Source organism: Cupressus sempervirens, chromosome 9 (assembly GCF_028749045.1).
Source record: "Cupressus sempervirens isolate cs-2001-9-10 chromosome 9, ASM2874904v1, whole genome shotgun sequence".
Taxonomy (NCBI): domain Eukaryota; kingdom Viridiplantae; phylum Streptophyta; class Pinopsida; order Cupressales; family Cupressaceae; genus Cupressus; species Cupressus sempervirens.
The window spans coordinates 444,135,368-444,207,456 of record NC_143126.1 but is presented as its reverse complement, the minus strand read 5'-3'; the positions used below and the strand labels follow the sequence as shown (position 1 = coordinate 444,207,456).

Genomic DNA, 72,089 nt, shown 5'->3' with positions numbered 1-72,089 from the left:
TTGGTTTACTTTCATATGCAAGTTATAAAGTAATTAACAATATTCAATTGTGGACAAAAGTTTGTAGAATACTGATTCACCCCCACACCCCCCCCCCCCAGTATTATCTATTTCTAACAATTGCTATCAGAGCCTAGTTACTTTGAAGAAGCTTAAAAACTTAAGTAAGATCCCAGCGAAAATGGAATAGTTGAAGAAAAATCTTGAAGAAGCTCTTGAACAAACTGACCTTGTTACTGAAGAAAGAGATAGCCTAAAAGATAGGTATGAAGATGCAAAATTTTATATTGGAAAATTAAAAGATAAGATTGATGATCTGAAATGTGGTAAAGAAACAATTGTACAAACTAGTGACAATGATGAGGTAGGAAATCTCAAGAAAGAAAATAAGATATTGAAACATGAGTTGAAAATTATTGAACTTAAGTTTATTCTTAAGTCTAAACACTAAAAGTGAGCCTGATCTAAAATATGAGAATGTAGACTGTAGATCCCAGTTGAGTTAAGTGGCATCTAAATTAGATTCTATTAAGATATAACATGTTGAGTGGAAAAGTACAACATTATTGTGAAAGGAGAGTTGATCCAAGACAAATAGCAGTTAGAGAAACTTTGCACAAGTTATGAGAAGATTGATGAACATATATTTCACCAAAGACCCTCTTATGACAAGATAGGTCTTGGATAACTTATTAAAGAAAAGCTAGCAAAGAAAGTTAAGATTAGGAAAGAACCAGATCCCATTGTAGAAACCCCTAAGGAAAAGATCAAGTTGTCGAAGAAGTTGAGAAAATTGATTTGTTAGAGAAATCTAATGAACCTAAGATAACATAGCAAGTTGATGAACCTAAGAAATATGATTCACCCATGGAAGTCAAATGTGAATTCAGAGGTAGATGTTTCATATGTAATGAAGTTGGACATATGAAGAGAGATTTCAGAAGTAAGTCTTTTAAACCTATTACTAATTTCTATTGTTATAATTGTCATGGTCATGGACATAAAGCAGAAGAATGTAAGAAACCTACATTTGATGATAATAATGGGAATAGTAGAATGTTTAGGAATACTAACCCTGTAGGGAATGAAAGAAGTAGATCCCAGAGAAGATCCATTGATGGTGAAAAACCTAATGGTGAAAGAAAGTGCATTATATGTTACAAGTGTAACAACCCTGGAGACATTGCAGCGAATCACAGAGCACCTGAGAATCAGAATGGAACCAATCAGAGGAGGAATACACTCGTATATCAATTATGCAATAACTTTGGACACACAAAAAGATTCTATAGAATGGATAGAGGGGATTTAGACACGAATCCAAATAATAGGAGGAATAATAACAAGAATGGCAGAAGAAATGAAAATGAAAGTGATAACAGTCAGAAGGAAGCAATTAAGGAACATGTTGATGAATTCAAGGAAGTGTTCACGCAAGCCTATAATCTCTAGAGCTCTTGTATAGTCTTGGAAGAATAGTTCTTTGATGCATCTGAAGGGAAGTTGAAGTCACAGATTGTTTGTGACTCAACCTATCTGAATTAAGCTATTTTAGTAGTAGCAGAGCATCAGTGTTTCAAAATTGATGCTAGAGAGAGAGTTGGAAGTTGTGCAGTTAACCAAAAGGTAAAGGACATAGAGAGGAAGCTATGGTCAAGTGCACAAGTCTAGATATGATTGCATTTAAGAAGGAATTGAGAAATCAAGCTTACTGGTAAATAGAGATAGTATGTGAATCTGTGGTAGATATGCATTTAATGCATAGTGTGATTTGAAATGATTTAAGGATCACAAGCAAGATTATGTGTACCATTTATTCAAGCGAAGTGCCTTGAGAAAATTGAAGAGTGATTTGATAGTGAATTAAAGTGTAAAGTGAAGGTTGTGAAGCAAAAAATTGCAGAAGCCCTAAATCGCAATTTTAAGGTATTTTGTGAAGCTTGAATCTTATTTACAATTACTATTCAATGGCTAGTCAAGATGTATATATGATATGAGTGATAGAACATGGTATGAATTCAAGAAACATTTGTTTGTGTCACTATTGGATGACTTGTTGGGTGCATTTTTTAAAGTTTCAAAAAATGTGTTACATGTTGAGGGTACCAAAAGTTATTTCTCATTGCAAGATAGAAAGTATTGGTGATGATGATATTCATTAGGATTCAAGAAAAATGTGTAACAATGGCTTGTCTTTGAAGCCTGAGTATGTGCACCTAGATGGATTAAATCTAGTAAAGTATATGTTTTATATAGAATTTGACAATCACGACTGGACCCAAATTATTCTGAGTAGGGTGCATGATGATATGTTGTGGTTAGGTGATGCACAAATTATTATTGACAATTACCTAATTCATAAGATCATAGGATTGAGCAATGAAGGTTGTAACCTTATTAATCAGAAGAATGTTAGGAAGATGGTAGAAAAAAACCTACATACAAGGTTTGATGAAAGAAATATGAAGGTAGACTCCATTCAAGACAAAGGAGTAAAATCACTGAGCAAGATATTAGGGTAAAAGTTTAACCATGGATCAAAGGTTAACTTTGTACCAACTAGATTTTTGCATGCAACTTATGTAATGGCTACACAAGGGAGAAAAGCTAATCTGTGTGAGATTATTAGATTGAAATTGTTTGATAACATTGCAAAGTTGAAGGAGACAAAGAGCATAGTCTTTAGATTTGAGTCCCTATTGATTCATCTATTCTTTTGTGCTACAAGAAGTTTCTTGGAATTAAAAACTGGGATAGCAGCGAGTGCACAATGAAGATTGTGACTAAATGCTACAGATCAAAGTTAGTAGATGTCAGAGATAATGACATATACAGAATGATGAAGAGTCTTCAAATAGAGATGAAACGGAGGTATAGGATACCTCCCTCTATGGTAGAGAAGTACAAGGATGAAATATGCTTCATGGTGGACACTGATAACATGTGTATGGAAGTTTTGGTACCAAGGGTTAAGTTTATAGAGCCTATGGGATATGAGATAAGCACAGAGATCATAGAAGGGTATGCACAAATCATACTCTAGATAGAAAAGGACACAAAGTGCCCTAGATGGAGAACTTGTGAGGATAAGATGAGAATAGTTCAATCAAACCTCCATAGTAAAGAGAGCAAGAAGAAAGTAAAGAAAGTTATTGATTCCTCCTTAAGGAATCAGGAATGACAAGAGAAGAGTTTAATGAGGTAAAATGTATTGCGTTAGAAATGAAATCTAGTGGGCAATCTAAAGTGATAGCACCAACTCTAATTGTTGTTGTAGGACCTTCAAAAGGTGTGATAGTATCACAACCATGTGCACAGACCCTTATTTCACCTTATGTAGCAATTGTAACAGTGCAACCAGTAAGATCAAGAAGCAAGCAACCAAGGTAGTAACTAGAGGTGAAAACACCTACTGCACAGAGAAAATTAGAGAGATTGGTGAAGGTAAAGCAAGAACCTACACCAGCAACTATGAAAAGGGTCAAGCAGACCACTAGTGGACTGGGAAAGAGACAAAAAGTGTTGCAAGTAAGTGATTCAAAGAGTTCTAAGAATGAAGCTAGAGATGGATCAACAGTGCAAGATGCGCAGGAAGGTAGAACTGCAGCTGGAAAGAAAGCATGGAAACTAGAGGTAGAAAACCTTAACATGTAGATAATTAATGATGACAGTTTGTATAGTTGAATACGTATTATATCTTGTACAGTAATATGGATATAAGGTAGTTAGAGAATGCATTTGTAAGAAGTGTGATTTTGAGGTATAAGAAGTTTGATAACATTTAGAATTAGATACCAGAAGACTTGTATAATAGGCTTATAAATAGGAATAAGAGAGTATTGGAAGAAGATCTAAATATGAGGATCTCTATGATTAATAAATTGTGTGAGGTTGACTCTAAGGAGGACTTAGATAGAATTTTGAAGGGTATTGAGCCCTTGTTAAAGAACAAAAGAAGAGAAATTCTTCTGATGGGAGGCAACTATGTGGATGTAAGAAAAGAGACAGAGAAAGTAATTGTAAAATACATGACCACAGTGCCAAAGGTGAGTGCGTAGTCAAAACCTAATAGCCCAATGTATGTGCAAGTCCATGCACCTTCCAATAATGAGGAAGAAGCAGAGGAGACACATCAAGCACTCTCACCACTGCATATTGTTATGGGTACTGAATCCATGCAAGTAGATAGTACGCACATAACTATACATGCAAAAGAAAATCCATTTGTAGTCTATGGCCAAGCTATTGTTGGCAATATTATAGCTTACTCTAGTTTAGATGATGATGAAGAAAAGGAAGAAGAAAAGAGAAAGAAATAAAGAAGAGGAAGAAAAGAAGAAGGAAGAAGAAGAAGAAAATAAGGAAGATGAAGATGATGCAAGGAAAGAAGCAGAAAGATTGGAACAAGAAAAGAAGAGAGATGAGGAAGAGAAGAAAAAGGTAGAACAAAAAGCAATTACTCTTATTTCTACAGTAACTCTCGTAGCAGTAGTAGCAATAGCAGTATCAGTGCCATCAAATGATGAAGATCAACAAGGATTGATGAGCTCACTAAGAAAGTTTTTTGAGAAGAACAAATCAGTAAAGTCTTTGGACAAGACACTAACTAAAGTCTTGGATAGGATGTAGAAGACATTTACTACAACTGTAGAAAATCCAAACTTGCGAGTAAAGGCCAAAGAGTTGATGAAAACTTTGATGAGTAATTCACAACTTTAGTAGAGGTAGCTTCAGAGCAAGCTCAAGCTAAACATGATACAATCCTATTTGACACAGTATGCACCACTATGAGGAATGATCTAAAGGCACTTGATGAAAGCATCAAGGAATTGAGAAAGCATATTAATGAAGGAAAAAGGTTGTGTGGATAGTGTGCATTTTCATACAAGTACTTGACTAATTTAGAGAGCCAAATAAAGGGTAAGTGGAGTGAACTTGAAACACTCAATGTTAAGTTACAACTCCTAGAGACCAGTATTGAGGACTATGGAACAGAGGTTGAGAAGATCCATGATGTGATCAAAGGCTTGGAAGCTAATAAGGAGAAGGTAGTAAAGAGATTCTCTAATCTTAGAGAAATTTTGTCAACAAAGATCAACATTTTGCAAAGGCAATTGGAGGAATGTCTTGTAGTAAAGATTCCTTATGAAAAAGTTTCCCATACTGACTTGAGCATAGTTGAAGTGGTATCTTATGCACTATGTGCACTAATCATTATATCAGATACAATGAAGGATAATTGGAAGAAGGAAGTGGAAAGACTGAAACTTGTATATGCATATTGCTTTTCTAGAATATCAAGTTGATCAGCAGCGGGACACCCAGTTTTTGTTGATACAGTTTTTGACACCTTTGCCATGATGTCAAAGGGGGATTTTTATGTAAAGGAAAATTGTATAGTTGTATATTGTATATGTAAGGGGGAGTGCACTTATGTATCAATGTAAAGGAGTGATGAGAAATGTAATGATCCATCAAAACATGAATAAAATTGTTATGTTTTGAAGGTAGTTTTCTGTAGTTATTTTTATTTTTTATTATTATTTATGACATCATTTTGGTACTTAGCCAATTTTCCCAAATGTTTCCATCAATGCCAAAGGGGGATATTGTTGGCAATATGGTCAGATAGATGTCTTGATGGTTGTCATTTATGGCAACATGTATTCAACATTTCATTTATACATTTAGAGTTGGAAAATTGTCTAAGTGTTAATAGTTTGCAGCAGTGCAGAGACATATGATATGTTTAGGGATGACTCGTTGAGAGATAGATCATGCACAGTTGAGGAAAAATCTATGACGGTATCATAATGACATATACCAATGCATAGGTATGTACGGATAGTATAGAACAAGTTATAGTTGAAATATCAGTGTGGATATTCTATAATGCAAAACAGAGCATAGCAGAGATTTGGATTATACGGCTTTAGGAATTAATTTGGTTGCTAAATAATTACTAATCTATGATGAGCTGACTATGTGGATATTATTCCATAAGTTATTTTATATTATGTCAAAGTGTGTGAAGACATGAAGGCCGATTGAGGAGAGTTTTGTTAATATGCAAGGTATAAGTAATATATTATCTTGCATAGATAAAGAGCGACATTTGTGTGCCATATGTGGAAGTTATATGACATGAAAAATATTGTGAAAATAGTGCAAATTCTGATATATGATCATAATATGTGTGTTGTACAATAGAGAGAAAGTATTGTATGTATACCTATTCTTGTGAAGAACTAAATTGTATTATTGCATGTTAGGGCAGTGGGCTCTTCTTGCATACATTGTATTTGTTCTACCAACTCCTAACATGGTTGAATAAAATCCTAATAGGGTTGAGGCCTCTAAGAAGGCCTAGTACTCTAACAAGGACTCAAGACAATATATGTACTTCATAGACTCCTAACAAGGTCAATATCCTTAATATGATCCTATTGTTTAGTGAATCATCTAGTGGGTATCATCCCCATTGGAGTTTTCCCTTGGCCAGGGTTTCCCTAGTTAACAAATAATGGTGTTATGAGTTCTCTATGAGCATGGTTATAGTTATTGTTCAACATTGTGGGTTTACTTTCATATGCAAGTTATAAAGTAATTAACAATATTCGATTGTGGACAAAAGTTTGTAGAATGTTGATTCAACCCCAACCACCCCCCCCACCTCCCCTCAATATTATCTATTTATAATAGTTTGATAAGTTTCAACATGTGGGAAGACCTCTAAAATTAGATGAAATGCCTATACATACATAGGCAGTCATCACACCATTTGATAAATGGGGTCTTGACTTTGTTGGTCCAATAGATCCTCCATCCAATGGAAAACCTACATCCTAGAATGTGTTGTGTGACTAAATGGGTAGTTTTTAAAGTAATGAGGCATGTCTATTGCAACAAGATGACTGATTTTTTACATGAAGAAACTTTAATAAGGTATGGTGTGCTAGAAGAACTGGCTGTAGACTGGGGCACTTAATTTACTTCCAATATGATCACAATGTTGATGGAGTACAACATTAGGCATAGGAAATCTAGTCCATATCACCCTCAAGCAAGTGGGTAAGATGCAATAACAAGTACGTAGATTGAAGAAATACTAACAAAGATAGTATCTGTGCACAAGTGTGACTAGTGAAATAGGTTTCCTAAAGCCAAATGGCCATATAGGACAACATGGAAAATAATGATAGGGTTTAGACCATTTGAGATTCTACGTGGGAAAGTAGCTATGATGCCAATTGAGTTTGAATGCAAGTCTCTCAGAACAACATTGGATTTAGATATAGATCCTCCTATAGCTAAACAAGAATGCCTCCCGCATCTCAATGAATGATGAGATGAGAAAATTTTCTTTACATCAAATAGAGGTGGTTCAACATCAGAGAAAATAATGGCATGACAAGCACATAAAAATAAAGGTTCAAACTAGGAGATTGGGCCTTTTTATTATGATTCCCACTACCACAATAAACAAGTTAAGTTGACAACAAGGTGGTTGGGCTATATGAGATTGATTAAGTGTATAACAAAGGAGTTTTTAGATCAAAACAACTAATCATATATAATTCATGTTACCATTGAATGGGCACCACCTAAGACTATATCCAAGGATCCTATGTTAAGGGTATCTTTCTTCAATTTATTTCCTCTCTTTAATGACTCTACCATGGAATTCAAAATAATTTTTTCATACTCTCTACAAAACTCTTCTATTCCATAATGAATTACATCTCATTCCATACCATGTGTCTTCCAACCCACCCACCCATCTATATTATTTGTTCTTTTAAACTATAATTAAGGCCACATCAATGGTACAACACAAATGTGTAAGAAATTTACAGTTGTATCACATTAGTTAGGTACACAACATTCTTTATTTCATTAGATAATTTATTTATCAATAGATTTAATAGATGTTAAGTAGAGTATTATAGCATTAATTATTTGTTAATCATAGAATCAATTGCAACACATGTCACATTTTTAGTAGGAGATAGAAGTTTCTTGTCATCATTTATTCCCTCGTCACCTTTTTCACTCATGTAGTTGGAACTTATGTCACTATCTACATGTACAAATCTTGAGTTATTTTAAAATACTAATTGTGTCTGCTTGTTGCTTAAACTTCTGATTTGATAGAATTTCTTGAGATTTTACTCTTTGAATCCCTAGATTTTGTCTCAATTTTAATTGTAGGTGAGATTAGATTGCTCATGTAGGTTGCAAGTTGAGATATTCTACTCTTTTTCAAGTTGTGACATTGTGAATGCTAGCATTCCCTTCAACTCCTTGTCTAAAGTACATCCTTCTTGTGAAACATTTATATGTGAATGATTCTTGGCAATATTGTGTTCTTGTTAGCTATCCAAATTTATTTCATCGAGTCAGGCCAGCAATATCTTCATCCTACCATCCAGTGTATCACCTCCTTATACTTTTTCAACATTTACTTTCATGCAAGCATCCTTTTATTTCTTTTCCCCTTTAAGTTTATTTTCCTATCTAAAGAAGTAAACTAGTGAAACATCAAGAGGAACTGGCCTATAACCCTAAGATTCACTCCCACCTTTGGTACACCCACTACCTTAGGAGTGTTTCTATGTTACTCAAAGTGACTAAATTGAGAAATCTAGTTAGGGTGCAACTCTTAGAGATAACAATTTTGGCACGCCCAATGGGACAAAGAGTTGATTTCTTTCCAAGCTTTATATGACTAATTTTTAATGTGGACGCCTTTGGAGGTAGGGTTTTAACACATTTGGCAACTCTAGAAGTGTATCAACTGGTTTTAAGTAGATTAAGTGCTAGTATGTGGAAAATCACACCTGGTTTTTTCGATTTTCAATGATTCTAGCAATTTTCCATATCATATAAATGTTTCAACATGTCTTTCTATCATGCAAATTTACCTTATCATCCTCTTTGAATCCTCATATCACATCCTACCAACCATGTCAAGAAGCATATTATGCTGGTTATACCCAACAAAATATCATAAATCCTATATCAGTAAATACCTAGCAAATTCCATATGTTTACCAACCACCCATCCCTTCTCAAACCTTATGGTTGTTTGCCAATATGCATCAACAACCCTATGAGAGTTGGTCTATTTCCAGTTATCATGATGATTTTTGAAATCAACCTCAGCATGTTGCTAGCACATGCCTAGATGAAATTTTATTTAACTTTCAAAATAAGATAAGGAGTATTGGCAGACATCAAGAGCATATTAAGTAGTAGGAGGAGTGGGCCTACCAACCTAACCAAAATCAGTAGGTGATAGATTTGTAGCAAAGGCAACACGATGAATATTTTGAAAGGAGATAGCTATAAAGGAGGAGCAGATGAGATGGTTATTTTCTCAGCTTCAAGAGATAAAGACCCAATCCCCTAGTGTCCCTAGTTTCAAACCAGAATCTCATGAGTCTGTTAGCCAGCCCATGAAGGTGGAGGCCCCTAAAGAAGTAGAAAAACCCTTACAAGCAACTGTAATGGTAAAGCATTCAAAGAGAAAGTTTCCTAGTTTCAAGAAAACTGACTTTTCTTATAATCTCATTTCAAATTTCAACCACCGTGAGCCTCTACAACTCCCAAGTCAGCCTCATGTTTTTGAGATTCCAAGCTTTAAGGGTCATAGTGTTACAAAATAAATAGAACATCCCCTGCACGAATCTCTAAATGAGCCAATTTGGCCAAATAATTCCCTTCATCCTCAACTTGAGCTTGAACCTGATAGCCAAAGAATCAAGCAATCATGGCAGCCCTCTTGGACCAAATATCTTGGTTATGAAATGCCCAACATTGTCAAGATTATCCCATGTGTACCTGTTCAAGACCAGAGGGCTAAAAATGAAGTTAATGTTGCTAGTTTAGAGCCTATAGAACAAATTGAGGAGGTTCAAGAGAGAAGCCAGGTGGTACAAGAGATACCAAACTTTATTGTTAAGCTTCCTATGTTTTAGAAGCAAGTTGTTGATCAATCAACAATTTTGGCTATGCTTGAAGGAGAGACACTTTCTAAAGAGGAGGAGGTCATGTTTTGGTCTAAGGAGCTACCCTCTTTTGTTGAGCTAAATGAAGAAGATATGGACACAAGCACATCAACAACGAGTTTTCTACAATTGGAGGGTATGGGTTATTATGATGGTTTGCTAGTGGAAGACTTTGCAAATGAGGAAGAACCTTCCCAAGACATGGAAGTTGACCAAGGTTTGGGAGAGGAGCTTTTTGATAGTGTTATGAATGATTTTTGCAAGAATATTGATGTTTATATGTCAAATACTTGCATGATGGATGAAAATGTGTCAATATGTGAACAAGCTCGTAGCTATGATGAATTGTTAGCTGCCTCAACAAACGATGATGGTCCTTTAACCATAGAGGAGGAGATGATATGGAAAATGATTATGCAAGGCAACCATGATAAGGAGCTAGAAAGAGAAATAGCCACCATGAAGAATTCTGATTTCACTTTCTTAAGAGGCTACCCAGTCAGATATTTGTCTCAATTTGAGACAAGTGAGGAGATCTCGGTTATACCAACACCCATGTCTAAGGATGTTGATGAAAAAGAACAAATCCAACATGCTAACTTTTTTGAAGTTACTAATTGGTTCTTTCATCTTGATGAAGTAAGTATAGTTTTTTTTGTACTTCAAGATATACTGTGTCAATTGGCCAAATATTGGTTATTTTCCCATCTCTTCATATTTTCCAATACACACATTCATCATTGCAAACTAAGAAGGAAAGGCAAATATTTTAGCCGACCAGTAAATGGTTTTGTTTAGCACTTCTTGCTACTAGTTAATCTAGGATAGGTTAGTTTTCAGTTTCCACTAAGTGTTGTTCCAACGCAAGCTTGATTTAGTGTTATTTATGTGTTTTTTGCTTCTTAAGAAGTGCACGAGCACTTTCACTCCTTTTCTAGAGTTGTTCTAAGCTTTTCGGAGCTCCTTGGAGTTTTTATTTTTGCTGGTTGTAGAATTTTATGAAGTTGTAGGTGAGATAACACATCGATTCTTGGTAGTGACTCTATGCGCAATGGATCATTTAAGGCCACTGGTCTATGCTTAGTAGGTAAGCATCCCCTATGAGTCACCAAGAATGTTGGCCATTTTGCCCTCGATTTAGCCCATCACTGATAACAACTCTAAGAGATCTTCAATGGGTTGGATTCTTTGATGTGGGTTAACACACTTTTCAATCAAGTTAACATCTTGTGTTAACACGATCTCTTCATTTGCCGAGCCAGTTCATTTCCTTCATGTGTCAAGCTAGTTCAACTTGTTCATGTGCCGAGTTGGCTCATTTTTCCTTCATATGTCGAGTTGTAGCTTAATGCGTGTTTTTGTACTGGGTTAACATTCTACGTGAACCATTTTCGCCATTTCAGAGAATGACTTTGTTGCTCTTTCTAAAATCATGAAATCATTGCTGCCCCTTCAACCAAACATTCAAGAAATGTGCCAACCAATAGTTGCATGCCACATGGAAAATATTTGGATATTTTATGAGTGCATCTCAGCTGTTTGTGTGGTTAGGTGGAGATCTTAATCTACGGTTGTGTTTTATTTATTAGTTGGAGATATTTTTTGTAGCATCTGAGTCATCCATAATAAATAAATATCTACATCAATAGTTCATACATTTTTTGGGCAGTTCAAATTTATTCCACGTGGGTCAACTCTGTATTTTCGCGGTGGGTTAATGTGCGTATTATCCCATCCTACATTTTCTTTGATAGTGGTGTGGATTTATTTATGGCGGTCATGGGACATTGCAAGGATCATTTCTTCAAGGCAAATTGGAATTTTGGGGCTTTTTCCATGGCATTAATGCATCTCCATGCCTCTTTATTACATGAAATGATCAAATCTTTTATATTTGATCTCGTACGGTTGGATACGTTGGTTTTGCCCTTCTTGTCACTTCACTATGGCAAATTGATTTCAAGATCAAATTTTAGTTCTGATATTTATTTATTACTTCTATCTGCAACTTGACTCCACCTTTGGTTGGGGTTTGAACTTCAAGTTTGATCTAAGTTATGCCTGAGCTCTATAAAAGGTAGTTGTAAATATGTCTCAAGCGTTCTAGTTTTTTGCAAAAAAGTAGTTCTATCGTGATCTCTTAGGAGTCCTTCATACTTTTCTGTATCTTACTTGTAACCATTCTGGATGAATGTTGTTCAATGACCTTTGAAATTTGAAAGAAGGAATAGTCTTAGAACCCTTATTGTGTCTTCTTATTGCTTAAAATTTTGATTTGATAGAATTTCTTGAGATTTTACTCTTTGAATCCCTGGATTTTGTCTCAATTTTAACTGCAGGTGAGATTGTATTGCTCATGTAGGTTTCAAGTTGAGATATTCTACTCTTTTTCAAGTTGTGACATTATGAATGCTAGCATTCCCTTCAACTCCTTGTCTAAAGTACATCCTTCTTGTGAAACATTTATATGTGAATGATTCTTAGCAATATTGTGTTCTTGTTAGCTATCCAAATTTATTTCATCAAGTCAAGCCAGCAATATCTTCATCCTACCATCTAGTGTATCATCTCCTTATACTTTTTTAGCATTTACTTTCATGAAAGCAATCCTTCTATCCCTTTTCCCCTTCAAGTTTATTTTCCTATCTAAAGAAGTAAACCAATAAAACATCAAGAGGAACCAACCTATAACCCAAAGATTCACTCCTACCTTTGGTACACCCACTACCAGTGTTTCCATGTTACTCGAAGCGACTGAATTGAGAGATCCAGTCAGGGTGCAACTTTTAGAGATAACAATGATAATGACATTTCTTTGGAATTTTTGACTGCATTCACCAGAGCTGAAGTTGTGGTAAAGGGCTCGAAGGTAGGATTTTATGAGGTATAATCATGGAAGAAACTAATTTATCATCCATTGGAAATGTATATTCTCATGGGAATGATGTCATAACTACTCATGCAAAATTTACCAAGAGAGGAGACTATGAACTTGAAGTACATAAGTAGGGAGTATGAAGACTTTCCTTGTTGTATCCATACCCTCAACTAATGACATACATAATCAAGTACTTGACCTATGAGGGTTTTCTTTCATGTCTGCATGTGATTCATTTCAAATTGTTGAGTCATGTAAGAAATTCTAGGCAAATGAGTGTACCAAATTTCCTATACAATTTGTTGTTATTAAGCTTTGAGGGAAGTAAGAAAGGGAAAGAACACTATGTAACCCATCATGGGTTAATAAAATTATGGTTGAAAAACCCCTTTGAGATGTTTCACCCATGGCTTGGGAAGAGTTTGTATTTCCATGAAGGGTTTAGTTGGACAATGTAGGGCTTGGGGAGAGGATTTTTATGGAAATAGCTAAAACCTCTAGGGGTGGCATAAAGAGGACATTGGAGCCCTCATTGTCATTTTCTCCACCTAAAATAAAGAAAGAAAAGGTTGAATCTAGTTCTTTGGGTGCTAAGGTTGGTGAATTTCCAACCAATACATTAACTACCCCTTAAACTAGGGCTTCTTAGAAGAAGGGAAATGAGAAGATGCAAATAGACAAGGTAGAAGCCCAAGAAAATGAAATAGAAAAAACCTTATAATATAAGGCTCCTAGTGCCAAGAAGAGAAAATCCATAAAATTTCCTTCTCTAACAGTCTAAGATTTTTTTGCCAAGGGCACAAAAAGAAAATCTTAGAAAAAGTGTCATGTACCTAAGATAGAAACTCCAGTGAGGAGAAGCATAATCCTTGGCAAGATGAAGGTTGAGAGAGAACAATAATAAATAAAATATGTTGAGGAAGTAGATCAAGAGGAATTACTTATCTCTCATCCTTTACCTGATAGTGTACAATATTCCCTAACTAAGGAGGATGTTGATGATCCTCTTAGAAACTATGCCAATATGGAGGAAGAAGCTCCTAATGAAAGTCTCCAGAAGAGATGTATAAAAAGGAGTTGAGAGAAGAAAGGATACTCTTGTAGAAATTAAAATAATATCCAAAATAAATTTCTATGTAAGAAGGCCAAGTGTTAGACAACTTAGTTATTGTTGTAGAAAAATCATCCACTCCTTATGAACCTTAATAAGAGGTTACACTGCAGGATCAGGCTATCAAGCCAATACCATAAGTTCAAATGTCACTACCAAAGACACAAGTGTATGGTTATAGCCTTCATCTTATTTGACTTGTCATTTTATTTCCTTAGATTTCTATAAACAAGTTCAATATGAAAAGAGTGTGTGGGAAATGGAGAAGAATAATATGCAAAATGAAATTGAGTACAAAAAATAAGAAATTACAAGTTTGAAACAATATATACTATCATGGAGATGATACTAGAACTAAAGGAATGCAAACCACCTCCTCAGGTGTATGAATTGTGTTTGAAAGAAAAAATCTTACTATTTAAATTAATGATCATTTTGCAGGATTTGAACCTTAGTTTGGTAACATCTAGCAAGTTCTATGATCTTTTCTGATAGTCTCTTGCATGGATTCAAAATGTAATCTACGAATTCTATTTACACAACTCTAAAATAAGTATGGATACAAATTGGAACCCCTTACTATTCACAGGGTATGTTCTCTTGAGAGCCCTTATGTCCTAAGCAAGAATCAAATCAGTCTTGAGGATCAATTCATGAAGTATTCTAAAGATTAAAGAAATGATACTATTCCCTTGAGACCTAAAAGTAATAATCCCTCTAATGTTTACTTTAATCATCTCTATATCACTTATGGGCTCAATAATCTAGAGTTTAGGGCTAGGGCATTTGAGCAAAGAGAAAGGGTTTACAAGGAAATGTTGTGGTTCCACAACACACGCCCCATTTCGCCTAGAAATGGGGACCCCTTACTTTATTTTTTGACTTTCTAGAACCCTATTCTGAGGTCCATGTCTTTTTTAGGTTTTATCTAAAACTCCTTGATAAAAATTGGGTCCCTACTAGAAAACCTAGTTTCTAAAAGTCAAAATTTAGAGTGTTGAGTATTTATTTTGAAAAGAAAAGAGGCACACCAGGGCACCTTAGTGCACCAAACTCAAGAAGAGGAAGTGCACATTGTGGTAAGTGCGCACTAGTGCAACTACGCACCTCCCACAACTACGCTAGGGATCATGGGCAATATAACTCGGGGACCCCCAATCTCTCCACTTGTTTTATTTTTCATCTATATTTTTTCTAGCAACGACAAAAATAATGGTAACAACAACTACAACCACATCAATGATTGAAAATGTCAATTTTTGGTACTACAAGAACCTTTGGATGTCATTTTCAAAAGACTCATAGATCAAAATACAATGGTGTTTCCAAACACCAGACCCTTTGATGACAATCATCCAAAGCCACATTGGTAAAAAAAAACAAATACTATGATTATCATCACATCCAAGGGTAGGACAATAAAAAGTGCATGAAACTCAAACACTTCATTCAAGACCTCATTGACGATGGACAAATTAAAGTTGAAGGTAGACCATCATCCACAAATGCAAAAATGAAAATCCATGACAAACCCTTCCCTAATCACAACAACAATAATATAGATAGGGCCTCAACATCCAACACAAATCACTATGACTATTTCACCAACCATCTTTCAGGTTTTGATGCACTGTGGGGAAAGTTAGATACCTATGTTGTTTGTGGGTTTAATTTACTATGTGGTTGCATTGAAGTAGTTAATACTCACATTAATATGATCCACCTCAAAGTCGTAGACTACAATGCTAACACCTAAAGAGGAAGAGTCTATATGCAAGCTTCTACTTCCACAAATCCACCAGTTCAAAATGTGCTAGTTGTGGCATCCACTTCCACTCAACTTACATCTTACTATGATGTTATTCGATAGTAAGGGAAGAGTCTTGCACAAATATCCATTCTTTGGCTTATCACCACCTCACCTGTACATAAGAAATCATCAAGACTTCTCTCTTAGAGACTCGTATTCCTGAAAACATCAATGCCTCATAGTTTATAGCTATGATTAAAAATCTTGCAACCTAATGACATCTTGTATTTACTAATAATTTTTTCTACACTCCAAATACCCATCATAACATGCCACTTCATATTGAAGTCCTAGTCTAATGACAAAAATATAGAGTCCTTATAGATAATGGATCCAACTTGAATATGTGTACATTGAAAATGATCTATTTCTTGGGACTCCTTGAATATCTCCTAAAAATTTCAAAAAGAATCACAATAAATGTCTATGATGAATGAGAAAGAGAATCAAATGGGATGATCATTTTCCCACTTTAGGTTCGATCCACTTTGATAGAAATAGAATTCCATGTCCTTGACTTGGACTTACCTGATAACATATATCTTGATAAACCTTGGATACACATTATTGTAGGTGTTATGTCTACTTATCATCAATGTTTTAAATTCCCTCTACATGGAAGAGAAGAAACAATCTCCGTAGATCCCCAACCATTTGCATATTATATAATATTGAAAGGTGCTCAAACATATCTTTTTCCTATGAGAGAATTTGTAAAGGTTATTCCAAAACCTTTCATAAAAGAATCATACAAACCTTCTACAAGGAAACCACCTAATACCAATCCAAAATAAACCAATGGAAAAGATAAGTTTGAAGAAATCAAGACTCCTAATATAGAAAAAAATGTTAGATTTATTAATAGTGGCACAGGGAAGTATAAGTTTGAAAGTGCCTTATGCAGTGGAAAACTTCTTCTTTCCCCTTGATCTTACGGTAAACCCTCACAACACTTTCCCAAGAAAGACAAAGATACTATACAATGTAAGAAAATAATGTTTAAACATTACGACTCTCTTGGAGATGAATAAATGGATTCTAAAATCCTATATTAGCTCAACAAAGATGGTAAAGATGATCATGTGGATATTTTTATAGGTAGATATATAAAAGATCCTCCCATCATTTAAAACATGGGATATTATAGTACTGGCCTTGGTGCAATGAGAATGGAATAACAAAGGCTCTTTAAGAAACAATTTGTCCTCGAGGAAAGGTATTGGGCTCCTTAGAACCTAAGGAAACCTTTATAGATAACTATTGTTTGGTAGAAACTAAGTCTAACAATGACAATAAACTATTCAAAGTGCATTTCCAATACATAGGACATGACTTTGATAACTATTTACAAACCATAATTGTCATTGACCTTACCTCTCCATATCTTCCCCTTGTAAACCCTAGCATGATAAACTGAGACCTAAAAGACTCACCATTAGCTCTAGATATTTACAAAATGGATGAGCCATTGATAGCCCTCTCTAGCCTACAAGATCCCTAGGATCATGAGCATGAGATAGAATACAATGAAAATTTCTACTTCAGTAAGCAAGTCAAAACTCTCAGTTGCAAAAGTGAAAAAATAAATAAAAATTATTTAACATCCTTTGCTGAAAACCCCTATCTTCTAGTGAAAACCTCCTTGACACTACCTAGTGATAAGTTGGCATGCCTATCATGACACTACCACCTAAAAAATCCTTTACTATGATTGAGAAAACTATTGAAGTAAATCTGGGTGCAATTTAAAATCCAAAGATCACATATATTACAACTACTTTGAATGAAAAAGAATGCAAAGATGTGTCTGAGTTCCTTGAAAAAGTACAAATAAACTTTGCATGGACCTATAGAAACATGCCTAAGCTAAACACAAATACATTTTTACATCACCTTGTAGTTAATCCTAAATTAACACTTGTAAAATAGATGCTATGAAAGATGCACCCTCAAGTTGCACTCTTGGTGAAAGCAAGACACTAAAACATGTTAGGTGCAAAGTCCATATGTCCAATTGATTATCTTGAATGGGTTTTGAACATTTTAATAGTAGATAAAGCTACTAGGAGCATCCACATATTTTTGAGATCTTAATCTCGCATGTTCGAAGGATGACTTCCACTCCCAAATATAGATATCATAGTAGATTTGACTGTCGGACATGAAATGTTATCCCTCATGGATGAACTTTTCAATATACAATCAAATCAAAATTGTAGTAGAAGACCAACATAAAATTGAATTTACTACCCCTTGGGGTACATTCCATTATCTCGTTATGCCTTTTGGTGTTAAGAATGTCAGTACTACCTATCAATGTGTAATAACAACAATATTCCATGACCTTTTGCATGCAATTATGGAGGACTACGTGTTTAGTGCTAAAATGGAAGCACTTAAATAAGATGTAGACTTCCACTTTATAGGGCATTAAGTCATTCAAAATATGTGTGTGAGGGAAAGAGGGGGATTTGCAAGTATGATTCCACTTATGATCCAAATTAGATTGGCTAGGACCCAAAGGGCGAGGGGTGCTAATACTAAATCTAGGTTGTAAAGAGGAATGAAATACACTCTCTTAGGCCCTTAATAGGATAACGTGAGTGTGGAATTGAACTAATTGCTTGAATAATGTAAATTAGATGCTATGTGAATATAATCAATCCAATTAAGATGCAAATCTAGGGTAAAGATATGAAAGGAAATGAAATATGAAAGACTCACCTTGAAATACATAAAGGAAGATCTATTTTTTCTTAAGAACTTTTGGATTTGAATCTTTTCAAAACTTTCATCTACAAATCGTGGAATGAAACAACAAAAGGAACAAAACCCATAAATCTCCTCAGAATCTAAGACTGAAGAACCAGATCAACATGGAAGGATGTCCTACAACCAGGTTATCATATGTAAGGAAACTTGCAACTAAAAATACCATTTTCCACATAACCCATAATAGATTTGAAATAACTATGCAATTAAAATCCACATGCAAGAGAATAGACAACATACCCACAAAAATGTGACACAAGATATACCCTAGGAAACTCTCATTGGGAAAAAAGCTCATCCTCCAAAAGCATCCATCACCATGTACTATTCATCAAAAACACCATTGAAATACACCAATAGAAGCATTCAAAGCCATAGCCACAACCAAGTAATCCCTGTGAACAATCATGAATCCACACATCCCATGCCATGCTTCCAACCTTCACAAATACTCCCTTTTGCTAACCTGTCAAGCTTTGTTTTGCTCAACTCTATTTTTTTTTGTTGCTTTTTCATCTTTTTGTCTTGTCTATACAACTACCCTTGTGGCTACTTATATAGTAGCAAGCTTCACAAAACCAACAAGTGGTATTACATAAACCATGTGCTAAAATAATATGCTACCTAACCCATTGACCCCACATTTAATATTGGACATTTAATTCTTTTCCCCACTATTAAATAAATACATGAAATATTGTCACAAAGTTACAATACAACTCATCAAGTATATCCCATGGAAATCTTTACATGTTGCACATCCACATCCATTTAGGTGAAACATTACATAATAAAATATAAACAATATTATACGATGTGTGCAATACCCATTATCTCAACAATCTCCCACTTGTTGTATAGATTGGATAGGGTCACTTTGTAGCCACATAAATGAACAAGGAAACAATTCCTCCAAGCACATCCACCATCATGGATCAAAGTACACCATATGCTCCATCCTGATACCCACAACAAAATCAAGGTATCCAACCTCTCGAACATGAATAATGCTACCTCCTATTATGCATCTGCTATTGGACATACATAGAAGCCATCCAAAGAGAAATCCACCCAACCGGTTACATTAGAAGATCATAAAATCATGTACCAACTGAAATACCAAGCACAAAAAACCTGATCCAAAGGTAATCGTATGTATCTATAGTTGTTAAATATCCATAGCTGAAATAACACCTACAAAAAGTGCCAACCCAACCGACTATCCATACCTCCAAAGGTATAACAAGTGAATCTTGCATCATCAACATATCCAATCTATAACCAGCAATCAAAAGCCTCAAGACAAATACCTGCCACATATCTACTAAGAAGCTCCCACTACAAAAGATAATGTCAAATCTATAACCAATCCACTCACAACATCTCAAAGAATTGAATCCATGTAGTATCAAGGACGTCCACAACACATAAAACAATAACCTGCAAGAATAAATATCATAATAAGTCCCCAACACTCTCCCAAGTTCTGTACAACCAAAAAAATAGAAAGAGATAATGGAATAACCATGATGTCATCTCTCACATGACATACATGAACACAAACTGCTAATCAAAATATCCAACCAATCTCAAATCCAATGTAATTGAAACTAAACATTCGTGAAGATAACCATGACCAAAGAGAAACTATGCAAATAATAACATGTATCATTGTTCTTCTAAACACACCTCTAGATGTAAATTGTGTAACTATGATCTCCTCCATAAAACCCCAATCAAGAAGCCACAATAACACCCAAACCATACCATATAACCAATCATGGATGTAAGCCTCTCAACATAAGATCAAACTCATAAATCATTCTTAAAGCAAGGAATAATCATTCCTAATATAAGGAATATGCCCACTATAAACCATCTCCCAAACCTGCTAGACTATTGAATTATGTCTTTTGTGTGGATCACAGTAAGACAAACAAATCTTATTAGGTGAGTTAATCATGCCCCTTTTTTAATTTTTTCTTTTTGTCAATGATGTCTCTCTTATCTTGATCATGGGCTCGATGAGGAGTCAAGTCTATTGGGGGCTTGGTTGTTATCTTATCTTCTTAGTCTTGATGAGATCATCTTATACATTTGATCTACATTACCATGAGTTTGAGTTCAACTTTGTACCATCTTAGATTGGAAGCAGTCCAATTTAATGAAAGTTTAGCACCTATTTAATGCGAGATCATCATGTTCTCACTCTCTTTATTTTCCCCTTCCCTTTTTCGTCCTTTCTCCTAGGTAGAATTGGGGTAAAACAGATAGATCCTCTTTAAAGCTCTTATTTTCATGGAAATAAGCTCAAGGTAGGATCTATTTTCCCCTAGGCCTTTCCTTTCCATCCACCTTTCCACTAGGAATATGCTCTTGGCACTGAAATTCAATTTGTGTGCACTAGGCAATCAAGGGTGCAATGTGCCCCTAATGTGTTAGGGGTGCATTGCCCACCTGATAGGCCAATCAGGCACGTATTGTGCTTGTGCACTTGATAGGGCCCTATTTTGGCCCTTTTTCTTTGTGTCTTGTGTTTCAAATGATCGAGTAGAAACTCATATGATAGTCAACCTAGGAGAGTTAGTTGATTCTGATCTCTATATAAACCCTTCCCTTTGGTCCATTTCTCATCCATACATGACCATACCATACCAAGCAGTTGCATCCACAAGCTCTAGCTTTCAAGTGTTCAAGTTTTCAAGTTTCAAGCCTCTCGACATTTAAGAATTCTTCTATTAAAGATCAAGGATTCAAGAACTCAAGTAATTGAAGGAGTTTATCTCCAAGACCTTCTTCAATCTTTTCAAGATCCTTTGGTACATCTTCTACATTCATATATCTTCATCTTCTTGGTCTAATTCCATTGGTGAAGACAAGCACATTGCATTTGATTCAAGAGATCCAACTTTGTAAGGTGAATTCATACATTTGCTTTATGTTCATGCTATTTTAAATTATTTCAATTCAAGGTTAATTCCTAAACTAGGGTTTGACCAAGGCAAACCCCTATCAACAACAAAAACCCCTTTTTTATTGTAGGTTGTAGATCTTAGATCAACACACAGGCTATAGATCGGAGTGCCCTTTTTGGCTTTCTTCAAAACTCTAAAGACAGAATCAACATCACACATAGTCAATCAAGGTTGCACTGAACCCCTGCTGCACCAATTCACCCCTAACAGATTGTCGAAAGATTTCTAATTTTTGTCTCTCGCATAATTTTAGGTCTAGATCCAAAAGTTTCTTCTTATTTTGATCACCACAGTAAGTAAAAACAAACTTCAAAGGTGATTTCTTGTTCCCTCCTTTGTTAATTCAGCATATCTTTATTTAGCATGTACACACACATCAAGGGTCTTTGAGGGTTTTGGCTATCTTTATCCTATTCTTCTAAATGTAGTTTGCATTAGTGCTTCTTCTTTGCTTGGTTAGCATTAATCTTGCTAGACCTAGTACTTTAGAATTGGAATTGAAAGGTTCCTACTCCTTATCCACCCCTTTTTATATCACACCCTCACAAGAAAATACACATATGTGTGTAGGTTATGTGGTGAACTTAGGCTTTATCCCCTTGATTCACATTTCCTACACTAAAAACTCACACACTTGCTAAAATGGGGGATAAATATATCGTCTTAAAAAGTGTACACTTTAATTCTAGGACCTTTTTTAACCCTCATCTCCTTGGTACATGGATGCACTTGTGCTTGAACAGTTTCCTTTCCTCAAGTTTCTTCCCATTTTTGGCTATTCTTTTTCCATCCTCAAGATCTTGATGTGCATCTTGAGGCTCAAAAACACTTAGGCTAGGGTTGAGGTCATCCCTTGCCCCTATAAAACGGACAAGCTTGTCCTCTACCCCTTGGTAAGGGATGAGGTCATCCCTTACATGATGTGTTTGACCTCGAATCCAGAGCCAATTTTCAATTTTTCAATTTGGTTTTTCACCTACTAGAGATGGAACTTTCAATTTTGATTATAAAATCACTATAAAATGTAGCTCACTTAGTTCATTTGGCCATCCATTATAACTATACGTGCACGTGCTATGTTTATGCTATGAATTTTGAGAGAAAGATTCATTCAAGTCATTATCCTTTTAGGCAAGTTTTCAAAGTGCACTCGAGGAGTTCAAGTTAAGAAAGAAAGGATTCATTGAAGGCCCTCGTGTCCATTTCATCAATCATACATTTACATCTCAAGGTATAGCTTTTGTCTTCATTGGAGATAGTGGAGTTGGCCATTAAGGAAGAAGATCCACATTCATCTACCTTGGACAAGTATTCAAGCGTTCAAGAGTATACTTACATTGACAGATCTATAATTTGATCATTATAGATCCATTACATTTGTGGAGACATTCTACATTATCATCCTAAATTTTACACACATCTATATACAATCATTTACACATCTTTGTGGATAGTAAATTTAGATACATGCATGAAAATTTGACAAGTGAGGTGAATATTTATATTTGTCTTGCTTTTGCATTCTTTGTCATTTCAAGGTTACTTCGTAAATGGGGGCTTAACTAAGCAAATCCCCTCCCCCCAACATAATACCATTTTTACTCTATGCAAGTGCATAGATCTACAAGTTTTTTGGCATAGGGAATTGGGATCTTAGAACTAGGATTTTAGATTGAAGGTGTTCTATATCTCAAAATTTGTACAAAATAGGTCAAGGATGACCTAGGTTGTCCCTGAACCTTTAGGTCATACTTGAATCCTTTAATTCATCGCCAACTTCTAGGTTGTCTATATCTAGTGGCTCCCATATTTTCAAATTCAATAGATATGAGTTTACTTCAACCTTATCTTTTCCTTTGTTTTCTTTTGTATCAGTATTAGTTGGTTTCCTTGTAGAAGGTTTATATGATTCTTTTATAAAAGGTTTTGGAATGACCTTTACGAACTCCCTCATATGAAAAAAAATGTTTGAGCACCTTCAAATATTCTATAATATGCAAATGGTCAGGGATTTATAGGGATTGTGACTTCTCTTCCTTGGAGAGGTAATTTCAAACATTGATGATAAGCAGACATAACACCTGCAATAATGTGTATTTAGGGTTGACCAAGATATATCTTATAAAGTAAGTCCAAGTCAAGGACATGGAAATCTATTTAAATCAGAGTGGATCCAACCTAAAGTGGGAACATGATCATACCCTTTGATTCTCTTTCTCGTTCATCATAGGCATTTATTGTGATTCTTTTTGAAATGTCTAGGAGATATTTGGGGAGTCCCAAGAAATAAATCATTTTCAATGTACACATATTCAAATTGGATCCATTATCTATAAAGGCTCTCTTTATTTTGTGTCATTAGATTGGGACTTCAATATTAAGTGACATGTTATGATGGGCATTTGGAGCATAGACAATTTTATTAGTAAATACAAGATGTCATTAGGTTACAAGATTTTTAATCATAGCTATAAATTATGAGGCATTGATGTTTTTAGGAATACGAATCTCTAAGAGAGCAATCTTGAGGATTTCTTTATGTACAAGTGAGGTGGTGAGAAGTTCAATAATGGATATTTGTGCAAGATTCTTCCTTGATTGTGAAATAACATCATAGTAAGATGCAAGTTGAGTGGAAGTGGATGCCATAACTAGCGCATTTTGAATTGGTGGATTTGCAGAAGTAAAAACTTGCATATTGACTTCCCCTTCAGGTGTTAGCATTGCAGTCTATGACCTTAAGGTGGATCATGTTAATGTGAATATTAACTACTTCAATGCAACCACATAGTTAATTAAATCCACAAACATCATCAATATCTATCTTTCCACATAAATCATCAAAACTTGAAACATGGTTGGTGAAATAGTCATATTGATTTATGTTGGATGTTGAGACTCTATTTGTATTATTATTGTTGTTATTGGGGAAGAGTTTGTCATAGATTTTTACTTTTGCATTTATGGATGATGGTCTACTTTCAAATTTAATTTGTTCATTGTCAACAAGGTCTTCAATGAAGCGTTTGAGTTTCATGCACTTTTTAGTATCCTTTCCTTGGATGTGATGATAATCATAGTATTTGTTTTTTTACCAATGTGGCTTTGGATGATTGTCATCAAAGGTTCTTGTGTTTGGAAATGCCATCATATTTTGATCTACGAGTCTTTTGAAAATGACATCCAAAGGTTCTTGTAGTACAAAAAATTGGTGTTTTCAATCATTGATGTGGTTGTAGTTGTTGTTACCATTATTTTTTCGTTGCTTGAAAAAATATAGGACTTATCACATGATTGTTGTTAATTATTTTGTTGTTTTTATTCCAATTGTTGTTCTTATTATTATTATTTTGGTTATGATTTAGGTTTATGTTAATCTGATTGTAGTTTTAGTTGTTGTTAGCACCTTGGACAGTTTGAAAATGATTGACATTGGTGAAATTATCATTTGTAAAACCCTTTTTCTTGGACCATAATTCAGGATTCTCATTATCACTATATTTATTATTCCCATTTTATTCCATCTTAAGGGATGACATACATAACCTTCTTATTGCATACATTTTCTTTCACTTTAAGAATGAAATATAGAGTGCACTGGCATAACACAAGTTGATAGGGCCACTACTCTCCCTTTTCACACATTTTGGATGAGTTAACTAGCCTAACACAACTTGTAAGACCATTTGACCTATCCTAGTATATACATATCTAATCCTCATGATGACAGATTGATCAATTTATGGAATGCATAGACAAATCAATCCCCATGGATACAATAGATCTTGATCCATTCATGAGTTGTACGTATAAACACACGTACACAGTTGGAAGAAGGCAAAAGATTTTTATAAGATTGAATACTAGGCACACAAACCTGCTAGACTATTAAATTATGTCTTTTGTGCGGTTGACAGTGAGACAAACGAATCTTATTGGGTGAGTTAATCACACTCCTTTCTTTCTTTTTTCTTTTTATCAATGATGTCTCTCTTATCTTGATCATGGGCTCAATGAGGAGTCAAGTCTACTAGGGGCTTGGTTGTTATCTTATCTTCTTAGTCTTGATGAGATCATCTTATGCATTTTATCTACCATGAGTTTGAGTTTGACTCTGTAACATCTTGAATTGGAAGAACTCCAATTTAATGAAGGTTTAGCACCTATTTAGTGAGGGATCATCATGCTCTCTCTCTCTCTCTCTCTCTCTCTCTCTCTCTCTCTCTCTCTCTCTATATATATATATATATATATATATATCTATTTTCCCCTTCCCTTTTATGTCCTTTCTCCAAAGTGGAATTAGGGTAAAACCTAATAGATCCTCTTTAAGGGTCTTATTTTCATGGAAATAAGCTTGAGGTAGGATCTATTTCCCTCCATGTCCTTCCTTTCCACTAGGAATTTACTCTTGGCATTGAAATTGGATTTTTGTGCACTTGGCAATCACAGGTACAATGTGCCTTTGATGTGTCACGAGTGTAGTACACCCCTGATAGGGCAATCTAGGGTGCATTGTGCCCCTAATAGGGCCCTATTTTGGCCCTTTTTCTTTGGGTACCATGTTTCAAATGATCTAGTACAAACTCCTATGACAGTCAACTTGGGAGAGTTAGTTGATTCTGATTTCTATATAAACCCTTATATTTGATCCATTTCTCATCCATACATGATCATACCATATGAAGTAGTTACCTCCTCAAGATCTAATTTTCAAGCATTCAAGTTTTCAAGTTTCAAGCCTCCCAACATTCAAGAATTCTTCTATTAAAGATCAAGGATTCAAGAACTCAAGTAATTGAAGGATGTTATCTTCAAGATCTTCTTCAATCTATTCAAGATCCTTTGGTAATCATTCATCTTCATCTTCTTGGTCTAAATCTGTTGGTGAAGACAAGCACATTGCATTCAATTCAAGAGATTTGACTTTGTAAGGTGAATTTATACACTTTATTTATGTTCATGCTATTTCAATTTAAGTTTAATTCCTAAACTAGGGGTTTGACCAAGGCAAACCCCCATCAAAAACCCTTTTTTTAATTGTAGGTTGTAGATCTTAGATCAATGAATAAGTTGCAGATCAAAGTATCCTTTTGGCTTTCTTTGATACTACAAAAATAGAATCAACATCGGATGTGGTGAATCAATGTTGCACTGCACCCCTGATGCACCAGTTCACCCCTACTAGATTGTCGAAAGTTTTTTGAGTTTTGTCTCACACAGTTTCAGGTATAGATTTGAAGGTTTCCTCTTATTTTGATCACTAAAATAAGAAAAAATAGACTTCAAAGACAAGTTCTTGTTCCCTCCTTTGTTAATTTAGTATATCTTTATTTAGCATATACACACACATCAAGTGTCTTTAAGGGTTTTGGCTATCTTTCTCCTATTCTTCTAGATCTAGTTTGCATTAGTGCTCCTTGTTTACTCGGTTAGCATTAATCTCACTAGACCTAGTCCTTTAGAATAAAAATTGAAAGGTTCCTAATCCTTATCCACCCCTTTCTACATCACACACTCACAAGAAAATACACATATGTGTGCAGGCTGCGTGGTGAACTTAGGCTTTATCCCCTTGATTCACATTTTCTACACTATAGTCTCATACACTTGCTAAAATGGGGGATAAATGTATTGTCTTAAAAAGTGTACACTTTCTTTATAGGACCTTTTTGAACTCTCCTTTTAGCGATCTCCTTGGTACATAAATGCAATTATGCTCGAATTGTTTCCCTTCCTTGAGTTTCTTCCCATTTTTGGCCATTCTTTTTCCATCCCCGAGATCTTGATGTGCATCTTGAGGCTCAAAAACCCTTAGGTCAAGGTTGAGGTCATCCCTTTCCCCTAGAATATGCACAAGATTTCCCTCTACCCCCTAGGAAGGGATGAGATCATCCCTTACATGAGGTGTTTGACCTTGGAACGTAAGCCAATTTTGGGTTTTTCAATTTCTTTTTCCACCTAGTGGAGTTAGAAATTTCAATTTTGATTATAAAATCACTATAAAATGAGGCTTACTTACTTCATTTGGCCATCCGTTATTATTGTACATGCCCATGCTATATTTACGCTATGAATTTCAAGAGAAAGATCCATTCAAGTCATCATCCTTTTAAGAAAGTTTTCAAAGTGTACACAAGGAGTTCAAGTCAAGCAATAAATGATTCGTCGAAGGCCCTCATGTCCATTTTGTCAATCATTCAATTACATCTCAAGGTGTAACTTTTGTCTTCATTGGAGATAGTGGAGTTGCCAATCAAGGAAGAAGATCCACATTCATCTACCTTGGACAAGTGTTCGAGTGTTCAATAGTATACTTATATTTACAGATCTATAATTTGACCATGGTAAATCCATTACATTTGTGGAGGCATCCTACATTATCATTCTAAATTTTTCACACATCTACATACAATCATTTATACATTTTTGTGGATATAAAATTTAGATACATGTATGAAGATTTGGCAAATGAGGTGAATATTTATATTTGTCTTGCTTTTACATTCTTTCTCATTTCAAGGTTACTTCGTAAATGGGGGCTTGCCCAAGAAAATCCCCCCCCCCCCCCCCCCCCCCCCCAACAAAATACCATTTTTATTCTATGTAGGTGAATAGATCTACAGGTTTTTTGGTGTAGGGAATTGAGATCTTATAACTAGGATTTTTTATTTAAGGTGGAATTCTAGATCTCAAAAATTGTTCAAAATAAGTCAAGGATGACCTCATCCTTGACCTAGGTTGTCCTTGAACCTTTAGGTCATACTTGAGCCCCTTAATTCATCCTCGACTTCCAAGTTGCCCATATCTAGTGGCTTCCATATTTTCAGATTCAACATATATGAGTTTGTAGTTCCTAGATCGAGATCTATTTTAATTTTTGTCACTGTCTGCTAATTGATTCTCATATTTGAATTAGCCTCTCCTATTAATCCACAAGTTGAGTTTGGTTTCCTAATTTTCATTTCATAGTGCTTGTTTTGATATATAAGATTTGATCCTTTCAAGTACTTTTTTGTCATGTGCGTTTTACATTACTTGCATATCAATTGGTCAATCTACTTGCATTAAATAAGCACATAATAAAATCAATCACCAACACAATAGTAAGGGGAAATAATATCCTACAAAAAGAGATCCCTCAAGCACACATCTTTGAAGAGGACTTGGATTTAACATTGACTCCCCTTACATCAACCTTGGGTAGTGTCAATCTAATTTGGGCCCTTTCAAAAGTTATGGTTGAAGGCCCCTCTTTCACTTTCTCTAATGTAACATGTAAAATTAGGAGTAATCAATATATTCGTCTTAATTACTTATCTCCCATATTTGTGCTTCCTAATTTTTATGTTACACAAATATTTGGTTTGCTAAAATGTCTTCTAAATAAACATAATATAGTTGATAGGCTATTTGTGGGAACTTTGTCCCCATAAATTGAATTTTTTACGGAAAAGTTGTCAATTGGTTGGAAAAGTTGTTAGTTTGGCTGGCAAATTGTAAATCCTTCCCGTTAATTATTTACCAATTAATTTTTTTTTATCTTACTCCACTTTTAACTCTTGTTTTGATATTTATTAGTTTTTATCTCTACTTTTAACTATTATTTTTCTTTTTTGTTTATTTTTAAAAATAACTATTCCACATTAACTCATGTTGTGATCTCTGTTTATTTAACCTCTGATTTTTAAAAATGATTTCGATTTTAGCTTTTAAATTATTTTAATTTATTTTTTATATTAGTTTAGTTTTTCTTTAAATATTGTTTTTTTGTTTCTATAATTTATTTAGTCAATAGAATATATATTTGTTAGAGATGCTAATTATTTCATATTATGTTTTTGTATTTCTCTTATTGATTTTTCATAATAAATTCTTTTATGAGATTTTTATAAATATTCTTTTTAATATATATTTGATAAGTTGAATTTAAATAAATAATATTTATTAATCTATTTAAAAATATTTCAGTAAATATTATGTTATTTAAATTGAAAAGTATTAATAATTTATTTTCTTCGCATAAGATTATATTTTAATTCTCCACTTTTAACTATTGTTTTTTTTTTTCTATTTATTAAAAAAAAATTACTTGTGATCTCCACATTAGCTCATGCTGTGATCACTATATATTTAACTTTTGATTTTTAAAATTGATTTAGATTTTAGTTTTTAATTATTTTAATTAATTAATTAATATTAGTTTAGTTTTTTCTTTAAATATTCCTTTTTAGTTTCTATAATTTATTTAATCAATATAATATTTGTTAGAGACATTTTTTTTCATATTTTTTTTCTGTATTTGTCTTATTAATTTTTCATAATAGATTTTTGATGGAGTTTTTTATAATAATAAATTATATTTGATTAATTGAATTTAAATTAAAAATATTTATTAATCTATTTAAAGATTTTAGTAAATATTATCTTATTTAAATTGAAAATTATTAATAAACTAATTTGTTCACATAAGATTATATTTTAAAAAATAATTTCATTAGCGAGCATGTATCGACTTATCGTTGCAAGCACAAAAGCATGCAACTGCTAGTATACTTATATGATAATTTATCATGATTAAACTGCCTAAATTTGAATTAATATTTGTCAACCCGTATTTGATTTGCAAGGGTTTACTTCATATTTGTTATATTTAGACACCAATAACAAAGATGAAACACAAAACTTCTCTAAATAACATAGCCAACAATTGAGTTTCTATACAACTATCCATTTGCCTACCAAACCAAGGCTTACTCACACGAACTATCCCCCCACCTCCCCTTCCTCCCTTTCAAAATATGTTCTTTGGTTATCTCTTTTCTTTTTCGAATTTGTTAGTAGATATTTTTAGGTATGATTAAATAAGTGCATGACATAAGCAAGTAACTATTTCCCTTTCTCATTAAAATTAATTATTTTATTTTAGATATCTATATTGGAAGTTTACGAGACACTTTTTATCAACACGAAGAGTATACAAGAAACTTAGATATCGACATCAAATGTCAATAATGAAATTCTCAGAGTCATGCCTTAGATTTTCATATTAGATGTTATTTTAGGGCTTAAAATGTGAGACTCAATAATTAAAATTGTAATTTTAACCAATCAAACTCAACCTTTTAATATTTTTTAAAAATTTGATAATTAATTAATTAAACCCCGATCTTTTATATATAAGTATATACACATATATTGGTGTAAAAATAATACATATATATTTTCCATAATAAACACCAATATAAGGTAACTAAAGTGGAAATTAAATGAATGAATGAATGAATGGTGTTTTTTTAATAATGTTCATAAGGCCGAAATAGTTCTTAGGTTCCAAAATTACATACACCTTATAACAAAGAACCAAAGCCTTAAAAAGAATTTATAACCTCTTCTTTAAATATATCCTCCTATAATGAATTTCCACTAATAGATTTTGTTTTATTTCCTCAACTAAAATACTTAAAATTTCTAATTTGTCCACATTTTAATTATTTTTTACTTGGGGCACCTTAAAATATATGTGGTTAAGCACAATTGAACTACAATAATACTAGAATGAATGACCTCTCAAGAAGTCTCGATGTTTCATCTTTACAAGTATCCCCTAGATGCAACAAGTGCTAAGTGTTCATTCATTCCTATACAAGTTGGACTCTCGTGAACCTCTACTCATGAAACATGGATCAACAAGTTTGATTCAAAAACTATTCAATTGACCCCTCACGGGAAAGACACTAATAGTTGCACGTGATTCAATACCGCTCAATTATTGTTATAATGACCCCCAATAATCATTTAGTTAATGATCTCATACATACCAATTGTGAATCATTTATGCACTAATAGTTGATATTTTTTTTGTTTTTTTTGTTTTTTTAAATTCATGATTGACCCATTTGTGCACCACTATTGGAGATATGTGAACTACCACAGTAACATTTGTGCACCACTATCATGATATTTATCCATAAGTATTGGTGATTTTGGGTGAAGAATTATTAGTGCAATAAGGCCATGTACATATCAATACTTTGAAATGCCACTTTTTGACCCTTTGTAATGTCCCCATCATTTTAGAAACTTAATGGAGTTCTTAGCCTTTACGTTCTCCAAAGGCTAAGTGGAGAAATAAGGAGAAATTGATTAAATTAATTTCTTATAAAGTCATTAAATAAATTAAAATTAAAAGGTGACTTTATATTTAATTTAATTTTCTAGAAGCACAATTAATTATTGTATTGCAAGGGAGGAGTTTCTAAAGATTGCATTAATTATTGGAAGGGGAAGCTTCTAGTAAATGCAATTAATTAATATTTTATTTCCTTCTAGAAGGGTGAAGGAAAAGTATAAATAGATGTGGGAACTTCATTGTTTAGCATCAGATTATTGTGAATTGCATTTGATAAGAGCTTGGAGGAGTGAGTTATAGATTTGTTCTTGGCATTAGAGGACGTCTATCCTCTCTTGTGACATTCTAGACATCATTCCCTTAGGGTTTGTCCTTTGGAATTCATTGCTATGTATTTGATTTTATTAGTTTGAGAACTAATATTATTTCAGTAGTGATGTAATCTTCAATTTGCATAAATTCCTTCTTGTTTATGTTATGTGGTTTTAAATCTACGCAAAGACATTAAAATCTCTTTCAGTAGTTGGTTTAGTTCTTGGGCATTTCTAGGGTGCCCATTATAGTGGTATCAGAGCCCATTACAGTGGTATTAGAGCTTGCTTGCAAAGTGTTTCACAAAGTTATAACTAGTAGGTGCCCATTACAGTAGTATTAGAGCCCATTATAGTGGTACTAGAGCTTGCAAAGTGTTTCATGAAGTTATAACCGGTAGGTGCCCATTACAGTGGTATTAGAGCTTGCTTACAAAGTGTTTCATGAAGTTATAACCGGTAGGTGCCTATTATAGTAGCTTGCTTGCAAAGTGTTTCATGAAGTTATAACCAGTAGGTGCCCATTACAGTGGTATCAGAGCTTGCTTGCAAAGTGTTTCACGAAGTTATAACCGGTAGGTGCCCATTATAGTGGCATCAGAGCTATAAGTCCTGCCATCTTGTGGAGATCTTATAGGTAATCTGGGAATAGTCGGATAGAGGGATAAGTGTTTAACAAAATGCTTAGACGATTATTAGGTACATTAGAGGCAAGGCAACGTTTGCAACATGAGTAGAATAGGTGAATGGATATGATGTTGCAGCTTATGGCTAGATAGATGGGCATCAATATTGATGATTTTTATGTTGCTCCAGTGCAAGAGGTAGTTGATTCCTCAGGTGGGATCAAGACACGTATAGAGCCACCCAGCTATGATGTTGGCGATGTGGACATTTCAATGGAGTTAGTAGACGTGGGTTTATGCTCTAGTATTATTGATTCACAATCTGGTGTTGAGTCATGTATGTAGAGTTAGGAGTCCACATATGAAGCTTTGTCAGGGGATGACGATGCAACAATAGTGGGATTAGGAGAATGCGAAGATACTGTCATATCAGCAGCCACTTCTGTGTTAGTTGAACCATCCAATGAGGAGTTTAGCAGTATGCATGCAGTGGTTGATGTGTGTTCTAATGATGGCGCACATGTTGATTATGAGTTTTCATCAACTACATATTCAATTTAGTTTTCTGTTGTAGCGGTTAGTGTTGTTCCTATGTCCATATATTTTGATGTGGCTACACCTATTGTTGATACAGTTGGCATGAGTGCATATGGTTCGCTTGTAGCTACATCTTTTCCAATGCATATTGGTGATGATCAGGATTCCAGTCCAATATATATAATGTGGGTGGATACAAGGAAGAAGAGTTTTCATAGATCTTCTACGGAGTTGCCTTCTGGTGACATTCTAACTTCTACATCATCAACACAAGTTTTGGGTGCCAAGATGCAAGACATGTGGTTGTAACTGATGATGCTAGTTTGCAGTTGGTTTAATGTCTAGAGGGATGTCACATACTACTTCATTTGAGATTTGGGTGGAGATTGGAGTTCATTGTGTTGCTGGATTGCTCGAGGACAAGCAATTTCAAGGAGGGCGGACTGTAATGTCCCCATCTTTTTAGCAACTCAGTGTAGTTCTTAACCTTTACATTATCTAAAGGCTAAGTGGAGAAATAAGGAGAAATTGATTAAACTAATTTCTTATAAGTCATTAAATAAATTACAATTAAAAGGTGACTATATTTAATTTAATTTTCTAGAAGCACAATTAATTATTGTATTGCAAGGAGAAGCTTCTAGACAGTGCATTAATTTTTGGAAAGGGGGAAGCTTCTAGTAATTTAATTTTCTAGAAGCACAATTAATAATTGTATTGCAAGGGAGGAGTTTCTAGAGAGTGCATTAATTATTGGAAGGGGAAGCTTCTAGTAAATGCAATTTATTAATATTTTATTTCCTTCTAGAAGGGTGAAGGAAAAGTATAAATAGAGGTGGGAACTTCATTGTTTAGCATCGGATTATTGTGAATTGCATTTGATAAGAACTTGGAGGAGTGAGTTATAGATTTGTTCTTGGCATTAAAAGACGTCTATCCTCTCTTGTGACATTCTAGACATCATTCCCTTGGGATTTGGCCTTTAGAATTCATTGCTATGTATTTGATTTTATTAGTTTGAGAACTAATATTATTTCAGCAGTGGTGCAATCTTCAATTTGCATAAATTCATTTTTGGTTCATGTTATGTGGTTTTAAATCTATGCAAAGACATTAAAATCTCTTTTAGCAGCTGGTTCAGTTCTTGGGCATTTCCAGGGTGCCCATTACAGTGGTGTCAGAGCCCATTATAGTGGTATTAGAGCTTGCTTGCAAAGTGTTTCACAAAGTTATAATTGGTAGGTGCCCATTACAACGATATTAGAGCCCATTACAATGGTATCAGAACTTGCTTGCAAAGTGTTTCATGAAGTTATAACTAGTAGGTACCCATTACACCGTTTCACACATAACATCTCTTACAACATGCATTTTGAATACCCATAAACTAAAACCTTAACCATAAATAATTAAATTTACATGCAAAGACAAAAAAACCAATAAAAACATCTAATTCAAATATCCAATTTATGAAATACAAGCATACAAAATTAACTAAAACCACTACCTCAATCTAAAATTTTTAGATGAAAAATACCTTCCCATCACATCGCATCATCTAGCTGTAAATCACGGTTGGAATAAGGGAAGGGATATTCCGGCGGTTGCAACATATACTCATTCCGGGAGGAAAACAAGAAAGAAGGGGGCACCTCTATACTTATGTTGACGATGCGAATTTTTGAGGAAAGTGTATGACCCCTGACAAGCGCCGCTGCATTTTACTCCATTTTCCGTGCGAAATTTCATGTCCATCTTGCCCTCCAAAGCTTTACGATCCGCCTCCCTCTCTGAAAACCAGCGCAGCACATCATCTTCCAATCATGGACGCAGTCTTGGCGCCTTGCCTGCACAGATGCACCGAAACAATGTCTCTCAAGCCTCTCATCTCCCCCACGAGGTCGCGGGTTCGAAGCCGGAGTATGTCGCCAAGGAAGCTTCACGCGGTGCAACGGCTGGAGCGTCAGGTATTTTTCATATCTGTGTTATATTCTGTTTGTTAGAAGAGTGCCCTCAACCCCAAATATCTTCAAATCGGGGCCGTATCCAAATTTCAAGTACTTAGTCGCACGTTGTTCAAATCCCAAATTTTCCAAATACTATAAGATCACATGCAATTTTTTTTTCTTTGTACATAAAATTCAACTATAATTTGTTTTTATTGATCAAAACTTAACTGTAATTAGATTCGAGGCTGCAATTCAGCTTAGTAGCTACCTTGACGAATTCATGTGCAGTGCTATTAGCAGAGGTGCAGCCTCGTTAGATATCGGTGTATGGCTAGTTTTTACGGATCTATTTTTTGACTCATGACCCAGGTCATCAATCTTACTGCTGGTAGCATACGAAATTATTATTCTAAAGATTGAATGCGAAATATTAAAACTTTTCGCCTTTTTTGTACCGAGGAAAATTTTTCACTTTTACAGTGATCGAAATTTGCTTTTCGAGTAGTGGAGTTTGGTTTTCTGGTTGCATATAGAGCCATGTTCAACAAGCCATGCAAAACTCTTTTTTGCTGGTGTAATGGCCAGCCATCTACTAGCACAAACCGTCTAGCTGTGCACTGACTTCATGTGCTCAATAGAATATACGGTGCTTCTGACGCAGTTTTGGTTGGCGCTGACAATCTGTCAGTTTTTGTAGTATACTTGGAAGATTAGGTTTTTATATCTGCCATTCATGTCTCGACGACTTAAGGAATTTTATCCCAACTGTAAGCATTATCTAATACATAGCAACTTAAATCTAATTTTAAAATAAAAAAGTGAGTCTCACATTTGAAATGTTATAATAGTTTATTTCAGAACATTCTCAGCATATCAAGTTTGCTTATTTTTTGCCGTTGGCAAAGGTTAATATTGAAAGATGATTATTATATAAACCTGGGCAGTTATTGTTGAATGAGTTAGAGAGGAGAAGCAGAAGTTGGAAATGAAGACTCTGTGCAGCCCTATTTTTTTGGCACGAAAAGAGATTGAGCCCAAGGATCCATTTGAATTGTTGTAATTAAGTTGATCTTGTTTCATCAAAACAGACAATTCTGGATTTACTTCAAAACCCTAGCTACTGTAAGCATGAATTCAACACACAAGTTTGTCAATGGGAAGGTTTTGCTTGAATTGTGTGTAAATACTTACATCTCGATTTGATTACAACAATATTCTTGTTGACTGGCATAAGCCAGTCAGTATTTCAAAAACCCTTTAAATGCAGAAACCTCTTAAAAATAAAGAGAGCAACCTTAAAAAAACACTAACACTAATTTTCTGAGAGAAAATCCTTTTGGGTAAAAAACCATGGCATACAATAGCTTTTATTAGTAGAAATAGGCACCGACCATTGTACAAATGTGAGCACCAACACAAAAAGAGCACCAACTTTCAGAGATCACCAACCCTCTTCAAAGCACCAACTCCGAACACTGAAGTACTAACTCCAGTCAGCTGAGGTACCAACCCATTTTGAGCACCAAGGCAAATGCAAAACTTAAATCAGTTTTAGAACACACACAGCTCTTTCAAAAACTCCTTAATCCTAAACATCTCCTTTCATCATACACATTCTATCATACTGAAATCAGTTTTAGAACACACACAGCTCTTTCAAAAATTCCTTAATCCTAAACATCTCCTTTCATCATACGCATTCTATTATACTGTCGATATAACATCTCATCGGACTCAGACATTACACAACAGTCTATTGCTTCATTTCAGTAACATGCTTGACTCCTGCACACAATTCTGTAACTTCTGACTTCTAGTGCTATAACAGATACTATTTTTCCCCTTCTTATCCTCCAATTCTTAGTCGCTTTTCTGGTTAGCATAATTTGCCTTGCCATTAAACTGCTGAACTACCAGTCAGATGTTATCTTAACACAACTCCAGTAATTTTTCCCTCCCCTCATGATTTCTAACAACTGTAATTGTTCCTTATTTTGATTCAAAAGCTCAGGAAAAAGCACATTGCAAGAGAAACTCTAGGTCTACTCATAGCACCTACAATTATTCTTAACTCTTGAACATCTCATCTCTCTTCTACAAAATGATTCCCTTACAATCTGCAATATTCAATACCTAAAATATCCACGTAATAAAATGTCTCTGTTTTTAAATAGATCAAAATTATCAACACACAGCTACAATAAAAATGCTCGATGCTTTAAGATGCCCAGCTATTAAACACATTGACACAGAGCTTCAGTTTCTCCTTATTGCAAATATCTGGATACAATACACAACCCAATAAACACTCAGGAATGGCAATAAACTCTAAGGAGTGGCACAAAACTCTAGTCAGAAAATTCAACACGTCACCCTTCAAAAACAGACATGTCCTCTCCAATTGATCACTGTCTAATAAATAATGCTCTCTCATTGATTTACCACATTCACTTCCTAGTGTTAATGTGAGTTTTGTTCCTTTACAATCAAATACTCAGTGTTTCAAGATGAAACACCAAACATTAATCCTCTCTTGATATAAGGTCATCTCTCATGCTAAGCTTGTAAAGTAAGTTCATGAAATGACTTCAAGATTCCTTCTATTTTGGATACTCGCTCAGTGAAATAATGTGATTTCTTGGTTATCACAAAGGGACTTATGCTATTCATTCAATAGATATTAACTCTTGCACTTCTAAAGATTTGGCTTTACAACGTGCAATGACTATATAGTTCAACTTTTCCACTTTAACTCCAACTTAAATTTCTAACCTGTATTTCCACTTCAACTTCTAGTATGAATGCAAGGAATCATAGATGGACTTGGACTCTACTAGATGTAATCTTGCCAATGATTCCACCTACCTCGTGCAAGCCTCTAATGAGAACACTCAAATGGTTTTTAAATTAATATCTCTTCTCAAATCTCATCAAATGGATGCAAACTAAAGATTCAACATCAATTGAAGTTAAGTCCATTCAATGATCGTCTTACCAAAAAAGGCACTCGTATCATGAACAAGAGGCTAGTAGCCCGGATTTGTTCGAATCAAGCAAGTAAACGTCCACAACAACTTCCATTCAACTACACTACTCCAACATGAAAATATATCTACTATAAGTGAAAGATTAAGGAAACCATGCAACACTCCAAAGCAATAACAAGTTATTCAACATGAAGAACTAACAATGAACTATCTATTACTTTGAAAGTGTCATAACAACACCTGATCAAGTCTCTCCATGAGTTAGCCTATTCTACTCTAGCTCCATAATCCCTCCTTCTAAACTAATAATTACAAATGAGAAGGCCTTGGCCCTTTATAGATGTCCTATTATAATGCTAATCAAGATTCGGGGCCAAGATTAATCCCTAGAAAACCTAATTAGGGTTGCCAGTTTTACAACCAATTACATGAGGGCACTACATTGTGGGCCAATAAGAAAATTATTATGGTTCTTCTAACCAATGAGAAAATTGGACGCTTGGCATGTTGTAATAGACTATGCTTGGAATTGAAATTTTCTGATTGGGGGAGAAGACTTAGTGCCACCTCATCATCCTTATCGTGTAAATCCATTTGACCCTTTGACAAAGAGGAAATATCTTTTGATACTCAACTTTGCAAACTTTTATTAACTCTTTCAAAAAAATAAAGGATGAATGTGATGGCCACTATGACTTTATCTTTCAATTCTTTTTCATCTTTTGAAATTTTCCTCATGGCTTTGACATAAATGAACCTTTTAATCTTTATCCTTAAACTTGAACTTGCTATTTGAAATTGTAGTCTTCATTGGACTTCTTGAGGTCTTCATGTAGCGAGATCTTTCTTGCTCTTGAACTTGAATTGCACCTCATCTTGATCCGAATTTGCCTCTTGATAGCTTGAGATTTCCTTCCCACTTTAAGTCCCAAAGGACCTCCTAGCTTCTTCGCTCTCCTCCTAAATTCACCTTGCAAAACAAGATAAAAATGCATTATAGGTGTGAGATAACAAGAGGAGATAAAATAAAGAAACTTAGAATTTTAAAGAAGTAGAATTCTTCTAGGCCCCACCCCCTTAATTAGACTTGTATTTTAAATTACGATCAAATAGAAAGGATTAGGATTTTAACTTGAAATTAGCAAGCTAGATTTTAAAATGCTTCCTTGTTAATGCCCCAGCGAGATTTCCTCTTTCTTTATTCCGAAAAGACTTCACAAGTTTCTCTTAATTAAAGAAAATTGAGATTGTTATACAATTTGCATTGTGGTAAAATAATGAATGTTTTGTTAAGTAAAGATCATAAATGTTCTATATTTACAAGTATACACAAGAATGTTTCTATTACAAACAAAGAGAGAAATAGAAACATTTTGAAGAGAGAGAAAGTTTCCATATTGAATAGAGAGAGAATGTGGAAACATAGAAGAGGAGTAACCAGTAGAAATAGATGTAAATCTACGGAAGAGAGAAACAAAATTAGGGAGATTTAAACTCTAATATCCTCCCTTAATGGTCAATCTAATTTCAAAACAAAAAAAATTGCAACGGAATCCACTCTGTATGTTCTGTAATAATGGTTTGTGGTAGCATTGACTGTGGTAGGACGAGTGTTAGTACCCAAAACAAGCGCCTCAAGGTGATGGTACTCGAAGATATCATCATTCTCTGCTTCTAGACGTTGTAGTTCTTTCTACTGAATCACTTACCGCCTTTCAAGAGAAAATTGGTGAGAGATGCCATAACATGTTTTTTGGTGCAAAAAACATGAATATTTCTAAAGGCATGAACTTCAAGGCAGATTAATGAAAGACCTAGAAAAAATGAAAGGAAACCCAAAAGAGAGCTAAAAAAATGAGAAAGTATCTGAAATTAGATTCTGAATTTGCTGGCTTAAAAATCAAGGCACGAAAAATGATGCACCCAAAAAAAATAGAGACCGACCCAGATGAGATCTACAAGAACTCTTCAAGAATTTGCTAAAATTATTTCAAAACAACAAAGCAATTGAGAGTTTCAAAAGAATCCCTAGCCATTCTTTGAAAAATCAAGAAATAGCAAGATTGACTGTAAAAATGGTGGAGAATGAAATTGTTGGATGAATCAGAAATAGAGGGTTTAAAACACCCTAGATGATGCCCTTTACAGAAGATATGCAGAAAAAGCTAGGTTGAAAATGCCCCCCCCAAAAAAGGCCACAAATTTGTAGAAAAACTTGCTCACAAAAAAAGTCAATTGCAGGTCCAAAAAAGCCAAAATGCTAGATGTTTTAAAGATCAAGCTGGTTGCACGGGTAGGGGAAACACAGATGATGCACGAGTTGCAAGAGAAAAGTTGAAAATCTTGAGTCTAAAATTTCATGAAGAAAACAAGATTTTCAAAACCTATTTCAAAAAATACCTCAAACAATTTCAATAATGAAATTATTACTTTTTGAGAAATAACTCTAATACTATATTATGGTAAAATAATGAATGTGTTATTAAACAAAGATCATAAATGATCTATGTATACACATATACATAATAATGTTTGTATATCGAACAAAGAGAGAGAATATGGAAACATAGAAAAGGAGTGACCATTAGAAATAGAAGTAAATCTAAGAGAGAAACAAAAATAGAGAGATTTAACTTGAATAATTTGGTTTGTAACAATTAATTCACTCCCTTTATTGCATGAAGACTCATAAGCATCCCCCCACAAAATTTAAAAAAAAAAATAAAATTATAATTTCGTTTCAATAAGGCTCCTAATGATTTGAACTCAAATTAAATTTAACGATCACTCAACTATTTACATCCAATTTTGCCTAAATTTATCTAAATCCTCCTTGTCTTGATTGTCCTCAATTCCACAATGTTTGGCATTTTTATATAGGAAGAATGAAATATTCAATTTTGATCATGAGGAAAAGGCAATTAAAGATCGTAAAAGCTCCAAGCACTTGTTAGAGTCTCCTTGGGGTAATTAACAACCTATCTAAAGGGCCAAATTATTGCCTTGTTGATAGAATTTACTGGCAAATTCTAAATTAGGAGGTTTGTTGCTAATGCACATAGAGACAAGGTTGCCTTTGACTTGGAGTAGAAATAACTTAGTGACTCAGTAAAAATGGCATGATTCTCAATAAGAAGCTGACTTGGTATTTAGGTGGGCCAATCAAATTTAATTTGGATTGAATACCCTTGACCTGTATAAGCCGACTCAGACTGGAGTGTGGTGGCAAAAATTGGTCACCAACGAGGGTAAAAATCCTAGCGGAGGGGTTGAATCCGTTCTCCACAAACGATTGACTTTACCCATATTAAGATAATATCTTATACTTTCTATAATAGTCAACTACTTGTCTATAGTCCGTCTTTCAGTCTAGATAGGAATGTTTCCTATCCCGTCTCTTTTTTCTTCAGTCCAGATAGGAATGTTTCCTATCCTGTCTCTAGTTTTGTTTCTAATTCCGTCTTCAGTCTACGTTGTTCCTTGTAATTCTTTATAAGGAACACATTTGTTCCTTCGTTAATCAATCAATCATCCGAAAATCCGTTAATCTACCAACTCTTCTTGAATCTTGTAACATGGTATCAGAGCTATTACTTAAATTTTTTCGAAAAAATTTATAATTTCTTCGTGAAATTATTTGTTTAAATTTTTTCAAAATTATTTCTGTTGAATTTCTCTAAAACCCGCTTAGGGTTTTCGGCCTAGAGAAATTCCCGAACTCGGGTCTGCTTGTGTTTGTTCAGCATACTCTAGCCCCATTCGTCCATGCACATCGATCCTTGAAGAAAAAATCTACCATTTTTATCAAGAAATCTGAAGTTTTTTCAAGCCTTTTTTAGCCAGGGCCTTTTTTTTTGAAACCCTAATTTTTGGGTTCGAAAAAATATTTTGTTTGCAAATTCTTGCTGGGTTTTTCAAGAGCTCAACTGGGTTGTCGTCCGTTTGTTCTGGGTGCCTTGATTTTTGTGCCTCAATTTTCGAGCCAGCGGATCCAAAAAATGACAGTAAATTCCTATTGGGTTTTTCGAGCTCTCTTCTGGGTCATTCTCTGATTCTTCTGGGTCTTCCGTATTTTTGCCTCGAAGAACGTGCCTTTACAGATTTTCACAGTTTTTCATTGAAAAACGTGCCATGGCATCTCTGACAAATATTCAGCTTGAACATAATTCCAAATTCAATGGTCGCAATTATGGAACCTGGAAGCAGCGCATCATTGCAATCTTCGAATATCGCAACACCGCTCAACTTGTTCTGGGTGTTACGCAGCGTCCGACTTCTCCGGGTCCTGATCAAGGCGAAGCTGCATTTTTCGCCTTCTGAATCTGTTTCTGTTTTTATGGGTTTGTTGATTTTCTCCTCAAAAATCATTTCAAGTTGTCTGTAATACGCAAGGTTGCGTGAGATTTTGGGTTTGTTGATTTTCTCCTCAAAAATCATTTCAAGTTGTCTGTAATACGCAAGGTTGCGTGAGATTCTGGGTTTGTTGATTTTCTCCTCAAAAATCATTTCAAGTTGTCTGTAATACGCAAGGTTGCGTGAGATTTTGGGTTTGTTGATTTTCTCCTCAAAAATCATTTCAAGTTGTCTGTAATACGCAAGGTTGCGTGAGATTTTGGGTTTGTTGATTTTCTCCTCAAAAATCATTTCAAGTTGTCTGTAATACGCAAGGTTGCGTGAGATTTTGGGTTTGTTGATTTTCTCCTCAAAAATCATTTCAAATTGTCTGTAATACGCAAGGTTGTGTGAGATTCTGGGTTTTACCGTTTTTTCCACAAAAACGAAGTTTTGTAATTGCAACCTATTTTGAGTCATAGCACTCTTCTGGCAAAGCTTCTTGGTTTCAACATTCTGTAGATCCAGGGAGGGTCTCAATTATCCCAGAATGTTCCGACATTCGTATTAAGGGAGGGTATTAAGATAATATCTTATACTTTCTATAATAGTCAACTACTTGTCTATAGTCCGTCTTTCAGTCTAGATAGGAATGTTTCCTATCCCGTCTCTTTTTTCTTCAGTCCAGATAGGAATGTTTCCTATCCTGTCTCTAGTTTTGTTTCTAATTCCGTCTTCAGTCTACGTTGTTTCTCTAGTTTTGTTTCTAATTCCGTCTTCAGTCTACGTTGTTTCTTTTAGAAACAACGTCCTTGTAATTCTTTATAAGGAACACATTTGTTCCTCTGTTAATCAATCAATCATCCGGAAATCTGTTAATCTACCAACTCTTCTTGAATCTTGTAACAACCCATACCTCATGTAGGCCACCTTAAATTTTTCTATATCATGATTCACTATCCAAATTGCGATGATTTTACCCACGACAAAAATATGACCAGCCAAGAGATGGTGGAAATAGGACACGCAAGAGGACAATATCTTCTACCACTAGGATGGAGGATAGAATCCTCTCGGAACCCAAATATTTGTTCGCTCATGAGGATTTTGTCGAGGGCTTGGGTTGAACTTTGGCTTGTTGGAGGATTTCAAGCCTTTAGAAAAGTGTGGAAATCCACATCACAGGAGGATAAAATCCTTTGGCAAAGGTGGAATTTGCCCTCCACAAAGGACTACTTCTATTTAAAGCTACCAATCACCACCTCATCCCTTTCACTTGGTCTTCTAACATTTGTTGAAAGATGCTAACTATTTATTTTGTGCCATGTTCTTTGGAGGGGGGTCCTTGTTACTTTTTGACAAATATTAGACATGGCTGAAGACTCGACACAAGTGTATTATAAAAAATAGGGGGACCCATTTAATGGGGCAATGGTATATAAAACAGTCAACATCTAGCTCCAACCCAAAGAAATGTTCTTGAACATTTTAAGGATAAAACTTGCTTGGAACCAAGAACCTTCAATAAACTCTATTTTCACCTCAAGCCACTAGGAAATGCACTCAAGATGGAAGAAACCACAAATTAAGCTATGAGCCTTGGTCCTTAATTACACATGTGCATGTGATTCATTCCTTGCTTGGCAAGAACCTAGAAAGCCTCTTAGATACATTGGACTTTTAGCTATTTTGATATCCTCGCTCTAAGAGCATCCTGAATAGAGCCTCACTACCAGTTAGGTGTCCAAGGCCTTGGTGAGTTTATTGCTATGGTCAACCACAGACGTTACTCTACCTTTAGTGATTTTATTTAGTAGCACCGATACCTTTTTGCCCTTTACTTTTCATTTTTTTTTTTGCATTCTTTCTTTTGATATTGTCTTCTCTTTTTATTTTTGAATCTTTTATAGGGCCTAGAGGCATCGAAGTTCATAAAGGGTTTGGAAAACCATAGTGGCACTAAAGTAGGTGTATGATTTTCACTAATCTCGACTTCACTTCAAAACTTCCAAAGAACTTGGAGCAATTAAATGTGAGTAAAATATGGTAATAGAAATACTTGGGTACTCAAAATGCAACCATGATTCAATCCAAATTTAGAGAAAATCCTTTCAAAAGATTAGGCTACTACAAATCTAATCTCCAATTCATAGAGCCTCACAAAGAGATATCCAAGAAATGAGCCAAAAAAATCGACTAGTAAAGTACCATAACACGTTGTACCTTTCTCACAAATTTGGATCACTTTGACTAAACTAAAGCAAGTAGACAAATAAATTTAAGGAGACTAGACAAGTAAAGGAAACGACTTCTTAGAACAAATGAGTCAAGACAAACCTACATCTGACTCTCTAAAGAAGATTGAGCCTCTAATCAAATCTCAAGTCAACTGGCTCAAGGTAAATTAACTTTCTGGTTCTACAAGGAACAATTATTACCCTCTCGAAACAAGTAGTTCAAGACAAATCTACTCTAGTTATGTACAAGATTCCTAAAGGGATGACATTGACCAAAATAATATATACACTTGATCTAACGTGGTTTCTCAGGATATTCAAGAGTAGAAAGGTTTGAGTAATGGTTCTTACTTTTGCAAATTCATGCTTATAGTTTGTGAAAGAATTTACCATCTTAAATTCAAACTGAGGAAATTTATCATGTAGAATCAATAATTGGGGCAATTCATCCAGTCCATGGTCAATCTAAGTGCATGTTTTCTTTTTGAAACCTCCATAATCAAAGTAACTTCTAAAATCTTGAATATTAAAAGCAAGGAAGATACAACGTGGTATAACTAGAGTGGAAGTTGTTGTTCAAATCCTTGTAGATCATCCACAACTTCAAGAGGTTGCAGTTGGTGGTGGATTCTCCCTATAGTATCAGCATTGAACTCATGGGATGTGAAGGCAGGATCAACTGTGAAGTCAAGCATGTGAAGTTTTCCGTTAGGTGGCTTATCCTTGTACAACATGAACAGTGCATCTTCAAAAACCAAGGATTCCTTCTTGATCTCTCCCTTAAATACCTTATCAAGTTTATCAAATACAACATCCAATTGTAACATTATCCCAAATTATTCTCCATTATCTTGCCCCACGACATTGCATGCAGATTTTTCTTTGGGAACATCTTGCAATTCTCTATGTAGAATCTCACCAAGCATAGATTCCTCATGGCTAAAAGGAAGATAATCCAACATTTTCATGAATTCATCAAATTCAATTCCAAGTGGTAAAGTTTCAGGAGGCTAGAGCTGCTGGTGAACCACACCACTTGTAGTAACTTGATCTTCTTGAGATGCATTTGGCAATGAATCAACTTCCTTCATGATATCCTTTAGGATCCCCCAAAGGTTGTGATATCTTTGAATGTTTTGTCAAATTGTTCTTCATACTTCGAATCATCTATGATAACTTGCAGTTCCTCGTTCAACTCAACCACATGACTACCTTGTTCTCAAAGCGTGTTTGAAATACCTCATGATTCATCCTCAAGAATTTGTCCTTGTAGCATGAGAGAAAGTTTACCAAGGATCACCTCCTCAAACTTGTGATGATCACTTTCTCGTTCTTCAACACGTTGATCTTTTCCTTCTATGCTTCCCCTTGAATAAAATCTATCTCTTCCTTAATTTTCTTGTCCACCCCTTCTAGTGAAGTGATGTGTGAAAGTTTTTCCTCTTGATTACCATTGTCATTATGTTCAGCCAGGCTCCCTTCACGCAACTGATTTCTTTCTTTAGAACTTTGGTTCCCAACTTGAGTGACGACTACCACCTTCTTTAGACATCCAACTTGGGAGCTGAAATAAATCCTTGCCACGTCCCATAGATATTTCCTTATACCAACCTATTTGAAACTTGGTCAAGTAAATAGTTTCTTGACAAGATGGGCAAGTAGATTCTGAATATGAGAGACAATGTTCACTACACCATGAATTTCCCCCATGTCCACGTCTTGGTTTCCTATTAATATCTTCTTTGAACTTAATAAACTCTTCTTCTGAATTGACAAGTACCACGGGTTCATATACCTGTGAAAAATAAATTCTTCCTTGTAATGCCAAGTCCACCCTCAAGAGAAATACCGAACAGTGTATCTCCTCATGTTCAGTGATGCCATGTATTCTACACTGTCCCTTTGCTGCAAGTTAAGCCAATCACATGGATGGAGCCGTTTAATCAAACCAAAAAGGAAGAATATCCACCTACCTATCCATTGAGAAACCTTTATTGATTTTGAATTTTCACATGTTTTTTTTTTGGATTTTTTTAACTTTTGAAGAGATCTCTACTGATTCACATCTGGTTCACCCCCCCTTCCTAGTTGTGTGTTGTGCATTGTTATTCTTAACATCACATGCTAGTCAAACGGAATGCTACAATAGATGATATGCTACCCTCTATCGATGTAGAATATGATTTAATCAATTTTAATTTATTTCTGAAAATTGTTTCACTTATGCTTCGCATTTAAAATAAAATAAAATAGTGGAGCTGTAATCGTTGGAACAATCACCAATTTTAAGACAATATTACATTGTTATAGAATTCAACAGTGGATAGTGATTGATAACTCGTGGGCAACTCTGTTTTGTCATTATGCTGTTCTTATATGTTTATGGGTGTAACATTTTAATTTATCTTACGATTTCTAGTTTGAGTTATTCGTAGTGCTATGGTCCTAGATTACTGTATACAGATAGCCCTGAAAATAGCTTTCATCCATACAAAATCCTATCACGGTTGCTTCCCATTCTTCTTCCTTATTTGATTTTCGTCCCAAAGAAAAAGGAGCTATCATTCACAGATTGATGAAAAATAATTATTCCACTCCTATGAAGACTAGGATTGCTCTCTCATAGTAAAGCCCATCACCATCGCTTCCCATTCTGCTTCCTTATTTAATTTGTGGCCATGAAAAAAAGAGCCACCAACTCCCATCTACACTAGTATTTCTCTTGAGGCTTTATCAAAGTTCAACTTAAGAAAACGATCAGGACACATCCATATTACTTTTGTCTTGGTTGATAATTGAGTTGTTCTAGAGGGGCCCAAGCATGAAGAGAAATTGCTTACATAAAACCTAAATGCCCTGAAAACCTGATATGTAACTAAAAAAGTAAACTGGAAGTGGCTGCAACAAGTAGTTAAACTGCATAAAACTGAGGAGAATTCCATCACCTTTCTGACGACTTGGGGTCTGGAGATGCATTTGTTCTACCAATTTTAGTGACCAATTCTCTTGGCTCTATAGAGATATTCTTGACTGCCCTGTTGATCCCACACTTTGACAGAGCCAGATTAGTGAAAAGAGTGAATGTTGTGAGGCAGCCATCCCATTGCATTACTTGTATATCAACAACAGAGAGCTCTAGATCTTGACCATAAATTGTAACATCAACAAGTTGATTATACTTGGATATCCAAGGATGCTCGGAGGGACCACCAAACAGCCCTTACTTGCGAAAGCTACCTGCCTTGTCCAGATGTGTTTCTTACTCTTTGGAATTGATCTTAACCCAAAAAATCTGACATTACCATGTGAAAAATTTATCATCTAAAGTGTTGAACCTGCAACTTTGGACTTTAACAATGAAGCCAAATCCTCTGCAGCTAATCTCCTGGGATACAAAGTCCTCATGTATTCCATTGTTTGTTTTTACGAAAAATTTACTTGATATATCCAGCATAGCCCATCCGTTGATACAAAAATTGCAGTACAGCCTTAAATCAAAATCTTATCCTACAAACTGATGCAACTTGGCTTCGCATTCCTCTTTTCATCTAGATTAATGAAAATTGAATGAGATATCCAATGTTAAAGAAAGGAGAGGAACATGTTTTAATGGAAATGATCAAAAACTAAAGACAGAATAGAAAACTATGAGACTTACCAAACAACTTAAAGAACAAAAAGCTACTAAAAATTGAATGACAGACTTGAAAGAAAGTTACTTACATGACCATTGTACTAAATATTACAATATTACTTTAATACCCTCCCTTAATGGTCATTGTGCTAACTCCCCTACTACCCAATAGAAGACCTGGCATATTGTGCCAGTCTTTTGTCTACAATTCCTTCTATTCAGAATATTCCACGACATGCGCCTTGCCTTTGAGACCCTCAGTGGATGGACTTTTGATTAGCCAACCGCTTACATGACCAAGTTCAAGAGCATACTAAGTGCCTTCAAACTTGATTTGGGTAACCAAACTGTTATCCAGAGACAAAGATCAACTTGTCCAAAAAAATAATTCTTTTTTGATAAAAAACAGAAAAAATCTCTGAGAGCCCGATTTTACCGAAAATCATGAAAATAAACTTCTGTAAAACAACACCATGATTTTGTGGAAAAGGAAAAATCATCTGACCCTCCACGAGACATGATTTTGTTAAAAAATCATCAAAAACATTTGTTTTGTGGAAAAAAAACATGGAGCAAGACTCATGATTATGAGGAAAAATTTGTCTAAACCCTTGAGATCAGAAAAAAACAGCAAGCCTCAACAGAAGAACAAAGAACCCTTTTACACACTCAAGTCACTCACGAAAAATTCAGTACGAAATATTTTTTGTTGTGATATTTCCTATAGCTTCCACTTGAGTTTCAGTCACTAAAAATCCAGCATGAAATTTTATTGTTGTGCTATTTACCATAGCTTCCACTTTAGCTATATAGGGATGAACTAAGTGAATGGGAGACACATGCTAATATATTTTTCATTGATGACAGGACCTGTGAACGTGGTTCCAGCAGAGTCACACGATGTAACCAGGATTCCTGGAATAAATCCTAAGGTTTGTGCTTTGCTAGTTGATATTTTTGCAGTGTTTTAATTATGGTTACATGTTCTAATATATTTGAGAAGTACTCCTTTATAGATGTGATAGGCACTGTATTCATTATTATAGGTCTGATCAATGTGCAGTATAATGTAAGTCACTGTAAAGCAGTCTTCCTAAGGCATATGCTTTTCAAATAGAGATTACAGGATCTTTTTATGATAAATTGAATTATTTACTACTTATATCCAGTTTACTCTGAGTTCTGGCTGGTTTCTCTGTTCAAAATGTATTTATCATTGTTCGGATCTTGTTCATATCAGAGCATAAGCTTAAAAAATATTAAATTTTTGTATTTGATAGTCCTGAAGTTGCTAATGTTTTTATCTAAGTGGCCTCTGACCATAGGATGAAAGTACTAGCTTCAAGAATTCCAAGAAGTTGAACAATACCCAAGAGCTTAATTTTGAAGAGCATATGAGGCTCGCCATTAGCACTGATTTGTTACAGTATAGGATAATTTGGAGGGACTCAGATATGAAAAAAATCAATTTTATAAACTATATGTAGGGAAAATAGCTCCCAAGTCATATCAAGTATGAGTAACTTTATTCTTGCAGCGGTTCCCACTTTATGATGCTGATGATATGACCAGGCTTTAATGTGTATCTTAAATGCTTTATGGCTGATGTCAAGAAATCTCTTGAAGTATAGAGAAACTTTGGAACTGTTAAAAATATTCAATTTATAAGTAACATACAGGAAAGATAGCTACAAGTCGAATGAAGCATGAGCAAGTTTGGTCTTGCAATAATCTTGCTTTAGAATGCTGATGACATTATTATGCTCTAGGTTGCAATGTAATGGTTTATGGTCCATGTCAAGAAACCTCTTGAAGTATACAAATGATTAAAGTGAGAACATAAATTGTTGTATACACTGTATACGAGAGGATTGTTTTTCTTATTACCAAATGGTAGGCAGGCAAAGGAGAGGAATATGATTTCTAAGAAGAGCCTTAATTTGATATTAATATTAAGAAAATATCAATTTGCAGAGTGTAATATTTTTCCAGAATCCCTTGAACCATCTTTGAGTGACTTTGAGCTCCTTTGATTTTCTTTTAATATTGCAATGAACAAATTGTGCACAGCATGGTAGCCTTGCTTTGAAAAAGACTAGAAATGAAAGTGTCCCCTCATTGCATCTTAAAAGAAATATTGTATAAAGTAAATTCAGAAAAAAGGAAAAAATGGTGTGGATTTTCATATAAGTGATATTGTTGTGAAGTATTGAATTGTATTTATTGATACAAATCTCATGAGTAGTAGGGGTGAAGCACAAACACTTCTTTGGAGGTCACTCATGCTAGCGCTATTGTTTCTTGAATGTGCATATCCATTGAGTTTTCCTCTCAATCAAAACTACTTGGTTTGCTACCTTGTTTGTAGAAGGTTCAGCAAGTTGCGTCTTGTGAACCATTCCTTGTAACTTCTTGGCATTTTACTACTTTGGCTAAAGCATATTAAACCATTGAATTTTCCCTGCAGTCAAGCCCCCTTAGCTTGCTGCCTATTTGTAAAATGTTTAGTGAGGGTGATATACCCATTTATATTAAGTGAAACCCAGTTGAAACCAAAAATGCCCATCATACATTTTCTATGGTTTTTGAGAATAAAATTTGTAATAAAGAGGGCCCCCCAGTAAGTTTAAATATAAAATAAGAAAGTCTCTTATATTTAAAGTACATTTAAAATAATTTCTTTCAAATACCAGTGAAGGGTCATGAGGTAAATGAAGAATTGTCTTTCAGAGAGAAGCCCTATATAAGACAGGCCAAGCGGAGACGAAGGTATATTGATTAACCATTCTATTTTCTGGTTTCTTCTCCTTGTTGGAGCATTGGACTTCAATGAACATAAGGACGGAAATTCTTTAGGTCTGGAATTAGATGAAGAAGATCCATAAATCCTTGGAGCGAGCTCACATGTGGACATCATCGTAGTGTAGATTTGATTAATATAGCATACATGGCCTTAGCTTTGGTGATTAAATTGGATTCTTATTTCACCTTGACACATTAAATTTTTTTTTTTTGTTATACAATATAGAAGAGGGCTATTTGGTCAAAAAGGAGCTGCAGCCAACTTAATACACATTTTGTAACTTTTAAGCCCACTGGTTTCCGTTCCAATGACTGCTGTTTATATTCTAATCTACCAAAAGTCTTGCAGGCATAAAATTAATTGGCACTGATGCTGTTTAGGGAACAAACCATGGACGGGCTCTTCAAGTTCCATGAGACACATCCTTCCATTGTGTTGCTTATGTAGCAGCCAAGGTGCTGTTAGTTTGACAGGATCAACATTGGTCAACAGTAGTCATATTATTGATTGATATTCTAGTATTATTAATTAAATATATTTGAGTAATATTATTTTTGATTAGTAACAGTAGTATTGATTAATATAAATTTCATGATTAATATTATAATATTATTAATTTAAAGTTATTGATCTCATTAATATTATTGACTAATATTATATTTTAATATATCAAATATATATATATATATATATATATATGAAATTAATACTTATATGATGAACACATACAATATTTATACTATATTGTCCATTCATGGTTTATAATGATTATTATTCTATTTGTTTATTAATTTATTTCTAATGTTCATTATTAAATCCTATTTTGCAAATGAGGACATCACATTTTAGCACAGTTTATGATATTTCTATGCCATTGATATTCTAAAAATAGCTTGCTACTAATCACAACCTTATAAGGGTTATCAAATCTTTAAAGAAAGGCAGTTTTCTTTTATTTGCTACCAATACCTTGTTTAAAAATGATCATAGGATATTGGGTTTAGTAGGTGCTGTATGAAGTCACATTGAGATTAAGCCTGACGAATCCTTACTTCACAAGATATATGTTTTGCTGCCAAAAGCAGAGAGATATTTTCCAGAAAATTATAAAATATCAGAAAGATTTCAAGGGATATTTGTATTCAAGTGCGGTATTTCATAGTCTCCCTAGAGTTACCAATTGTGGGTGCCATAATTTAAGTCTGTAGAATGGTACATTAAATGTTTAAGGGTCCGAACAAGTTAAAGGTTTAATGTTGGACCTAATAATTGTATCATGATATTCTGAAGAGATTCAGTGAGTTTGTAGCAGATTTATTTCAGAATCTAGCCAGTCAAAGACATGCTTTCAATCCCAACAGAGCTGTCTGATCAATGATATTGTGCTAATTATTAAATGTAAACTAAAATAGCATAAATTATTCAACCCTGGATAATGGAGTGGTACCATTTGAACCCATTAGGGTAGGGCTCCCTAGCCCTTCCATTTAATTGGGATTTTTACAATAGATTAACTTTTGGAATCATTTATTGAGCTTCAAGTTCATAAATTTTAAGTAAACCTTCATTAACCCTTATTTTGTTTGTTGTTCCAAAGGATATACATATCTCATGACCATGAGTGGTCTACTTAGACCTTAGTGCACCTAGATAATGGTCATATGTGAAAATCTGGAACATCAAGGAGGTCAGCAATCCTAACATATTTAAAGGCATTATATTTCTATTGTCAATAAGAAAATGAGTGCTTTTGGTTGTAACTATATTAGATATTCTTAAATTTTTTGGATGGCACACTGCTATCCATCACTAGGAAGTAGAAAGAATGTTGTGACAAATTACTTATTTAGGTGCTAAAAAGATAGAGAGGACATGAAGAGCAAGAGCTCTAAGCGAACATAGAATCAATAAAAGCAAAGGAACGCTAAGAAATAATGCAACCGAATCTTTTTGTGTACCTTTGCCACTTGGTTGTATTGTTTCTAGATTTTCATAGAGCTCTCACTGTGTGTTGTCCTCTTTCTTTTTAAGCACCAAAATCTGCTATTTATAACTGTTGATGTATAGCATCAGTAGAAGTAATAATGTTCATCAGACGTATGCAAATCTGTATCAGGTTTATCTGATAATATTCATTGGTGTTACTCACGTATGTATATATATACACACACACACACACGTTGTTTAGATGATTGTCTTAAACATGCGTTTGATGATATTATCGGCAGACTGTATTATCGACAGACAGTATTATATTGGTGAACATCATAAAGTATATACTATCGGTGGTCTTGTATTATGTTGCCGATTGCTTATACTAAAGCATTGTGAATATGTTGGTTTACTTTAACAAACAAGTTAGTTATGCCTCCATAGAGGCATGACTCTTTGTGGCCAAAGGCCATGTAGAGTCATGACTCTACGGGGGTCATGGCTCTTCACAAACATGTAAGTGTATAAGCAGATCGTTGAGGATAATAATCAATACATGGCATTATAAGTCACAGTGATCTGCACTATAGTTACAGGATCAATTCTCAACCTTCTCTGCACTCTTCGCTGAAAGACTATCAATATATTCCTTCTACAGTACGGGTTATCAGCAGTCTTCATTGGAAGATCTTCTACGTCTCAGCAATTCAAGAACACTCACCAATTGCAGAACAATTCTGTTCTGCAGTTATTCAAGTAAGAATATCTATCATTATTCATATCTACTGGAATAGTTTTGTCTATCAGAGATCACTAAAATTAACAATAACAATTTTTTCTCTTCTTCCTGATGATGGATCACAAGTGTGATCCAAAACTTCGATGCAAAAAGATAAAAATCTAAACCAGTTATAACTTGATGTGATCACTTAAAACCAAATACTGCTTTGGATCAGACATGTCTAAAGGAACTCTTGATGAAATGGCTTCTTAGTGGACCATTCGTACTCATGAGAGAAGGGATCACAGTTGGACTGTTCATGGTCTCGGGAGAAGGGTTTTTGTGAATTGCTACACATGGAATATGAGTAAATGAAGATTGGCTTGAAAATTTTGCAGTTTAATACTGATAAATCAACCCTAAATCTAGTGCATGACAAAAACACTACTTGTATGAAAAATGATTGAACAAGGGAGCTCTAGAATGGAGGTTTAGTAAATGAGATAGCAATCCAAGTGGTCTTGAATCCGGGGGAGACTCTATTCCTTAGCATGCTTGATATAGAGTAGTATTGGGATTTGGATGAGTACTTGTATTAGATTCTTTTGCATTAGTCTTTAGGATCACATACTGTGATTAATCACTAGGAGGTAGAGAGAATGTTCAGGTGAATTGCAGATATGGGTGTCTAAAAAGAAGGGATGATACAGAGAGTGAGAGCTCTAAGACATCTATAAACAACACAACCAAAATTCTTAGTGTTCCTCTGACACGCCTTCGGAAGCTCTGTTTTTAATGGGGGGCAGTTTAATCAGTGCAACTTTGATCACAGATTCCATTAGATGCAGGGCACCATTGACCAAGGGGCAAATCTATGCTGTCAAATCAACCTAATCATCTTTGCAACATCTCTCTACTGCTAGCAAGAATCACTTGATGCTTCATTCAATGAAACTTAAAAGAATCTTGACCTCCATGATAGGCGTTGCGGGCACCCCTTCTGCACATGTCCATGAACTCCATTCTTATTAGGGGACAAAACCAGTCCACTATTATGTACAGATCCCATTTGACATTGGGCACCATGGACCAAGGGGCTAATATATGCTGTCAAAATTAGACGAATAATCTTTGCAGCATCATCCCTCTTACTGCTAAATCAGGCTCGCTGTATACTTTGCATGAGGAATTTGAAAAGAGTCAAACTTCAATATGATGGTTTGGCAAAATTTGAAACACAAAAATCTGACAGCTATATGCATGTATATATATATATATATCTGTGTGTGTGTGTGAATCATCTTGGATTTCATCTCTTACCTCCTCTATATTATATGGGAATTCTTCTACTAAATAATGCATAACAATTTTGGAAGTTAATGCTCTCTTTTCTATATGCCACCACAGAAGTTGTGATCAATATCAGTTAAGGCTCTGTGAGAAAATATGAAAAACAATCCCATGCAAATATATAACGACTTTTCTCATATTTTCTCACAGAGCCTTAATTGATACTAAAACTTCTGTGGCAGTAAATAGAAAAGGGAAAATCAACTTGAACCACTCTTATACACTATTTAGTAGCAGAGTTTCACGTATCATAATATAGGGGATGTAAGAATTGGAGGACAAGATGTTATGGGCTCAAAAGGAGTTCAGTCACTCTAAAGCAATAGATCTTAAATACCAAATCTAATGCTTATATAGATATTAGATGTCTAAATGCTAATTCATGAGAAGAGAGTGTAAGAGGAAATTTGATAACATGGATTTGGGTGCTATTATTGAAAAACAGGATTGAGGTGAAACAGATGCAAACTTAAAGCCAGTTGGAGAATAGCTTGTTTATTTGATCAAGGGATCAGTAGCCCTAGAAGAATTTGGTGGGCAAACTTCATTAGTGGCATATTATATTAGAAGTCTACAAGTAACAATACACGTTACAATTATCTCCATTAGAAGAGAATGTAATATAATCTACTTTAGAGCACAAATTAATTGATTAAATTGTTAAGCAATTTTTTGTTGGCTGAAAGGTGTTAAATCGTTCTGAAGTAATAAATATTAAAAACTCAAGCTAATGCTTGTGAAAATTAGAGGTCTAAGCTCTAATTTTATAAGAGAGTGATACAGGAAATTTCTTAACATTGATTTGAGTGTTATTTATTAATAAATATGATTGAAGTGAGAAAGATGGGGGACTTAGAAAGGATATAAAAAGAGATCCAAGCACAGCTTTGGTTTAAATTCAGTTTGGTGAATAGCTTTTTATTTGATCATAGCTGTAGAAGAATTAGGTGGGCAAATCATAGGCACATTATAGTGGATGCAGTAGTTTGCATATGAACCCTCTGGAAATCAGAGGAGCATTTCCAGATTAAAAAATTGAAGTGGTCTGAAGGGATTTGCACAGTATGTGACGAGAGAGAGGACAGGATGCTATCTGCCTTTGGATTAAGAAAATTATAAAATGAGTTGCATTTTATGGATGTTAAGACAATAAATAATCTTATAACTTGTGAAGTGTGAAGATTATTCAAAACACATATTGATATGACAATAAAGCTAGATAAAATTTAAAATTTGAATGGTCATAATCCAACATCTGAAATCTGCTAGTATAGTTGAATATGGTAATGTGATATTTCTAAACAGAGAGCTAAAGCTCTAGAAATGGGTCTCTAAGTTTCAGAAAATGAGATATGATGTTTTGGATCACTTCCTGTTCTTTTCTTGGTTTAAAATATCTATTCAAAATATCAGTTTCATAACAGGTGTTTTACAGTAATAATGAGAAATTTAAAACTAGATAGATTTCAATGTAACAAAAATTGCTTTGAGATTTGCAAACACAATTTTTTTTGCATAGGATATATAATATTTGCTCAGTGGTTGAATGTTGTTATTATGCATGATCTACATTTATCAAGAGATGGAGTGTTTCTAGGCACGAACTTCGAGATCCACATATTGTGCTATAAGAATTTGATCATTAATTTCGTAGGAAGGGAGCTTTAAGGGTTTAGATTGTAGATAATGTTTCTGGTAACCATGTTCCCAGGTTTTTGTTTTGTGGTTAGAGGTGTGCATCTTGTGCTAGAATGTTTCCATTACATTTTTTATTTTGTTTGCTTGGTTGACCCCTTCCTTATGAACCTTAGGGTTCCACAATCAATGCGAGAACTTCAGGAAAAAGCTGTGTTTTTTTTGCAACACACACACACACACACAGAGCTTGATCCCTAATTGTTCAAACTTGAATTTGTGGCTGTTGAATATTTCCAGGAATTTAACACAAGTGGTGTGAATCCAAGAGGTAAAACTGGCCTTGACCATTCTTCAAGAAGTCAACATGCACATTCAGGAGCTTTACACACAACGCTTGGTATGGCTGAATCTTCTAATGGGAATTTACTAGATACGGCGAGGCCAAGAAATGTCGAGGAACCAAATACAGGTACTAGTACTTTGCCAATCACGAATGTAGCCTCAAGAGGAAGAAAAGGTCAGGTGCTGAATGCTAATCACTTGCTAAATTTTCATTACAATCGGATTCCACGTACTCCTCGTGCTCCATTGAGAAATCAGCCTCCAAGGAGATATCACCGAATCAAACCCTATGACAAGGATCTGTTTTTACAGGCAAATTTTAGGTTTCTGGTATCTGATATGGGAGATTATGAGCTGAACTGCAGCAATCCAGATAAAATGTTGCAGTGGGAAGATGTTGCTGCCGTAAAATATTCTGCGTCTTCTCCTGTAAGATGTCCTATTTGCTTGGAGAGTCCTCCTTTGTGTCCCCAAATAACAACCTGTGGGCATATCTATTGTTTTCCATGTATTCTACGGTATTTGATGATGGGAGAAGAGGATCACAAAGGTGAGCACTGGAAGAAGTGTCCCTTTTGTTCTGTCATGATCTCTTGCAAGGATCTGTTTACTGTTTCAATTAGCAGTGTGAAACAGTATACCACTGGAGAAACTATTGAATTCACACTGCTATCTCGGGCCAAAACTTCTGTTATTCCTTTTGAGAAGGGACAATATTCTCTTGGGGCCCTGCCTTACAGCATAGATGGACATTGTAATGCCTTCTCCAAATTTACTTTGACCTCTGATGCAGAGCTGTCTTCAAACAGGGCAGCAGATGAGCTCACCTGTTGGATTGAGAAAGTGCATGCTGAGGGGGGTGAAGATGCAGAGTTGCTTCCTTATGCTTATGAGGCAGTAGATCAACTTGAGCAAAGAAAAAAGGCATGGATTGAACATCGTTCCTCTGAATATCTCAGTATCAGCCCCCCAGTAAAGCACCAATATATGTTGCAGACAAAAGCACATACAGGCAAACTCAAAGTTGACAGTTTCGATTCAAGAGGTGAAGCTGAATCAATGGAAACAAAATTGAGCAACGACATTGTTTTTTCTGACTGTGAATCAAGTAAGGATATCACTGGGACATCACAGAGCACAAATTTGGGACAGATGCTAGCACAGAAAGCCAATGTACAGGAGGATGATATGTTGGAATTACCAACTGCTGAGGAATTCTTTCCCGACACATTAGATTATTGGGAGACTCAGAGATCTGATGGTGGAACTGAGAAACTTCAAAACCTAAAGTATTTGGGAGATAAAGATGTGTTCAAGCAACTGGAACATATAGATTCAGCAAATGGAGAATCTTATTCTTTCTATCAGGTATACAACTGTGTTCATGGTTCAAATCGTGTTTATAATTATTCTTTTTCGTTTATAATTTTTAGGTGATCTGATATTATTTTAATGTTTAGGTCTATATTTTCTCTTTCATTTTTGCATATTTTTAAAATCTGACTGGATTTTTTATGTTTACTCTTGAACATTATTTAGCAGCAGGAATAAGGTTAAGTGGCAATGTTTCTTATGTAATCTGTCAAGTTTTATTACATTTCTTGTTCAACTACCTACCTCATATTTTGAATTTTGAAATTTTTGGGAAAAAGCTGCTACTTAACTTTTTAATGCTTTCATTTCTGGTGTCAGTTCTTTCTTTTCAGAATTGCCTTTGCAAAATTGCTTTTGCATTCCTAGATTCTGGAATGGTTTTTGTCAAGGTGCACAGGGACGGGGGTACTTGGGGTACTTAGGGTATGGGTACGACTATTTTTCATAATAGGGGATGGTAGTACTTGGGTATGCCAAACTTTATTTTTAATTATACTTTTATATTTATAGAAAATCTCAAATTATGAGTCATGACAATGGTTTCTCAAAAAAAGAATAGTGATAAAGTGTGCAAATGTAATGTATTGTTTTCAGTTTCAGATTTGCTATATGTTTATAATAATAATGTATAATAAATGTTTAGATGCATAACAAGAACATGATAAAGTTTGTAAATGTAATGTATTGTTTTCAGTTTCAGTTTTGCTATATGTTTGTAATAATAATTATTAATATATGATGAATTTTTACATGCATGATAGAGAAGGCAGACTTTAAACATGAACAAGAAGATCATAAATCATATGACAGTGACATATTGCAAGTGATAAACTTCAAACTTGAACAGTGATAAAGTTTATTGTTAATCAATATTGTATAAAAGTTTCAAACTGATTAGGTATTGAATTAAGCTTGATAAACAATAAGCTGATACGCAAACAAAAAACTTTCTTAAAAACATTAAAAATCTTAATCAAAGTCCTTTGCTATGATGCTCTCCACTGTGTACCCGGTACTTGGGATACATGTACCTGGTACGTGGGTACGAGTACCAGGGGTGTGCTTACAAGTACCCATGCAACCTTGGTTTTTGTCTACCATGGCTTTCCAACTGTCAGCAAAATTATCAGTACATCTAAGTTGGAAAAAGCCAACCAATGGGCAAACACATTTTTATTTATTAACTATGGTCAAACACATTTGGTCTTCTTCTCCTTTGCTGGAACTAATTTGTAGTCATAAGTGCCCCTTCTCCAGTATTTTGGTTTTAAATCTAAATGATATATTTTAGGAATTTGGATATTCTGGCAGATGCATTATTCTTATCAAACTGATCTCTTGCTACTAATTGTGTCTTTATCAACTCAAACTGTAATCTTGGCAAAAAATGCTCTGCACGCTTCTGCTGTGGTTTAAAGTTTAAAGTTATCTCCTTTGACATTCATAAATATGTATAATATGAATACCTGAAGAATTTTAATTGCATTAGAGTTTCAAAATAGCAAATAATTCAACTTTGTAAAATCAGCATATTTTCTCTTTTTATACTTACGTTTTGCTTCAGTAAATTAAAAATTTGTCTGAAATCTCCAATTCCTACCTTATCTCTCTCTGCTGCTGCTATTACAACTTGCAATGCACAAAACCCTAGTTGGAAGGCCTTCTTTAGTCAGGAGCCTCTATTATTGTAGCTTTCAGTGAAATTTGTTTGCACAATTATATATGAATTATAAGTCATGTTATGTCTTGATTTTGACATTTATGGAAATTAAATTGATTGATGATGACTTCAGTGTTCTTAAATAACCAAAACACCAGTGTTTTTTTTGTGATGTTTATCTTCCTCATATCTTTGATGTAAATGTTTCTTTGACGTGACAACTACACTTCAAATGACTCATTTGTAGAGAACAATCTTTAGAATTGAACTTTACTGCATTTGAGAATCTGTTTTGCAGCAAATTTCCTCAATATTCTTGTTTATATGGTTTCTGGAACTATCAGATAGATAGGCTTCTGTGAGTTGTAATAGCTCTTTCAAATTTCTTATGAAAGTTATCAGTGCACAATCATATGTATATTTAATTTGCAAATTACTCAGGAAAATGTTTTCTGATCATATAATCCACAGATATTGTTCAAGTTGGGGTGAAAGGCTTTGATTATAAAAATTGTGATAAAGTCAGGCTACAATTGTGATAAATGTTGGGAAAAATGGCCAGTACAATTTAATTGGGAGAGCTAGGATTTGTGGAAAATTTCTATGATTCTTTTGCATTTTGAAGTCAAGAAATTTAAGGTTTGTTGGGTTTATTTTCAGTTTCTGCTACAAACTTTTTTTGACTTTTCCTAAATCGGCATTCTATAGCCCAATATTTTGTGTCCAAATCCCAATTTAAGAATTCGTTTCTTTCCAGTTTGCCGAATTGGAAGAAGTGTCTTGTTACTATAGATTGAATACATTCAGTCCGAGTACATACAACTTAACACTGCCGAGAACAAGATTTTTTGGAGATACATCCCACAGAGATAGGGGGGTGGGGCCATGTTTTGACTCTACAACTCTTCTTAAAAATTAATAGCACTCGTCTTCCAGACATGTGTACTGGAATTGTTGTGTTCGCTTTGACAACATTTAGAATAAAATTGTGCTTATAAATTAGGGATATGATCCTTCACACACACACACACACACACACACATATCAATATGTACACATATATCAATATGTGATTACGAAAAATCGATTATCTAATGCTAAATTTATATGCCGTTTCTCTGCATATTTAACAAAGAATTTCACACCATTGTTAGTCATTTTACAGTATGTACATCCATTCTGATATGCATATGTGATTATGAAAAATCTATTATCTAATGCTAAATTTATATGCCATTTCGCTGCATTTCTAACAAAGAATTTCACACCATTTTTATTGCCAGTTTACAATCTGTACATCCATTCTGATATGCATGTCACGTGTTTCAGTTACACTTGAAAATTTTGATCCCATCCCTGTATTCATTGTATGGTAGTTTTGTAGATACTTTTTCAAAATATTATATTTATCCATTTGGTTAATTAATAGGTAATATATAAACCATAGATTGTAATTTTGATTATTCTGCCTCTGGTTCTCTTCAGTAATACCATATGAACTCAACTATGTGAGTAGAGCACATCAACTGTTATCATCTTTGATTGGAATCTCTTATGAGATCCACAACTAGCAGATTATCATTATTGGTCAAAAAGAAACTGAACATGGTTTAACACACATTGTGTTGCGTGGATACAAATTCACATTATATATGAAGGTAGAACCTTCTACTTGTGAGCTCTATAAAGCTTTTCTGCAGGAATCATTCTAGCTTTCATGTTCTTAAATTATAGAACTGCCAATGAATGTGCATTACATGCGGTTGTCACTTGACTATCTTGTGTAACACATGGTTCCTTACTGCAATTGATCTTCCACGAATCACAGTAGGTTTGAGGAATGAAACTGTCTTCAAGGAGTTTATACTGTTCGAGTTTCCTAGTTTTTGTTATCCCTATAGAAAATGACACAAGAGGGAAGAGAATGTTGTGATAGCAGTAAGTTAATTTGATTGCCAACTAGGTGTATCAAGAAGTTATGTGAAACACAATTTCAAGTCGCATCTTTCTCTTCCCAAGATTCTCTATACAAATATTTTAATTTATGGTCTCTTGGTTCAAGTTCTCTTACAAGCTGATAAGACTCACTCAATGTTAGTGCAGTTTGAATGCTACATCTGAAAGAAAACATCATGACCGACTAGGAGCTTATACTTTTCCATATTGTCTCCTGTCGTTCCTCTTTTTATGGTATCTGTATGTTACCTTGTTTTTAAAGGCAGCAACAGGAAGTCTAAAATGTTTCATTAGTGTGAAAGAAAACATCATGACCAATTAGGACCTTATCCTTTTCTATATTGTTTCCTGTCGTTCCTTACTTTATGGTATCTGTATGTTACCTTGTTTTTGAAGGCAGCAACAGGAAGTCTAAAATGTTCATTAGTGTATGTGCTGCATATACTATCTTATTTTATTTATTTTACATTTTTAAATCTTACTTTTGAACTAACATCTTCTAATTCTTAGTGCAGGCAGCGGATGGGCAACTTCTTGTTCTTCATCCGTTGAATATGAAATGTCTTCTTCACCATTATGGTAGCTATGACTCTCTCCCACCTAGGTACTGTTCTATCTATTTCATTTTTCAATAAAAAGTCATTTGGCCTAGAAATTTTAGGTATTGGAAATTGCATTTTTATTGTTAAACTGTTGTCATTGAAAGTCCATGTCAGATCTAATTTTTGAACCACATAATTTTGCATGTTTATTTTTGCATACATCCATGCATTGTTGCCTACTTCTGTTAAGGCAAAAATTGAAGTGGCAAAATTAAGGTAATCTTCATATGCTAATATCAAGATTTGTACATCTAACACAGATTGGAGTCCACCTTGACCAAACTGTCTCTGGCTGTAGAAAGAGTGCCATAAGTATCATGGAAGCATTTCTTACCTGATAAAATAAATATGAAAATAAAATAAAATGACAGGCATATGAGATGATGTGATATTATGATGTTTGATTGCAATTTTAAATGCATAGGTTTTATCTCAATCAATAATGACCCGTAGGAACTAGAAAACATTTTTGGACATTTTGATCTATGTTCTAGAAGATGTCCCATCCATACTTGGAAAAAAAATCATGGTTGCACCGAAGGCTCATAATGGGTTTTGCAAATTAGAGGAATAAGGGCCTAAGGTTGGGAATGGTGGCACAAACATATATAGTATTAGAAAAATTAGTAATAAGAAATGCATAAACAATAAGAATTGAAACATTGAGGCCTGTTAATGGGCCAAAATGGGTTAATCCATTTACATCAAGAGGCAGCCCTATTGATTGGAGTGCCCGAGATGTAAAGTGGGTGAAAGTCCAAAGAGAACTTGAGGCCTTAAGGTGCGGGAAGTGTAGCAAAGGATTGGAAGGGTTGTTCATAGGCTTGGAGTACTCAAAAATTGGCTTCAGGTACTACTAACATTACAAAGGCAAAGGCTGTTTTGCTCGGAGTCAAATTAGTAGAGAGACTCAATCCAATAGGTGCATCTTGAAGGCAATTCTCTCATCATTACGAATGTAATTGTTAAAGGAAAATGAAGGATTAGTGAATTTGATAAGGTGTTGAGGATAATTTAAAACATGTTGACAACACTCAAAAGCTTCAAAAAACTTATTAATGCTTAATACTTTGTCAAAAGAAAGATTTGTTGGTATTCGATAGAGCCTTGATCATTCCTTCATTAATATGCATTCAAAAGTGGTTTTGTCAAAAGGAAGATAGGTTGATATTGGATAGAGTCTTGGTCATTCCTTCATTAATACGCTTTCAGAAGTGGTTTTGTGCTCATCCATGCAATGACAACTGAGTGATTTTTTTCACTTGGGCTTCAAAACCACTAATTGCTTTATGGGGGAAGGTTTCTTCATACAGATTGGAAAACATCTTCATCTTTGAGGACGATTAGTTTTTACACAAGGCTATGATTGTGCTTGGTGATGATTATCTAACGATGGAAGGGTGTTATAAAACTCATGTAGAAGTAGCCTACTCGTTTTTGCTGCTTGAAATTAGGCACGATAGCAAATGCATGTTCGTTGGTGATTGAATGCGTCTAGTAGCAGTGGAGGAGTTGCTGGGAGGATATCTTTGGCAAGGCGTGGATTGATGTGGGTTGATTTTGAGGGTGGAAGATTGGTTTCAATTGGGAAAACATCACAATTTTTTGAAGATAAGACTTGGCCAAAGTTGTTCAAGACAGTACCTTGAGCTTCTTCATTTGTATATATCTTTCTAAATGCAGCCTTATAGCCAGCAGCAACCTCCACACCTTTATATGATGTTAACCTCCTCAGCAATTTAAGGACATGTTAGCTGTATTATTTACGTAGTCATTCTACTCAGCTAAAGGAGAATTTGCAACTTGTTGAGTTTTGCCGTATTTCATTCTAGAAATTAAGGATCAAAACATAGCTTATAAAATAAAATATATTAATATAGTAAATAGCATGATAGCATCAAATGGAAAATTATCAATAAACAATAAAATTAAAAGGATATGCAGAAGAGAATTTTAATTGCAAGAGGCTGCCAGGAAAGATAGCCTTGACCATGTTAGATATCACTACTCATCAACACTTAGCCTATGTTTGTTCAGAAGTGTGAAAACATCAATTTTTTTTGAAGATATGAATTGGCCAAAGTTGTTCAAGACAATACTTTTAACATATTTTGTATATATCTTTCTAAGTGCAGCCTCATAGCCAGCAGCAACCTCCACACCTCTATACGGTGTTAACCTTCTTGGCAATCTAAGTACATGTTTGCTATAATATTTTCAATTTTGGCGACAAAGGAAATGCTAAGAGATGTAACGGGGTGGTCTTCCTGTTCCAATAATCAATAATAATTTGTTGCTTAATTTGAAATAACTTTCTATTGGGTCATGTTCCTTGGCATCTATTATTGCTTTTGTTTTCTCCACCCAAGAGTCCATAAAATTTCACCCAAACATGGGTGATCAGTATCAACATACCGAATCATGCTCAAGACAGGCCCAGTGAAATTCAAAGCATAATTAATCCACAGAAGCTCACCACTAACAATCTAGGATCAATGCCTTTTCTTTTGAGCTCTTTTTGTGCTTGGATGGCTTCATGCAGTCCACATGATGGTGATAATCATAGAATTCAAGGCCTCTTGCATCTTCGCGATTGCCTTAGGACTATTGTGTGAGATGCAAACATGTGATGACAAGCTAACATTGTATAATACAAGTCAAGTCAAGTATCAACAATTTTTTATTATAACTTGTCTTCAAGAACTTCAACTTGGAGGCAGCCTCAAATATGGCTTGTAACATTCTGATTAGGCACAACATCTGAATCTCCCAAACCTACATGTAGACTTGTTTGACCCATTCAATCTGTGGGTCAATCTTCTGCAATATTAAGTTGAGAGAGTGGATAGCACATGCTGTCCAAAATATCAATATGTTACTATATGCCTTCACTAAGACCCAGGTGCATTACATTTCTAGTTCTATCTGTTATGACCTTGGAAATGTTTTCTGGCCCCACCATTTTAGTGGATTCTACGAGGATATTAGCAATAAAAGTTGCATCTTTTACTTGCCCCTCACAATCTACTTCCTTAAGATCCTTTCTGCCATTAGGGGAGACTGCTTATAACATTGATCACTGGTCTATTTTTGCAATCTTTCCATCCATGAGATTTGATGGTTATACTTATGCGTTCTTTGGGCCATGTATCCTTGATCACTCTAATTATGTCTGCACTGGAGCTTTCTCCTTAGGTAATAAGGTGGTTCACACCTTTATTTTTGGGTTGAAAAATCATTTTTTGGGTTGCCTTTTCTTTGGTACTTCTGAGTTTGTCCAGGGTAAAGGCCAAGCTCACCTGCGGCCACACCTGCACCACTCTTTGAATGGACCTTCTTGGGAAGGACTTAGGTAGTTGGTAATATAGGTTCTCAATAACGTTTTCAGGTTAATCACTGTTAATGGTTTAGTAAAAAGCTGTTTATTGACTTTTCACACTGTTGGATACCATCCTGATTATATGTAGAGGTGCCTGGTTGGTTTGTCAGTAAATCCTATATAACACTTAATAGCCTTAAGAACTAATAAGTACAAACAAATGTTCATGCTATGATATCTCTGATCAGGGCTCACATGATCAATACGGAGTGAGTTTCTGCCAATTTAAAATTTGAAAATGTACCCAAGGAATATCTTGGCCTGGGAGAGACTAGTGGAGGTATTCTCTTTGGCTGTGGAGTACTTTGCCGTCTGCTGACATCTGAGACTAGTGATATTTCATATAACATAATGAGCTTTGGTCATTGTGGTTCCCTTCTATGGATAATTGTAGCTCTGTGGGTAGCCAGGCTTTTGAGTTCACAAGAGCTGAGGGACAAGAGATCCTTCATTCATCTTATCAACTGTGCCACCCCGAGATCGGTGGACCAGAATCCTTGTGGTATTCGGACACAATAACCCATACAAAATAACCCAACAACAAAATAACCCGAGGTAATAATAGCCCAATGACAAAATAACCCTGCTTTTACCATGTGGATCAAATATTAGGGCACACAATTGCTTATTTGTGCCTTGTTTTTGGACACAGATTGACTAGTCTTAAGTGCTATCTGGTTGTAACATGCAATTGGATATGGGGCAATTCAATGTAGGGTTATTTTGTTGTTGGGTTATTATTACCCTGGGATGTTCTCTCGTTGGGTTATTTTTGCCTGGGTTACTATGGCTGGGTAATTTTTTTCCCATAATCCGATGCTTGCCATGCTTGTGGGCCAGGATGCTGAATGGATCAAAAAGCCCTTCTGTGTTCCTGAACTTGATCAAGAAGGATGACTAGCTCCAAAGGGGACTGAGGGATAGAATGGATCAGAAATCCTTCCACACTCTTGGAATACAGAGATGGGCATACTTGAGATTGCCATTTTTAAGTATTTAATTAATTTATAAAATGGGTTGATTATAAGGAATATGCCTTGGATCAAATTTAATTATTTTATGATATTAGGGTGTATTGATTCATATATGAATGAGGCTTATGTCGATTTAGATGTTATCATGGATTCCTGACACACAATGTTTCTTGTGTCAGTTTCTAGTGATTAATATTGTCTGCAGGCCCAAAACCAGGATTATCTCATAGAGGGCATTACAATTCGTAATTTTATAATAAAGTTATATCGGTAAAAAGATAATACAATTTTAAAGTTGGAATTACTGTTTCAGGACTAGATTCAGGTAAATACCAACAATAGACATTACAGAAACAAAAGATACAATCATCCTGGTATGGCTAGGAGGCCACAATAAACTATGGAGCATTATACTTTACATGATTTTTTTTCGAGTTGCACAATCATACTTAATGTTGTAATGGTTTTCACATGTTCATGCAATAACACTGGATTGTGTTCTGCAAAAGCCAGAAGTTAATATGTAAAGTTAGTGCATACTCTTGCAGTTGCATTCTTGGTGGAGAAGAATCATTAATCATTGGTGATTTTTCGCTTTCTTTAGGAGACTGATAAGCACAAATTTTAGGGTTTCTCAATGACTGCATGTTTGCTTATGATAGAGAGAATTGTACAAGGTTTGATACATTGTAATGTGATCAGCTACTGATAACTGATAATCTGTATGCAGCATCTGTGGAAGAATATTAGAGATGGAGACAGTCACTCAAACAGAAGGAATGAGAAAGCGCTATCGCTATTTGAGTCATTTTCCTTTAACAGCAACATTTAAGGTGTTTATGTGAACTTTAATTTCCTCTGCAGAAGTGAACTATGTTTCTGCTTTCTTAAGGCTATATTTCTTTTTAGAACTCAAATAAATACAACTCATTACTGTATGCTTTTATGCAGCTCTGTGAAATTGATCTGAGTAATATACTGCCTGTTAGTGCTTTTTCCCCCTTTTCTGATGAAATTGAGAAACGGGAAGCTGAACGTCGTCATCGCCAAAAGCAGGTAATTGGCAAACCATGGATGGGGTTGATTTCTCGAATCACTTCAAGTGCTCAAACTACATAAAAGTCAATGTTATAACACATATTGTGAATAGCTAGTTTGAATGCAATTATTTTGAAGTTTGCTACAGCTAATAATTTGATGTTACCTTTTACTTGGTTGTCCATTTCTTACACATGAAATATGCAGTTTGTAAACTTAAAAAACCGTAGCACAATAGCATGATTTCTAGGTGTTGGCAATTTTACGGTTTTGGCAAGTTTCGTAACATCAGACATGCTTTTATGTCTATTGTTATAATAAATCAAATACATATTGCAGACAATAAAAGTAGTCACTAAAAATAGTTTGCAGCTGAAGTTCTGGCTTTGCGGAGAGCTGGTGTAGTTTCATGTATTTATATTTTGAATGTATAAATTATTAAATGACTGCATAATTGAGGGAGTTCAAGTTTAATTTTTTCTAGTGTCCTTATCTGAATTAGAAGAGCGTATGGAACCATTTTAGCATATGCACTAGTTTTATGCTTAGATTGAAATGTTATCCGCTGCATTGTTTCTAAGTTACTTTGCAAATCATCTATTATTATAAAAAAAGTCTACCAGTTAAAGAAATTTGTAGTGTGTAAGTATAAAAGTCATACTAATTTAAGAAACTTGGGTAGGTAGGCAAGCGCCAGTAGAGCTGTTATTAGTTACTGCAATATGAAAATCTTTATGGACATTGGCTAATTACTAAGAAACATCTAAATCTCTATTGTAAATGATTTCTGCAAGTAGGAAGAAATCTTGCTGGATCTTTTTCACTATCCAACCCCTGGTTTCTTTAGTTTGGCGATATGTACAATTTATATTTTAATTTTTGAAGGACTTAGATGGCAAACTTGGTAAAATAATCAAAATCCAATTTTTTTTAAGCAATACACAAGGCAAATGAAAAAGTGGACCTCTACCAGGGCTACGTCATGCAATTAAGTTGTTGGACCACTTGGCTGGAACCAAAACAATTGTCTCCATATTTCACACAAAAGTTTGATTGGTTTTAAAAGAAAAGGAAACTTTTTTCTCTGACATTGAGGATAATCAATAGTTGCTCAATAATGATATACTTTTGTTAGATTTGGGGAAAATTATAATCTAGAATTATCCCAAAACTTTTGAAAGATTCTAAACCCTCGAGCATCAGTTTGTTCTCTAGTATGTTCTTCTGCACTTCAATTGTAATTTTATTTCTTCGTAGAACATTTGTTTAAATGTGATGTTTGGTGTTACATCTTTCACTTGAATTGATGACAGGAAGCTAGAGCTCGGCATAGGGCTGCAGCAGCTGCTGCTGCAGCCAAAGCTCCACAAGGAAGGTCTGGGATTTTAGAGTCCACAGTTTCAATATGTGATGACAAACCACCATCAAGTGCTGATTTTGAAGGTGATTTGAATACCTTTTTTAAGGAATGTGTCTCACTAATGTTAAAAATTATTCATGAGGCATTAAACAGTTTCAGAATCTAGGGAGCATTGTTCAAGCTTAACATTAGAGTGCTGTAAAACATGTGCTTTCAAATGTATATTGCATGGAGTGGTTGCAAAATGATTGACATATACATTTTAAAATGAAGCCCTAGGAGACCTAAAAGGTGTATCTACTAGTCCTCCAGTACTTGACGAGCGAAGGCTATTTTCACGAGTAACGAGACTTGGATTTGCTGCTGGATGTGACCCTCCTGCTCTTAAAAACAATTTATCTGCAGAGGTGCCCCGAGAATCATCAGCATCTGGTTTTAACAGCATTAACGTGGAAACAGTGGGGTTTTCTTCAGAAAGTGGTATGTGGAATTCCTTTACACTGGTTTTTACAGTCTATTTAAATGATCATTCAGTCTCACTACTAAATTTGATCCTGTAGTTGCAGTTAATTCCCAGCACAAATACATTATAATCATCTGTGGTTGTTAGTGCCAATCTCAGTATTTAGAGAAGCTTTTATATTCGTCAAATTCCCCATATTTATCGAGCACACCTATTTGAGTTATGCTAGTTGAATTCAAAAGTATATGTTAACATAATCCCGAGGGAAAATGATTATTTGTTGGAATCAATTAGTTGAACTCTTCTATGCCCTCAAAATCCCTTGCATTTGGTTCATGATGTTTGAATGAATGATTCTTTGAACTTCATTCTATGAATTATGATTTTCTTCCATTAATTTTTTTGTGTGCTTCCTAAGCAATATCTTTTGTTCTTCCAGATTCTTTTTATGAGTACAAGAGATGTAATGTAATGAGAACCAGGTATTCATTAAGCACGTGCTTTCAGCTGAAGCTGTTTTTTTCTTGTGGTTTTTGTCAGTCTTATCAGGTACCAGTAGTCCATCACCTATGTCTTTTGCAGATATTATAACAACAGCCCCAAAACCTAGTGGGGATCCATGCAATAGTCAGATATCCAAGATGCAAAATTCTGGCAAAAAGGGTAAAAGAGCTTCCAAGGTTCTTCTCTCGACAGCAGGTGGAAGGCGCTATTGATTATGGCAATTTTTGGTATTCAATTATACAGATGTATTCTTTGGCATTTGTGTGGCAATATGAGTTAGCTAGAGAAATCAACCTATGAGATAAACTTTTCAATGAAAATATTACAATACTGAAGTTATTGCTATTTGCCTATTAAATTTTTATTGGCTATAATCTGCTAATTCCAATTAAATGCTATACTTATTTTGTATCATTATGAAGGTACCCACATGTTTGTTTGAACAGTATTTTATTAGACCCGTTTTAGCCTTTGCGGTGTCATGAAAAATTAGCCAGAGAGATCAACTCCGCGGTAAACTAATCAAATCCGGTGGAACTACTACTACAATATTGAAGAAATTGCTATTTGCCTATAAAATTTTTAATGGTTATAATCTATCAATTCCAATTAAATGAATTTTGTTTTTGGCATCAATTCCAAAAAAAAATCTTGTTTTTGGCAAATATTGTGTGCATACATGTGTTATGGATTTGGGTTTTGTTTTAGCTTCGATTATTTATTGAGAATCCCGTTAGATGTTTCTGCCTTTGTGTGGCAGTGAAGAATTAGTTAGAGAAATCAACCAATAGGATGAACTAGTATGACATTGAAGAAATCGCTATTTGCCTTTGAAATTTTAATCGATCTACTTATTGGCTATAATCTGCTAGCCCCAAGTAAAATGTGCACGTATATAGTATTTTTATAAAAGTAATATTTTTCTTGGGTTTGGGCAAGCCGAGCCGTCATTTAATGTCGAGCATTTACCTTTTATGGGTTTGGGATGCTGTATCGATTAAATCTTTATAACATTCCTAGACATCCCTGGAATTCTATACTGATAATTGATATCGTAATTTACTTATGAACCTATACAAACTCAATTTGAGTTTGAAAATCTACAATTTACATCAATTCTTGAACCTATAACAATTTTCTCAGTTCAGGTGTGAAAAAAATGAAATTTATATTTTGTATCAACCTCTATGATCATTCTTTTAGAAATTATTTTTTTAATCCATAATACTGGTCAATCTGTTTTGGGCCTAAAAAAAATTGGTAAAGGATTATTTTGTGTATATTTAACTGTGCTACGAGCAAGCTATACATATTTTATCTTTATGCAAGATTTAACTTGTGATCCTTTATCAAGAATACTGACTGATCACCATTACAAATCTTAATATCTATATTCTATTTACAAATATAAATGTTCTAATTCAAATTGATGAAACTAACATGCTAGAATTCTGGATCTATTTCATGATTGTTAAGTTATAAAGCATTGTTCTGAGATAGTTATCAATCATTTCTGGTTTTGGCAGTAGGTGAGGGTCTAGACAACGACAAAGATCTAGTTTTTAAAGAAATTTCATTGGTTATTGAATATTGGCTTCTATGTATAAGTTGTGAGATCATTTTGGAAAGAGTTAGAAGTCACCTTAATTATCAAAAGTGCCATTGAGAACCATAGTTACACCTCCTTGTCTT

The 72,089-nt window shown here is 34.7% G+C and overlaps 1 protein-coding gene across 2 annotated transcripts; it reads left to right on the top strand.

Moving 5' to 3' along the window:
• The first annotated feature begins 34,854 nt into the window (after positions 1-34,854).
• LOC149539213 (RING/U-box superfamily protein) lies at positions 34,855-70,811 on the top strand. Of its 2 annotated transcripts, none has more exons than XM_089800549.1 (9): positions 34,855-35,129; positions 49,169-49,233; positions 57,043-58,455; positions 62,593-62,681; positions 67,763-67,865; positions 67,984-68,088; positions 69,384-69,513; positions 69,704-69,910; positions 70,434-70,811. In XM_089800549.1, the coding sequence occupies exons 1-9, from the start codon at positions 34,910-34,912 to the stop codon at positions 70,607-70,609; spliced, it is 2,508 nt and encodes an 835-aa protein (XP_089656675.1). In that variant the 5' UTR covers positions 34,855-34,909; the 3' UTR covers positions 70,610-70,811. The 2 variants fall into 2 exon arrangements, with proteins under 2 accessions (XP_089656675.1, XP_089656676.1); XM_089800550.1 differs by having other exon boundaries at positions 70,333-70,811.
• The last annotated feature ends 1,278 nt before the right edge of the window (positions 70,812-72,089 follow it).

Coding starts and splice junctions, on each gene's coding strand:
- LOC149539213 (XM_089800549.1), top strand. CDS start 34,910: ATGTCCATCTTGCCCTCCAAAGCTTTACGATCCGCCTCCCTCTCTGAA. Junction 62,682..67,762: donor TATGACTCTCTCCCACCTAG/GTACTGTTCTAT, acceptor ATCTGTATGCAG/CATCTGTGGAAGAATATTAG. Junction 68,089..69,383: donor GTCGTCATCGCCAAAAGCAG/GTAATTGGCAAA, acceptor AATTGATGACAG/GAAGCTAGAGCTCGGCATAG.